We start from the raw sequence: 62060 nt of genomic DNA, 5'->3' as shown, positions 1-62060 counted from the left end.
GGCTCTTGCTGGTCATGGCATACATCAAACCCGAATATAGGGAACAATCCCTTCTGGATGTGTGCACAGGTAAAAGCACTAAGATCCAGTCAGTCACACATGGAATTAAAATCCTAAAGTAGCTCCCATAGGTGCTTTGTCACTTTGCCATTGTGCATTGGGCAAGGACAAAGACTGTAAATGTGTATGTTTCTAGCTGGACCTGCTTACACGATAACATTTTAGACCTGCTGATCTTATACACTGCATTGGCATTATTTACAAACTGTCTTAGCAATAAATTTAATCATAATCATCCAGCATCATACTTCTTGTGCCTGATTGAGAGTCTTCTCTCTACTACTCTGCCACAATGTGACTCCTGCTGCATCCAAGGGAAAAACAATTCTCCCCCTCCCTGTTTTCTGCTCAGAAAGGACTTTGGGAGACAGAAGGTATGAAAGACCTGAAAAATGTAAACATTCACTCACAGAATCATTAAGGTTGGAAAAGATCTCCAAGACCATTGAGTCCAACCTTTGACCAACCACCACATGAACTAAATCATCAAGGTATTTCTGGAGTGCTTCCTGAAACGGTGACTCCACCACCTCCCTGGGCAGCCCATTCCAATGTCTAACACTTTCAGAAAAGGAATTCTTCCCGACATCCAGACTGAACCTCACAAGTTATGCTTAACTACAGTAGACTATCCCTGTAAAGCATAATAGTAATTTAGATGACACTTTGAAAGTACTTGTAATTTGAGACTACTGAACAAACAAACAAACAAAAACTCCAAATAGGGATTGACAGTGATTGTGGTCTGGCAGAAATGTCTATTTTGTTCATAAGGAAGAAGCTGCCAGTGAGTAAAACATGCGTAAGCTGAAAGTTTATGGAACCAGCAGTTTTTACCCTCTCTTTAAGGAAAAGTGGCTCTCCTGCTGAAAGATAATTCCTTTAATGCCTTCATATTACGGAATAATTTAATGAGATACACTGCCTAAACAAGATGTTCCTAAATGTTATCCATCACTAAGGGAAAGGACAGTAGAAGATCTTCCAGGAGCTTAGCTTAAAGAGACTGGCATTGATCTTCAGAGCTGTATTTCTCTACTGAAATCATTAGACAACAGCCAGTCAGAAGGACGTGCCACAAGACACACGTGCTTTGTCAATCACTATAATCCATCAGAAGAGCTGTGCCTGTGAAATAGGCAAACACAAACTGTACCACAGCAGGACAGGTACTACCAGCAGAGAGAATAAATCATAACAATGTACAGTGTGCAACGGGGGGTTTCCTTAGGAACCTCCTGAGCACTCTCAGTACTGAATTCAGTGTAAGGAAACAAATGGAACAGATGCAGGGAAGGACTCCAAATCCCAGCTACAACAGTAGATGCACCCTTTGAAAAACAAGCAGTTCTTGTTGAGCCTCAGAGAACAAAGGCTGAGATGAAATCTACAGCTTTGGTCTATGCATACTGCAGGGGGTGAAGGGAAAGAAAAACAGGAAAAAAAGAAAATATTCAACTTATCCTACAACTGCACACAAAAAAGAGTATACACATCAGTATCAGTAATATATAGGAATGTATCAAGCAGTATGTTAACAAGGTATGTATTAGTATGGCAGCAGAGTTAAGGTAGAAAGCAAAAGGAGTTATTTTTCAGAGCAAGGATATTTTCTTTTTAGACTAATTTGCTTAGAAAAATATTATGTGTGCACTTTTACAGTGTGCTAAGCCAGGTAAACATGTTCCCTACCATTTATATACCTAAAATATAAGCACCTGTAAACATTTTTTAAAGACACTAACCAGGTAAAACTTATAGATATGACTCCAACCACACGCATTTGTAAAAACAAGTTCCACAGCAAAACAATCAAAGGAAAATAAAATATGGCAACTCGGGTTTTTGGCAAACATTTTATAATTTTTATATAAAAATCTCAGTAAGAAACCTAGCAGAATATCTGACGGAAACATCTGCCTTACAACAAGTTCAAAAAAACCTCACAAAAAAAAAAGAAATAAAGAAAAAAAAAGTAAAATTCCAACCCCCAAAATATTTTTTAATTATAAACCAGAATATCAACAAAACACTTAAAATAATCTCAGATTGTTTGGCAATTCATCACATCATAACAAGAGACACATTTGATCATATGAAAAGTTTAACTTTATATACAACTTCACTTGAACATTTGCTCTTACCAGAGTTAATATACATTAAAAAAAGATTCTGGCAATAATACCAGGTTCTGTTTTTAATACCTGTGTATAAAATGTAACATAAAATGCTGAAGCTCTATAGTTAGGAGAAGTGACATTTGATTTCAATGGGTCCCTCTTTGTTGAAAAAGACAAATACTGAAAGAACAGCTGTTTAGTTGCAAAATAAAACTGTTTCACTTTAGGGTGGTGTTGGCTGTGAATAAATCTAACCTAATACTATTTACTTCTTGAGGTCGGTAGTAAATTTACAAGTGAAAATATAATCTAGTTAGATTACATTTTAAATTTCATACTTTGTCACAAATGTGAACAGAAAGGAACCAAGTCCCCTTCACTATGCTAAACTACTTTAATGCATGCGAGAAAAATACTTTACCAACTGTCTGAGCATATTTTAGAGAACTTCAGACTTTCGACAGCCCTGGGGGAGCAGAGGGGAAGTTTCCTACTGACATCTGCATAGAATGTAAAATATATAATTAAAAAACCCTAAGGTATATACTAAAGTTTACAGACCAATGCTTTCCATATAATAAATAAAATGTCCATCATCGATTAGATTCATACACAGAGTAAAATACAACCTATTTTTACAAGTTTATGTACAAAGTGTATTAGTAGGCACATGTGTGCCTTATGGGTTGGAAGCATTTGCATTAGCATGTCACATTGGGAAACTCCAACTTTCCAAGTCAGTGATAAAATATATAACTACTTTGTTTTTCATTCAGATACAAAGTAAACTTATTTTTCATCTGAAATAAATGTACATAATATTCTGTATAAACAATAGTTTATAAAGCTGTTTAAAATGTAACTTAAAAGTACTGCATTGTTTAACTTAGAGCTCTGAAACAAGCACGTGCAAATCCCTTTGCTTTAAAAAAAATAGAAGCACAGATGTTTTTCTTCCTTTGACTTTTTCAGGAAGAGTACTAGCTGGTAGAGATTATCGTTTTGCTTTCTTTCCTGGTGTTTCCTCTGTTTTCTGCTGGCCTTTTCTCCGTACCACTGTTGGGCTGTCCTCCCTTTTACGCTTTGCAGACTGCGCCTTTAACCTGAAAGGCATTATTAATAATTATTTTAACAATGGTAGGGTCTGTAAAACAAAAGGAGTGGTCAGGCACAATTCTCTTTAGAGGACTAAACTAAATTGTCTATCTCTGATGAATTACGAGAATATATTATTTAAAAATACTACTAACACACTCACATGCTCCCATCACATCTTAACAGGACACTGTGTGCTAATAATTCTGTATTTTGAAGAGTGCACCATATGCAGAATTTGGGGCTAGAACTCTCCTTCCCTCTCTTCTTTGGAAAGATTTGTGGGTTATAACAGAATATAATGGACTACATTACCTTGTACCCTGTCTCACAAAGACAGAATAGTGGCAACAGCAGCTCAAGTCTTGCATACACAAGAGGGAGTAAAGGGCAGAGATCATATACCCTTACCTCTATTTAAGCATACATCTATAAGCACACCATATTTCAGATGCAACTGGCTTAAACTCTTGGCCATTCTAACCATTCAGAGAAATGAACATGAGGTGAACTGTGACGGCCCATCAGCGCACGATACACGTGTCTCGGTTCAGTTTGAAGACACTGCCACATTTCACAGAGGATGACAGATACATTTGGCATATAACACATTAAAAAGTGTACCAGGAAAGGAGGGAAAGGGAGATATACTCAAAATTTGATATGAGGACTCTCAGAGTTTCTCCTCTTTTTATCAGCTAAACTTAGACTTTTTTAAGCATTGGAATCATGTCATTATATTTGGCTTTAACCTGCACTATCGATATTCTTTCCCCCCACCTGGGAAAGAATCACAGCTGAAGTTAAAATACTGAATAATACCATTTTCAGATTCTCCCAGATTTCAGGTTTCTGAGGATGTAAAGAAAAAAATCTAGTCTTCCAAATGTTAAAGAAAGGAAGAAAAAATAAAAACATAAACAGAAGAAAATCCTTTAAAAGCTTTTATATATCACAAGAGAACAGAACAAAACTAGACTGCTGTTCTGATTTTGAAACAGTGTATTACATATAAGGAAAGGATCAATGTAGTGGCTTCCAAAACAAATACTCGAAGTGGATTCAACTTTAGTACTTACTGTGTCAATGGAGGAGATTTATTAATTTTTGTATCACTTGGAGATCTTTTTTTAGTTGCTAGTTTCTGTCGTTTTCTAGGAGAAACTGAACTTGGACTGCTGCCTTTAGAAGTTGCACGTGTGGTTGGCTTGCTGGGCTGTTTTCTGTAATACAAAAGAATGATGAATGCATATATAACAAGATACTTTTACCAAGTCACTTTCTTCTTGCACTCCAAGTGCAGCAAATTAAGACTACACAGCATTTGCAACTAGTATATAAAAGTTGCCAAAAGGAACAGTGAAAAAACTGTATTTGCTGCTTCAAGACAAACTTCAATGCCAAGCTGTGTATTTTCAAATGGCTACTTTACTGACAATATTTAGCATTTAACTAAATAAAAATACTCATTCCAAGTCCACAATAATTTTGGTACATAAGTGCCCACGTTTAAAAAAGCAACTTGTTATGAATTCACTCATACGAGCTTTGGTATCCACTACTTCAGAAACATGAAAAACTTGTTACTGGCCACTAACTTCATAGTTTGGAAAACAGGTTACTTAAGTCAGAGAAACTGTTAATCCAGCAATGCTGAAAATGAAGCATCATCCCCTTCTACAGAATTATTCCCAAATGCTGCTTATAAAATGCAGACTGTATATAGCACCTTAAGGTAGAGATGCTTTGTTACAATTGGAGCTAGAAAGGCAGCACTGGAAAACTGAGACACAACCCCAAATCTATAAAAAGTAGATGTTTCCACAAGCAATCAGAATAAAACCACTATTAGAGTTAACAATTATGTGAGACTAACAGAAGTCCCTCTGCCTTTACCAAAACAAAACTATTGTTTACTAAGTGGTAAACGTTCTGAGTTTTTATTTAAATTAAAATCCCATAACTGCTTTCTAATTCAGCTCTGAAATTATCAGTTCAAGAGCATAGTGCGAACTGTGCTTCAAATAAGGTCCAAGGGTTAACATATAATATAACATATAATATATTTATGACTGAAGTAAATCTGGTCAATTTAAAGAAATCTCACATGAACATAAAAAAAGCTTGGACTCCAATTCTGTTCTGAATGGCAGCAACTTTCCAAAGCTGCTTTCTTTCACTATTTCCCCAATAAAATCAAGAGGATAAGCTCTGCTAGAATTCCGTTTGCCTACAAAAAGGCAGACCTGTGCTAAGGGAGATGAGAACAGCTTCATAAAAGAGCTCTTGCTACCACACCAGTCTTTTACAGTAAGATTGCTCTCCAATCTTGCAGATAACCACACTAGAAATTAAATCCTCCAGCACTGCAGATTCATGTATTTAAAAACCAGAAACTTACATGGATAATCATATTTTCACATTTTTCCAACTCCAAATACTAAACAGTGAATTGCAGAGTCAAGTCAGAGGTCTCATTTTTACCTATCAGAACTAGACTCAGCTTCTGAGGCATCACTTAGGATGAAGACTGCCAACAGGACCAATTCTTACCTTCTTACATACTCAAGTATGCCTTTGTGAGATCCTAAGTTTCCCCCCACCCTTCACCTTTTGTCTCTTCATCCCTAGGAAAGCTGTACTAGAATTAGAATCATAACTATTTGGGAAGCTCTCATCAATTTAAAGTACATAAACAAAAAAAAGACAAAAAAAGGAAGTAACAATCTCTTCCCTGAAACAAACCCCACAACTAAGACCAATGCAGAAAAAAGCTTGCTATTGGTGTCTCTATGCAGTTACCTTTGAGCCTCTAATCTTGTGGCTGATCTAGTTGTGGTCCTGGAATGTGCATCATCATCTTCCTCACCATCTTCTTCCTCAGCTTCCTCTTGCTCTTTTAGTTCATCTTCAGAAGACGTTAATTTCCGACGTTTTTTCTCTGGTTCCAGTGTTTCTGTCCATGTAAAAGTTTACACATCTGTTATAATTTTCCAAAAGCCCTCCAAAACGATATGAACACTTAACTTAGAAAAGGTATTCTAGTCACAAATCCCATTTCCAGTAATTTTCCATTTCCTTCATGCTTCAACATTTTTAATTCACACTTGTTTGACTTAATCTTGCTAACACATTCACCATAGTTTACTTACACAGCTCATAGCCAGTATTCATAGAAAATTCATGAGGCTTTACAGAAGCATCTGGGATGTAGCAATTCTGACATGAGATTACAGCAATTTACACATATTTACATAATATTTACACTAGCTGTAACTCAATGATTTTTCCTCAAGAAAGGAAAATTGAATAAAGCTTATCTTGTTGCTATTAGTAAACAGAAAGGCACAGTAATATCTTCTCATTCTTATGGAGTAGCACAGTTTCATGCTTTTACCAGTTTCCTCTGACTGAACCAGAGAACGTCTGGACTTTCTTCCCCTTTTACGCACAGCCATTTCTGCTTTCTCAGCTTCATCTTCCTGAGAAAACAAAATGGAAGCAAGGAAGTCAAGAACAATTTACTTTACATAGAAGACAGACATTTTTCGTTACATACAGCTTATAGATTTACAAATTAAAATGGTTGCACTTACATTTGTTGTTTCTTTCTTATCGGATACATCTGTACCTAAAAAAAAGGAAAGAAAAAAACTTGATCCTGAACTTCAAATCTTTCACCCATCAATTTGAAAGGGTGTTCTTTCATACTCTGTCAACTTTGTATAAACATCACAGAAGATCAGAAAACATTTAAAGTCTCTTTTTAATTTAGAATATGGCTTTCTTGTATTTTGTTATATACAAGGACTGGGACAATGATTAATTTTTTTTAAGTACTAAGGCTTTATATGACTGACAGTATTTATTGCTTTGTTGCATATGCTGTTTTGTTTTCATGGAAAAGCAAAAGTTACTCACTCCCATTTAATTACTGTCAACTAATGACAGAATCACAGAAAAATTTAGCTTGGAAAGGGCTTCTGGAGGTCATCTAGTCCAACCTCCTGTTCAAAGCATGGCTAAATTAATTGATCTGATCAAGATCTTGTTCAGTCCAATTTTGAAAGTCTCCAAGTACATGGTTCCTCCATGTGTTCTAGGCAATCTGTTCTAGTGCTTAACTGTGCCCATGGTGAGGCACCAAGATGACTGTAGCTCAAAAAGACACTATTTAAAACCTGTCTAATACCTAGTATGCAAATCACATGACTCTCTGCTGAAGTACTTACGTCCAATTCAGTAATTTTTGCTGACTGGTCTGTGCATGTTAAAACACATCTATAACTCTACAACTCATGTCTCAACCCAGTCTGTGTCTGTGGTTACCATTTCTACATGACTAACTCTATATCCCCATGTCACCATTGGTGAATCAGAGCTCGAATCAGTCCAGCAGTTTAATTACCTAGGCAGCCTCATCTCCTCGGATGGTAAGATTGACGGAGAGATAGACAACAGGTTAGCAAAGGCATATAGTGCTTTTGGAAAACTCCACAAAAGAGTTTGGTGAAATAAACACTTGAAGAAAAGTACAAAGATCAGTGTTTACAGAGCCATTGTGCTGTCTACTCTTTTACATGGATCCGAATCATGGGTCATCTACCGCCACCACCTGCGTCTTCCAGAGCGCTTCCATCAACGCTGTTTCCGTACAATCCTAAACATCCACTGGTCAGATTATGTGACCAATACATCTGTTCTAGAACAAGCAGCAGTCACAAGTATTGAGGCCATGTTGCTGAGAACACAGCTGCGATGGGCAGGGCACGTCTCAAGGATGAAGGACCAACCACCGCCTCCCTAAGATCTTGCTTTATGGTGAACTTGCCACGGCTGCCGCAAGAGAGGAGCCCCAAAGAGAAGATACAAGGACTCCCTGAAACAACATCTCAGCCTTGGCCATATTGACCAACATAACTGGTCTACTCTGGCCTCCAATCGGGAGGTCTGGAGACACACCATCTATAACGCTGTTGCTTCCTTTGAGAACGCACACAGGATCACTCTTGAGGAGAAAAGACAATGCAGAAAGAACCGTGTCTTGCAGAATATACCACCTAAGGAGTCTTTCTGCTGTGCCTTTTGCGATCGGACGTGTCTTATCTCGTATTGGCCTTTTCAGCCACCAAAGCACTTGTAACAAACGTGGGTAGAGCCCTCCCCAAATCTTCGTTCGTGAAGCCCAGTCATGATGAATTAGTTTCAAGTTCAGTGTCTGTGCTATGGAAGAATGCTGCCTTCAGAAAACAGATGTCTCAACTTCCTCTGCTGTACCGACCAAAAAGAAACTCTCTGCACCCCACTCCATATGCGAGTCTGTCCCTGCCACGAACACCCAGAAATCACCAGGCTGAGTGAGCTGCATAGAGGGATTCCACTTTGCTTTCTCTTCACTGCCAGGGGTTTTCAAATCCTTTTGTCACATGAATGCTAACAGAGGATGAAAAGTTTAACAGCGTATTTCATCTACTTTATACACTCTTTTTAACATCGCTGTGACATTAACAACCTTTTACCTGGAAAATGGAATTAAGCTTTAATTACACAGTCAAGTGACTGTCCTTGTCAATAAAAAGCAAACCAGCATGTAGGTTGACTCCTTTGTCACATTCTTGTTTTTTATCCTTGATAAAAGCCAAGTACCACACAGCCAGCTAACCCTTCAGAGACAATTCTGAAGCAAATGGATTAAAGCTGACATTTTAACAAATGTGGAGAAAATAGGAAACAGTTCATATGTGCAGTGCAGCCAGATTAATATCTCTGTAGAAACAAACTTTTGGAAACTAGAAGATTTGTTTTGAAGATTTGTTTTCCAGGTTTGTTGCGTGTTTGTTTATATTTCTTTACAAACCACTTTTTAACCTGCCTTTCAGGTTCATCTGCTTCCTGCCATGGGTTTTAAAGTCTGTTTTATGAATGGTCATAATTAAAATGATATGTTTAAACAACCAGTGCAGTTCAGACTCTATACACAAGAAAAATTAGGAAAGCAATAGCAAAGTATTTCACCTAATTTGATTTTAGTTTGAAGCACCAAAAGTACATTTCTCAGTCAAGCTACGCAATCATCTTTTAAAGATCTTACAGCAGCTGTGAAAGGGGAAAGAAATATCCCCTCGAGATACCACTAAGCTCTTTAGACACATATCCACAGATAGGTCAATTAACTGAACAAAATTTAAAATTTTAAGAGCTAATGTAGTGTGATTAACAGTCACTGTATGAAAGAAAATCAGCAGAAATGGAAAACAGTCACTAAGAACCAGTCTGACGGGGTACCTACCTTCCTCTGAAGCTCTGCCATGTGGCTAGCCACACAAATTAGTTATTAGGTGTATTCTGCTATGCATCAATCAGCACTTAACAGTGCTGCTGCATCTTTGAATTTAGTTCTTATCAAACTGCTCTTTTTCAAAATTAAAAACTTGGTAGCAATTAGGGACAAGTCTTCAATTCATCTGTTTACTCAGATGTTTTTTCATGAATAACACTGACTGCCAGAGATGATGTTTAGGAAGGACACATGTGATTTTCTTTTTCTTGGAAACCCACCTCTTTCTTCTATCTTTTGTTTTATATGGTAAATCAGATATAACTTTCTTACCTATTTGAGGTGTTTTCCCTCTACTTGCAAAGGTAGAAAACTGCAGCTGAAAATAAAAAAAAAAAGTGGGTTTCTTAATTTAAAGAAAACCAGAAAAATCCAGCATTGTATTACATAATCACAGAGACTTGCTTACATGCATTGTGAGCTTATCTGTCAATCTAGAAGACATGAACACTCTCATGAGCATCACAAAGTTTGTACTGAGTTTAACATAGGATACATTTCTCCATTTCTGATAAAAATCAGAAACAAGCCAAGTCAGCCCATAAACAATTAACAGCAGTTCCAGTAACCTAATTTACACTAGTCATTGCAAGAAAAGACACAAAAGGTAAAAGCCCTTTCAGTCAAATACATCTCTGAAAATTTAACTATCAACAATACAAAAAAGTTTAGTACAGTCACTTGATGTAATCACACAAACAGATTTACAGAATTACAAATCACCAGAATTTTTAATTTACTCAGAATGCAACAAAGCTATGTATAATTACAGAATCTCCTATGATGAGTGTCCAAAATATCATATTCTTTCATCACTGAACAACTCCACTAGGATGCCTATGCTTCCTCTGAAGTAGTACCATGTTCCCAAAGCAGCCCTGAGGAAACTGTCATGCAAAGGTAGTATCTCACCTTCCAGAACCCTCATCTCAGATGGGGGCAAGTAACGCTCCTCCCAGAGCCAGCCTGTCACTAAGAGGTACAGGACCTTTACAATAGTTGAACCAGAACAAGATGGTTCTGTTCCAGTACTGAGGCTGCCAAGGTACATCTATTTCTGAGTGTGATTTTAAAATTAGTTTTAATTCTTAACTGAACAAAAAAACCCCAAAAAACAACCAAACAAAATCCAATCCAAAACATCAGAACAGAAAAACCAAATACCAAACCCCACACCAGTTCAAATTATATTTCATTAAATTAATACTGGGGGTAAAAAATCAATTAGGAAACATTAGGAATTTTGAAACAAAACTCCAGTAGACCTGTAGAAGGGACAGGACTCAAAGAGCTGCCTGAAATGTTGTGAGGAAAGAACAAGCAGAGATAAGAACTCCTGCTATCCATATCCGAGGTGAATTTCCAAGATTTCTGACAGCCATGCCAGCCGGTGCCTCACCAGGCAAGCAGGCAGAAAACACATATTCCAACACACCTTCACTTTTAAAATCATCCCTTTTCTACACAATAACATTGATTCTGATATACAAGAATTCCCAAGGTAGGAGCCTTCCACTAGAATAAATCCAACTACTTGTACTCCACAAATATGCCTGATCCGTTACTACCCTGTGTTGTAATCCAGTTGGATTGCAGAAACAATACCAACAGAACACTCTTAGCAGTGAATGTACTTCAAAGGGTTAAGAAATTAAACTACTGCTGAGCTTTAAAAGACATGTTTCATGAGCTCTTAAGTTACCAACCAACATGTCTCAAGCTCTTGAATGAACTGTAATGTTGCAATACAGGTAATACAACTGCTTTACATAATATTTTATTTTACAGCTATTAAGAGATACTATGAGCTATTTTTATGATACGTTCATTAGAGGAAAAAAAAAATTCAAGTTTTTGAAACAAAGTCACCCTCGCTCTTCAGGACAAAATTAACTCTCAGCACAAATTAAAAGACACATGTGCACACAATCAAAATTTCACCCTGCCCACAGGTATATATTGCCAGCTAGTGTAACAGTTGAGATTTCTACTAAGTGAACCAAGTTTGAAGCTGATAGGTTATTTGCTACATTCTGACTTTTTGCTTAAAAGGTTCAGCTATATTAGGAGATAATATTAATAGTTTTTGTTTGCTTAGAATGAACTCAATGATCAATTTTTCCATAAGATGTTTCTGAAATGCTGTTAACTATTAAACAGATAAATGGCTCTTGAATTACTGTGTTTAAATGCACCCAAACAAAATAAAGGCACTTACATTCCCAGTGCTCATATCAGCTTTTGACTCCCCACCTGAGGGAAGAAATATGAGTTCAGAACTTGAATGTCACTATTTTCCTTGTTTTTCCACATAGGTATTACGAACTACTTACCACCAGGTTGTACTGCTTCAAGAGGGTATTTACGAGGCCGTCCCCTTTTCCTTTTCACTATTACAGGCTGATTTTCCTATTAAAAGTAAAGGAAAAACATATTTTAGTTACTGAAAGTGACATTTAGCATTTGAGCAATACAATGCAAAGACTGCTGATAACCAAATTCATAATGTGATAGCGGCACAAGTACTGCCTGTCAGTTAAAAAATACAGATGAGGCAGATTTCACAGGAAGAGACACAGCCTTTTATGAAATCAACTAATATAGCTGAAAAGAAACAAGACAGCTCCCAGTTATGCAAAATTCTCTGTGGTTGAGCTCAGGCACAAAAAATGCAGTGCCTTCTTCTCCCTTCCCCACAATGGTCTCACAGATGCTGCTGCCTTACCCTATACAAGAACTCCAACCTTTTGTATCTTGTCAGTCCCGTTCCCCAGTGCCACACAGCAAAGGTTACATCCTATAACAGTTGAGCAGGTGCTATCAAACAGTTAATATCCCAGTTATCCCAATACACAGATTGCTGATATTCTCTACATAAACAGGGTCTTTAGCAAAAAAAGGCCTCTTATTTTGAAGTTTGAGCTTTGAAAGACAACTTTAAGTAACAAATACGGTCAGATGTTCAGACTGCAAAATCCCCAATAACAGACTTTCTCCTATTTACGAGGAAAGAAGATTAAATGCCTCATTCAGCATTTAGTGAAGTCTAGCAGTATCTCCAGAAGGGTTCTTAGTGACTCAAGCCTTGAGTGAACAAACAAAAACATATTCTTTAAGTTTTCTTCCAAATCTGAGGCAAGATGATGAAACCCAATGCCTTTATGGGTTCAGACATTTGTCTACAACCACCACTGCAGATTACCACAAGTATATGCCTAAGTGATAATGTATAGACTTTTAAAACTGCTAAAAGATAATATTTTTGTACAGCCAAGTCATATTTGTTAGTGACTAAACTGTCCACATCAATTACAGGATTTTCAGGGAACATGATCACTATACATTACAACTCTACAGAATTGCTTTTTAGACAATTTGTAAGCACTATTAAGTGTATGAAGGGAGTTACTCCCACTTCAATAATCAGCCACTGATGCTTTATGGTCTGTGAGTTTATACTTTGTGACAAAGCACGACCTGAGTCTTTGGTACTTTAGAGTACCAAACAAATTTCCACAACTATTTCTATGCAGGTGAAATCATAGTTTTAATATTGCTGTCAACAAAATTTAAAGTACTTATTTTCAGTGTGAACTTGCACTATCTTAGTTAGTTAATATGAATAAAACCACTCACCTCTGGAGAATTTTCATTTAGTTCTACACAGTGCTTTTTATTTTCAGACATTTCTTCTTCGACGCTAAATTCATCTTCAGACATGCAAAAAAAAAAGTACCTTTGCTTTATTAGGCAAAGAAAAAGGTACAAGCCATAACCTCTGCACTGAAAACATGGTTTCATTCTCTAGCCTAAAATTCCCTAAAAAACCCCATCAGATATTAACACTGTGGATACATCTTTTATTATTTATTTTAGTGCAATTCATAACTCAACTACAACAGTGCAATTTGCATGCTCTTTCCTAGTTGGTTTCTCTACAGAAACAAACAGGGTTGATGATGGTGAATTTTGATGGTGAATACATAATAATTTTTACACGAAAGGACACCTCTTGCTTGTGGTCAAAGCTAGGAGAAATTCCTGTCACATAATCCTAACTGTGCTATTTTTCTATCTACCTGTTTTTTAACAAGTTTATTTCCAATTAGCTTTCCTACCCAAGGTACATACTGAAGCAATAATGGAGCAAATGGGTGACAGCACAGCAGAAACATCAAAACTTCTCTTACCATTAAGGAACTAAGATTAATGCATTACTTGATAGCAGTAATAGAACAGACATCAACTAGAGAATATATGCAACTTTTTACTGGGATCAAGTTCATAATTTTTCTTAAAATCATTCAAATGAAAAGAAATTAGCCTTTAGTATGGGTTCAGAAAATCTACCATAGTGGGCAGTTTCATTACCTTTTTCTTCTGCAGTACCTGTAGGAGGTGTACACATTACATCAATTTCTTTGGACACTTCCGCTGTATCACCTGAAATAACGTCCTACATTATTTTGAAACAAGAAAGAAAAGAGAATCTTACTACAAATTAAAGATCAGTCAATTACTTACACTAAAAAACAACCACAGTCCAATACATGAGTACTGTACTCATCAAGATTTTGTAATGTCTCTAAAACACTTTGGTGCTGAGAAGCTTCATCAGAAATCAGTGTGTAAGCCAGTCTGAAAAATTTTCCATGTACTCCTAAAAAGAATATCCATTTTGTCCTGAATTCCTGTTTTGACTTAGTAGGAATCAGTGCAAACCCAAAACTCAGGTGAAGTCCAATACCCTCTTGAGGATCTCAGATCACTATGACCATGTAGGTGCTGAACTGACTGGACAGTTGGGATCCAGAAAAGTTCCACACTACCCTAAGCTCCTAACAATTGTGCAAATCAGCCCACCACACCTTGAAGGGATACAACAGAGACTCCAGTCTTTTTTTTTTTTTTTTTAAATTGTCTCTCCCTTGAAAAAGTAACATTCTCTAGTCAGTTTGTATTCAAGACAACGCAAAGCAGTTCAGAGTTTATAATGAAAACGTCCCCCAAAATAAACTCCTATAGAAATAAAGACTTAGATTTTAATCTTATTTACATTGTAGTTGCAGAACATTAACAAGAAAGTTCTTGAAAATACCTTCATGTTATCAGGTTTTGTTTTGGAACACTGACTTTGTTCATCTTTTTTTACATCCTGAGCAATCAGCTGGTTGCCTGCAAAACCAAGTAATAATTGAAGTGTTAGAAAAATGTCTTCTGCATTTGTCATATTTTCATGCTCCTTTTATATCAGTTCATCATTACTGAGTTTCAAAAGTCTGAAAAGTAGCATCTTAAAAACATGGGAACAGAAGTTATTCTAACCACTCTTCGAAAAAGAAGACAAAACAATTCCAAAAGAGAATTCCATGTTTCTTGTATGTTACAAGTGTGGTTTTCTTTGTTTGTTTGCTTTTAAAGATAAGCTCAAAATTGAAATTTGACAGGTACCACATCAAGAAACAGAATGTCAACTTTAACTTCAACTCACTCAGAGACAGAGAAAGCAGTTAATGCTATGTGGGACACTAATGAATACGTGACTTCTAATTACTCACTTAATCAAATCAAAATCCTTAGAAGAAGAATAAAAACTGTTATAAAAAATTAATACTAATAATTTTACTAACTTTTTTTTTCCTAAATTGTTCTGATGGTGAAAAGACAAAAAGCAGTTAAGGACAGAGCTTAAACAGATATTACACAGTCAGTCTCAATTACTATGTCAGCAAAATGCGTAACTTATTTCTAAGTTAACTTCATCTAAATTTAACTTAAAAATGTTTATGCCATTCAGTGGACTGAATTCCTTCTCACTTTTTGCGTCTAGACAAATAGAAGGTTACACTAAAACTTAGTTCTAAGGTTACACTAAAACTTAGTTCTTTCCAACCTAAGAGAAGGAAGTATCCAGCCCCAAATTCTACTCAATGTTTAGATTTTCCTCTAATGATCAGCTTCCTTCCCTGTGTTTTATTTTAGAAGGATAAAATTAGTAATTTTTTTAAAGACCATACAAAAATTTTTCTTCACTTACAATTGAAAAAGTTATAATATTCTCCCGTGCAGTAATTAAATTTGTTATAATATGTTTTTCAAATATAGTAAGTGTAATATTAAAAAGCTGTTTCCGGAGGATAAATTGCTTTGGACTTTGCAATGCCCTATATTCCATTCTTTCCTCCAAAATACCATTTTTAATGGCCTAACGGCAGTAGAACTTTGTTTTGCAGTAGAGAAGCTCTGCACAAATTCGTGTAGTTCTGCATCACTTACATTTTTCTTTACCCGTTGTTTCTGAAGATTTACATTGTATTCCTCTAGATCTATGTTCTTCAGTTATCTGGGCATCCAAGTTTTCTACCTACACATAAAACACAAAAAAAGATTAACTCCTTACCTTCTTTTAACTTTATAAACTTTTATGAAGTTTATAAACACAGACTGGAGAAACTTTTTCCTTCATGCTACTTTCAAGTACAACATGCATTAAAATGGAAAACAGCAGTTTACAAAAGGAATTTATTCCTAGAGCTCAGGGAACATTACTTCTGCAGAACGGCACCATGAAAGAATTTCTAACTTGTAGTATTTTCATAATTTGATCAATATTTTTCCAGAAAAAAAGGTTCAGAATTAATTAAGCACCCTACTAAGTGTTTTAAAAGCAGTTTATCACGGCAAATCACGCAAAATATTTCTGGATTTAAAAGCACACTCTCCTACATGCAGGAACAATAGAAGTATCTCACTAGCACCAAAAATGTGGCCAATCAGTATTACAGTACAGTAATAAATTTACTACTCAAGTTTAAGAAACCACAAACACATTTTCAGCTTCCTAGCTGCGTTAAATGTCTTGTTTCTGCTCCGTAAGAAACTTTGCAGCTTTCCCAGTTATCCCTCTTATATTTATGAGTTCCTCCGAAATCACAGCAGACTGCATTAAAACAGCATGTTTCTAGTCGTGATCAAAAGCTCCAAGAATAATCCCTACTTTTTTCCCCCCTCTATTCTCATGGAGGACAAGTAAGCTTATCTTTTCTGCCAGTTAACAGTCTTGAAATAGTCATAGACTGTGGAACAACAATACAAGATTTATTTACTGGTAGATTTGAAAGAATAATTAGACATCAACCTACACAGCTGCACAGTCTCAATATACATAGCATATACAAAAATATTATTTTCCTTTAGAGAATATTTAATGTAAATAGAAGTAAATGCAAGTATGAAAAAAGCAGCACAGAGAATAAATTTAAAAAACAAGAACTTACATGAGAAGTTTCTCTTTCTAAAGCAATATTCCTCTGCAGCAAATCTATTAAAAAATAATTACAACACAATCAGAAAAGCTAAGCAAGAGCAAAGCATCACAGTATCCTCTACTTCACCTCTCTGAAAGGATTCCAGAGAACCTGAAACTATATAAAACTTACTTTCAATGTTGGAAATAAGAGCCATCCAATCATCTTCTCTTTAACAAATACACAAACAAAACAAAACAAGAGTATGGATTTCTAAAGCACAGGATAACTGAGAATCACTTTATGACTGAAATACAGGCCATCAAGGGGCTTTCATCTTTGAAATGTATGGTGACTTTGACATTTCAAATATAGTTCTATCATTCGAATGAATCAGAATTTCATCCATCAGAACCTCAGATGCTGGATCATGGGATGAAGTAAAACATGATCGAAACTATGCTCTAACATGCTTCCAGAGAACTAAAGTTTGCATAATTGTGCTAGTCAGACCTGTAGCTGATCGAGTGCACATAAGGAAATTGTCCGATTGCTAGACTGTAACTCTGACAAAGTAGAGCCTTAGCCTTCCATATCACAAAAATGGGGAAAATAATTATAAGTGCTGATTAGTGGTTTGGAGTTCTGAAAGAATTTCATAACTTCCAATACATAAAGAGAATCATAAAGAAGCTGCTCTATCGAGTGTTTTTAAAATGTGATTCATAAAAGCACTGAATTAATATTCTAATTAAAAAAAGCTGCTAAAGTATTCCAAGCAGCTTTCCTTTCAGCTGCAGTAAGAACATAAACCTATAATCCAATAAAAAACGCTTTTTTACATACAGTTTTATACTATTTGTAGCTTATTTCTTCAATCTACATGTTTTAGCAACAATTCTTCCACAGCTATACTGCTGAGTTGCACATCCTTCAATTTTTAAAGCAGTGTCAAATGAAGAGCTAGTTCCTACCCACTCAAACAGCAATGATTTGTTTACATTCCAAAGAATCTTGGACTACTAAACTACTGTGTCTGCTGTTCATACTCCTGACAGGACACACATTTGTCTTTTAAACAACTTCCTTTTACGTACGTTGAGCTGTATGTATATATGCATGTATATATACATATAAGAGAGATTACTGTGGAGAAGAAAAAGAAAAAAACTCTCTACCAAGAGCTACAAAGCATTATTCTTCAGTCTGTGTCATATCCAACATGATTTACACAACAAATGGATTTTTGTTAAACATTTTACAAGAAACAAGATTATCACAGCTAGTTCAATCTGCACATTTTAAATCTTAAGTACTGTCTGTCTGGGAGACTGAGCGATGGAAAGTGGCACAGTATTACAGGCACTTCAAGAAACCTCAGAGTGCAGAAAAACTGGTTCAAATTTTAGATTTGCCGTCCTGAAGTCCCCAGTCTTTTAACCCATTCTCAGGTTTACATTTTCTCTCTTGTGAATAGATACCACCATGAAACCAGGTATGTGAATCTGACCTACTCTGAGAGTAAAAAAGAATTCCAGAGTTTTATACCAATGCTTGTATATCATATCCTCACAGGGCCCGTCACAACACCCAAAAAAACCAGGATGTTCTAAACTCATAAGGAAGAAAGCCATTCTTTGGGGGAGGTTCTGTATTCTTCCTGGGCAAATGTTTTTCAGTATTTATTGATTTTAAATGGAATGTTAGCAATCTACTTTTTTAAAATCCGAAATGCTTTCCACCTTTCTTTCACTATATCATTGGAAGAAAAGTATGACCCTCCTTCTCTATCACGAACCAAATCCAAAGCCACCTGAACTCCTAGAAACATTTCAAGAAGATTCCTGAAGGCTTTCTTCAATTTCTCTACATATAGTATATAACAAATCTGCAACCCTCCCATCACAACTAATAGTCTTTTCAGCATGAAAAGTAAGTTGCTATCAGTATAAAAATCACCTTTTTGCAATTCTTTAGCAGGAAGATCCACACATCCCTCTTCACTTCTTGCACTTTCAGGCTGTTGTGACTAAATACAAAATCAGAAGAGACAAGTATAGCAGACATTCAGAACGAGCATGTCTCACTCCCCTCCCTCATGTCAGGATGAACATTGTCTTATCATGATCTACAGAAGTCTACTGAAGCTTTAGTAAGACATCAGTACAAATATTAATAAGGAACACTGTCAGAGTTAAGTCACATTACTGTTCAACAGTGACCTTAGAGTTAACATTAGTACCAGAGATCAGTTTAAAAAAGTAGATCGATCTCAAGAGAAATCTTAGGAAATCAAGGTGCAATGCAAGTTCCAAATACAAACAATATTCTAGAAATGTTCACATACATAGAAAAAAAAAAAGAATCTGCAATGTATAACGAGGTACAATGAACTCTTTTCAACTCATGTTTTGGGTGGCTCGGTTTGCTTGCTTTAAAAAAAATAAAGTTGCAGATCAGCTCTAAGTTATTGCTGCATGGATAATGCTGTATGGAGCTAAATGTATTTAAGTCTGATCTAGACACTGTAAATTCAGCTACAGTTCCATATTACTTGGCTGTACTGACTCTAGAACCATGTTATGCTGGTAAACAGCAAGCTGTTTGCAAGTGGAACTTAAGTCTAATCAATAAATCCCATCGGACTGACTTGGATTTTCCTGAAGTGCATCCCAGGCACCAAAACTGTGGTTCAGAAATACTCAGCTGGTCTAACAAGGACCTGCTGCCAGAAGCCCTGTGGAGACTCACCCTTCCATAGATACTTGGGAGTCTCTTAACCATGTTATGCCTCAAAAAGCATATTTTTAGAGTCTGGCAAGATATGAATACATGGGTACACTCCTGTATCTGAATGAATTATTAACCCATGTGGAATCCTGGCTACTATGGATCACAGCCCAGACAAACATACAGACACAGATTTGGTCTTACAGAAGCTGTAGGTGACCATGAGCCCCAGCACCCTGGATTATCAAGGGTGCCCAACTCTTCTGTAACAGCAGATAACGGGGCTGTAGTTATCAGAACAGAACAGCAGTAAGTGTTCCTCAAACACAGAGAATGGCAAGGAATCGATGCAATGAAGTGAAATGAAATGAAATGAACAGCAGTGTGTGTTTACTGTTTCAAAGCACTAAACTAATACCTCCCAGTTGTAAGAGCCAGGGCATTGATGACTGTTTTACAAGCACTATCACAGGTAACATGCAGATGGTACAACCAATTTTTAAAAAAAGCAAACTTGGATGTTGTGGTCACAGAAGGAGCATGGCTGAGGGAGGGAAATAGTTCTAACACAGAAGAACATGGACAGTTTAAATGCCAGCTGCCTAGAAAAGTACAGCTGAATAATCCGAAAAATGGCTCCTTTGAAGTTTTGCAGTTTAAATGCCACTTTTGCTGCACAAAAATCAAAAGGTACAGTAAGAAACCATAGGAAGATGTATGATAATACAAGAAACAGTATAGTAAAAATTTTCAAAACAACAAATACCTTGTCAGTTCTCAAGTTACTTTCAAATTCTAGTTCTTCTGCCAACTTTGGTAAAGCTGCATTATTGCCTAATGAAATACAAATATGTTAAAATTATCAGGTTATATTATGCTGTGTTTATCTCATGAATGCTATAGTAGAATGCCATTTCTCAGTACCACCTCATGAATACAGCACATGAATTGAAACCCTTCCTGTAGACAATGGAAACAATACCAAGTCTGTTTGCTGGAAAACAGCTCAATAAAACTCCAAATTGCCATCTGCAAGAACACAAGTACTTCTATGTTTTCCTTAAACACAAAAGGCTTAGAAAATATGGGCTTTCAGGATTTACCATAGCATGCTTGTGAATTCTGACTTTGGCTTTTTTTCTTGCTTTTTCTTTAAAAAGAAACTGTTAACAGCTTTTTCAGACCAAATAATAAACAGCAAACTACCTCTGTATTCATGAATGAACAGCTAAGAGTTAAGGATAATATTTTGCTGTAAGTGGCAATTAGATCTAAATCCATAAGCTCTAGAACCATAACCACTGAAATCCCCCAATTTCTATAGAAATTGGAAACTCAGTAGCTCCTGTTAGCGTCAATATAATTTCAGAAACATCTTAAACCCCCACCCATTTCATTCCCCAGAGGAACAGCTTTGTGTTTATAACATCTGAAAAACAGGTCACGGCAGACAACATCTTCACATGACTTCTACAGACTTTTTTGAAACCTATTCAGAAGCCTGCTTATACAGCTTTTCCTAAACAAAAAGAAACACTTATAACATGACAATTCATCAATGGCACATGTGAAGTGATTAAACTGTGGTTGCAATCCACAGAATAAGTACCATTACCCCTGGTACTTACAGAGGCTACATCAATGGACAACAAGGATTGAGGCAAGCACCGAGACAGAAATACTTTACTGTGTGGCAGTTTACACTTTCATGGTTCATGCTTATCTCTTATGTAAACACTGAACAACATTTTTTAAGTTTACTAGATCAGCCTCTTTCCCCAACAAATTTGTAAGATCCCAAGATCTGCAGAGAGAGCTTTCCAAGCCGAACATCATTAAAACTAGAGAATAAAGCCAATTTTTGAGAAACTGGACCTAAAGTCAAGCTATAAAATGTTTTTGAAATACTAGCAAAAGACAGACATGAGAAGGAAAAAGCTTTACAAATAGAACTTGATCAGCACCATTCCATTTCCTGTGGTAGAAACAGATTCTTCTAGTATTTTTCCACAGTTTAATTTCTCTAAAATTTATAATGAAGTCATAATCTTGACTTGACTATAGTAGTAGTATGGCCAGTCTTCGTGAACGAAGATTTGGGAAAGGTCATTACCCTTTGAGCCTGCGCAGTGGATTTTTTAGGTGGGACACAGTGTGAGCTGAACTGAGCCCACCCTTTAATCCTGAGGTTCAACTGCCGGGGCCAAGCGAAGCTCGGATGGTGGCAGCGAGGTCCTCAGGACGTAGGTTTGTTTAGAGTGACCTTCTCTTAGATGGATGGCCCTACAGGGCTGACGAGCTCCATCTGCCCGGAGGGGTTCCCTGACCAGGAATTGAACCCGGGTCGCGGCGGTGAGAGTGCTGCATCATAACCACTAGACCACCAGGGGGCCCATACTTGACTATAGCATCTACAGAATTTATAAATTTTCATAAACTTGGTGTTTCAGCTACTCTGGAAGGTCAAAGAGGAGAAAGGTTGAAAATAGCAGGATGTTCATTACACAGTATTTTAGGAACTAACAACCATGTAAGTTCATTTCTATTTTCTATAAGTTTTCTATTTAAAATAGACATCTATTATCATTGCTCACTTAAAATGCTTGTTTAGGATAACTGTCTGATTCTTTTGTAACCTAAATGAAGTCTATTCACAAGACAAAATTTAGTGTAAGACAATGAATCTGAACATGACCATTAAATAACGATCCAGAGAAAATCTGCAGTTATGATTACGAATGGTCATTCTTAACCTTCAAAACTGCTACAAAGTTACATTTGTAAAATGAACATACATCTAAATGAAATGCACTCTCTTTCCTAAAAAAAAAATTTGTATTTCACTACACATCAGTAACAAACCCATCTATAGCTCCACAATAATTTCCCTTTCAAACCACTTCATATATTAGCTCACAATTTTAAGTCGATGTACTTTAGTAATTTCTTTGCACTCTTAATAATGTTTTCCAACACAACTCAGATAATTGTGTTCAGTGTATACCCTCAGAATCACATGCTTATTTAAATATTTGTCACCAATTCTTATATATATTATTAACAGTTATTTTGCAAACAAGAAAGTAACAAGGTACATTTGAACAGTGCACGTTATTTCTAACTATAATAATGGCAAAATGCACCTACTTTTGACAGCTTTTAAACCAAAGAATGTAAAAAAAAAAAAAAAAAAAGAAATCCTCACCTGCATTACTTTTTTGAAAAGTAACTTCAATGCCAGTATCATCTATTTTGACCAAGTTCGTTTTATCACCACTGCCACATAGCTCTTCTACGTGTAACAAAGGGAGGTCACTTCTTTGCCCTAATTCTGCTTCTATTGTTACTTCACCATGGTCGGTGTTTACAGTCACTTCACTTGTAGAAACTAAAGAAAGAGTCTGTGCCTTAGGCAGGGGAGTCCTTATTTCAGAAAAGTCACTTTCTAAAAGCAAGTTTGAGTTCAATTTACAGCTTACATTCTTTTTAGTTTCACTCTCTACCACTGCTTCTGAAATCACAGAAGAGAGTTCAGATGTAACATCCCCATGCAAAACGTCTTCAGCTTGCTCACCATCCTCATGTGCCTCTGAAGGACTCTCAGCAGTCTCTGTACTAATCTCCACGCAAAGGGCTTCATCTACACTCAAGAGGTTCACTGAATTTTCATCAGTTTCTGTGATTTCACTGTCTACTGTGGTCTGAGGCGCTGCCGACTCTGCACCCACACCACTCTCATGCGTCTCACTCTCCCCACCAATGGCAAGCAAAGAATTCCTATCGGGAATCCTACAGGCCTCCTCTGGGCCTGTAGTTGATAGGATGCATTCAATCTGGTTAGCAGTATTAAAAATTTCTTCACTTTTGTCTTTTACTTCTGTACTCTCAGCAGCAAGTTGACTTTCTTCTATGACTGTGAAGGTGAAGACACTATCACATTCTTCCATTGTGCTCATGGTGATCACTGCCCCCTCCTCCTTATCTCCTTCACTTGAAGCAGTGTGTTGATCTTCATTGTCGGTGGCGACTCTTAGCACAGGAGCTCCACATTCTCCCACAAAAATCACAGAACCTTTGTTTTTCCCATCTGCATCAAAAGCAGCTAGTCCAAACTGTTCATCTACAGCTGCAGTGGTCTCCACGATCTTACATTCCTCTGATGCATTTGGAGAAAGAATGGAATCTTCTTCTCCTTCTGCTACAATGAGCTGACTTTCAGCTTGTGGTGCTGCACTGATCAGGACTATCTCACATTCTTCTGTCATGCTTGTAGTGATCATAGCAGCTTCGTATCTTCCTTCTGTTTCTGAAGCAGCAAGTTTGTTTTCATCTTGCATGGCTACACTTGACACAGGAGCTTCAAAACATTCTGCTGTACTTGTAGAGATGATTACTGTTTCATTTTTTGACTCTGTGTCTGACAGGTGTTGAATTGCCTCTTCTGTGACTTCACCTGACATTACAATTACCTGTTCTTCCATAACACTTGTGGAAATCATAGCACACTCATCTTTTTCTTCCTTACCACTAGCAGTTGGATGACTTTCATCATCATCATCTCCACCTGTACTGGATTCACTAGGCATGGGAACCTCATATATTTCCATATCTACAGAAACCATAGCATTCTCATTTATTTCTTCTGTTTTCACAGAGGAGAGCTGACCATCACATTCAACAGCTGCACTTGACATAGGAGCCTCAAATTCCTCCACAATACTGGTGGAAATCATAGTGCACTCATCTTTCTCCTGCTTACTGCTAAAAGTATGCACACATTCTTTAAGCTCTGTAGCTGTACTGGGCATAGGCACCTCTGTGTCTTCAGGGTCTGTTAAGATCATAGAGCTTTCCCCACTTTCATTTGCTCTTGCAATAGCAAGTGGACCTTCTTCAGCATCCACTGCTGAATGTAAGGGAGCATCTTCCACTGTACTAGTAGAGATGATATCACCTTTTACTTTTACTTCTCTGTCACCAGGAATAAGAGAAGTCTCATCTTCCTTTGGAACTACACTACTTATAGAGGCATCAAGTTCTCTGCTGTCAAAGGAAGGCATGGCATTCTCATGTTTGTCTTCAGCACCAAACTGGGCCTTATCTTGCACGGCCATAGCACTCGTCATGGGGCCCTCACATTCCTCAGCAACTACAGGAAGCAAGGTACCTTCGTGCTTTGCTGTATGTGCTGCCAAGGCACCCTCATTTGCAGCATCTGCACTGGTTACGCTGCTTTCAACAATCCCCTTATCATTTTTACAGTTCATGCCAGAATTGGCTTCTTTCTCTGCACTTGTGATGCTGTCAATAGTAAGCTTATTTGTATTTGTGCCAGTCACTCCTGACTCAGCTTCCATTTGTTCAGCAACTATGCAGATAATGGAACTTTCACCTTCTTCGGCATCTATACAAATCAGTGCATTTTCACTTTCCATTCCTGTACAAGTAGAAGCATGCTCATTTTCTTCATTTCCTCTTCCTGTACTGGTCACAATGTCCTCACCCTCTTCATCCTCTTCTTTTGAGCCTGTACTAGTCACAAACCCCTCATCATCACATAGACCTACACTGACTGTAGTGATATTGGCTTCTTCCTTTGCCCTTATACTGTCCATTAGGCTTTCACATTTTTCAGCTTCTAAACAAACTGCAAATCCCTCATTGCTGTCTTCTAGCCCTGTGCAGACTGCATCATCTTCTGGAGTTATGCCTGTGCTGGTCACTGTGCTTTCACCATTTACAGTATCCTCGGATTTGTCACCACCAGTTCCAGTAGTGGCACTATTGTTTGTGACCACTGCAGTACATGCACCAGTCACAGTGCTTTCTCCTTGGGTATCTGTACCACTCACAGCACAGATTATGAAGTTATGACCTCTTTCTTCTGCACCTGTGCAAGTCACAGTACCTTCGTGTTCTTTCACTTGGCCAGCTGTCACACTGCCCCTAAATTCACCTGAACTGTCACCACTGGTCGACCCTTCACCTGTTTCTGTTCCTGCACTAGTTACAGCTCCATCGCTCTCCACTTCACCTAAGCAGGATACAGAACTTTCAAGTTTGCCCGTGTCTACACAAGTTGAGGTCTTTCGCTTTTCTTCAGAGCCTGCGCTAGTCACAGCATCATCTTTTTCTTCTGCTCCAGCACTATTCACAGTGTCTTCAATTTCTACTCCACTTGCATTGACTGAAACCTTATCACTTTCTTCTGCATCAACCATGGTACAGTCACCATTTTCTTCTCCTTCTGTGCTTGTTAGGAAACTTTCACTTTCTGCTAATCCTGCAGTGACAACACTGCTACCACCTTCTTCAGCTGCTGCAACAGTACAGTCACCAGCATCTGCTCCTGTGACAAAACTGCAGCCCTCACTACTTTTTACCCATATGCCTGTTGTTAAACCTTCATCAGCCTCTATGCTTGTGCAGATTGCCGCCACCTCACTTTCCTCTGAGCAAGTAGTCGTAGCATCACTGCCCTTTTCAGAATGTGATGCACACTCAGTTCTTTCCTCTCCTGTACTAGTCGCCATTGCAGTGCTCTCAATGATCTTTTCTGTGCTAGTTCCTATCACAGTGGTTGGAGTTGTTTGTAGGCTGCTAGGTTTACTACTTCCTGCACTGGTACCTACTCCATTGCTTTCATTTTTGTCTTCCACGCCAACCAGACTATTCCCTTCCTGCCCATCGGCTGTAACAGAGTCTTTGACACTTTCCTCAGGAACTCCTTCAGGCACTAATACAGAGGAAGACTGTATCAGATCATCATTGTCATGCACCTCATTCTTTTCCACATTATTGATCATTACGCTTCTTTCTCCTTTTGTGGAAGGCTCTCTATTCAAGTGCTCTCTTTCTTTTCTTCTAAGGGGAAGTTCTTTTGCTGTTACATCTCCACAATCTTCAGTTACATCAGACATCAAATTTTCCTCTTTTATTTTCAACTCCCTGTCCTGAGAGCTTTCTGACTTTGCTGCTTCATTATAATCTTCTTGACTAGGTAACCCAGCTGAACTGTCTTCCATTGCCTCTTCATCAGGCTGGGGGACCTTGCTATCTTTTCCTATACTATTTGTCATGGTGTTGTCACCATCATCTTTCATGACAGAACTCGGCACTGCACTATCTTGCTCCCTGTATACAACCTGTGCTTCATCATTTTTCAAAGTGAAAGTGTCTTTCAATGAAGAAGTCTCACCAGAATTATGGCATTCTTTAGACATACTACCTAGGGAATTTGTAAAATCTGAGACATCCATATCCATGGACTTTGCATCAGCAGCATCTTCTCTGGAAGAACTAATTGCTAAAGGAACATCATCTGAATTAGAATTTATCACAGTTTTTGAATTCTTTGGTCTTCTGCTATCTTTTGAAGCTTGATCTTTACTGGGCACATTGCGTAAGATTCTACCACTTGTTTCATACACAACCCTCCTTTTAGAAGCCCCTTTTTTACTGGGTCCTTGATCCATGGAAGTTTGTTTGGACAAAGTTTCTAAGGCACCAACTTGTTTATTAGAAATAGCTTCTTGTTCAATAGTTTTTTCAGCTGTGGGCAGAAATCGTGATTCACGGGTTTCAGGGTCTGCCAAGCTGTGTTTTATTCCCTTATTTGAAACAGAGCGAGATGCTTTTTGTTTTGCTGCATTTTTGACATCTGCGGCTTGGATTGAGTTTTGAATGTTTTTTCCTTCAATGTTCGATGTTTCCTGTACTTTTGTTTGTTTCAAATCAAGTTCCATCAGCTCTTCTGCATGACCAGAATCATTATTCATAGTTGCCTTTCGAGGGGCTGGAGCCTGGCTGCTTTCAGTTGTGCTGGCTGATTGCTTTTCCTCCTTAAGTAAATCTTGGTTTGATACACTGCCTTTTCTATTTTCACAGGATACCTTCTTGCTTTGTTTTTTATCCATTGCCACTGTGACATTCAATACTTTTTCATGCCCACTGTCCACTTCTTTAGCATCTTTATCTTCCGATTTGACGCTCTCTTCCTTCTTCTTTATTTCCTTGTTGCTGTGCTTTAAGTTCCTGCTTTTGTGACCTTCAGCAGAGAACCTTCTTTCTAGCTTGGAATTACTTAAATCTTTATCACCTCTATATTTTTCTTTTACGGATCCCTTTTCTCCAGAATGTAACTTAACTCTGTGACTTACGTCTTTTTGTGATCCCTGAGTTGACTGTGTGCCACTCACAAGCTCAGACTCAGCACCACTCTCCTCAAAACCTTTGTCGTCATTCTTGGATTTGTGTTGTTTATCTAAATCACTGTCTTCCAGGCTCTTATCTTTGTCTTTCTGTCCAGTCTCTTGTTTTGTTAAATTTTCCTGTAATTCTGTTTCAGATACTTTGACCTGTTTACTATGACTCTTTGACTTGGACTTTAACAAAATCTTGTCTTCTACAAGGCTCTTAGATCTTCGTCTATCTTTATGAACGCCGTCTTCATGTTTTAAATTACAATCAGAGTTAGTTGATTCTATTTCATGTTTATCTTCTGAGTAGCTTTCACTCCTTCTGTGTGATGCAGAAGCAAGTTGCTTTGAGGCACTTAGGGAATCCTTTTGTGGTTTAGAATCACTCAGGGACCTTTTCGTCTTGCATTCTGCTCTTGATTTTTCTGTTGAGAGATGTCTGTCTTTTTTATTTTCTTTCCGCAGCAATTCTTCAGCTTTTGGGGTTGATTCAGAAGTGGTTTTCCCATCTTTTCCCGTTACTGATATTTTCCGTTCACTTCGGTGTTTACTTTTCCTTTCAGATTTGTCATCTGAGGAAACCTTTACTTGTTGATTATGTTTCTGGCCACCATCCTCTCCTTTCGAACTTCTCTCAGATGAATGGAGTTCAACATCTTCATTTGATTTATGAATACCATCTCCTTTATGTTTGTGCTTTAAAGAAAGTTTATCTTCTAAAGCAGTTCTTTCCTTTTCATTTTTATCTCTGTAAGACTTGGCTTCTTTTTTGGCAGCATTTTTAGTATGTTGAATTTCTGTGTCAGTATCTTTTTTGGGGTGTTTTTCATTTTTAGATATGGATTTCTGCTTCTGTGGTTCTTCAGTATTGACTTCTGCTCTATCTGATTGTCTTTTTGGATCCCTTGCTTCACTGTCCTGCTGGACTCCTTCGGCCTGAAGAGAAGTGGAAGGTTTTCTTCTGTGTTCTTTTTCTGCTTTAGAATCACTTTTGGTTTCCTCAGTTGAATGCCCCCACTCTGAAAGTCTTCTAAGTTGTTTAGGTGTTTCACTTTTCCCATGATTATGCTTCAATTCTTTGGAAGAATTTTTTTCACAAGTCTAAAAAAGAGATTTTTTTATATATATAAGTAAATGTTACACAGTTCCTCCATTATGTGACCGAACAGAACTGCTAAGGACAAATTCTCCATAAAAACAGTACACCAGAGGATACACTTAACAATGTAATTAAAAAATCACCTAAAATATAGTTAGTAAAAAAATGAAACTTGCCATTTTCATTTCAAGTATCTGCCATTGCGTAAAAATCCAAAGGAAGAGAAGTTAACCTTAAGTAGACTTTCTGAACTTTATTTAATCTTTTCTTTTTAAGGTGATTTTTCTTTCTAAAATGATTTAAACAGATTTTTGAATGGACAATCACAATTTCAAGTACTCCATAAGATACTTTAAAGAGCCATTATGTTGTCTGTTAAAAGAAAACCATAACTAAAAAAGTCAAAACTAAACAACACACCAAAACCTACAAAAGACAAATCTAGACTTCCATTTGAACTTCCAACTGCTACTTTTTTTTCCTAAATAATGTTGTTTATAAAAATTCCTGCCATAAAAATTCTCTTTTAGCATTCAGACCACAGTCAGTTTTCCTTTAACTTTCCAGTGAGAAGTTTAAACAGATCAAACTCCTCAAGTCTTTGCACATAAGACCTTGCTCTTTTTTAAAACCCAACCTCCTTTACAGATTAGGGCTTAAAACTCATCTTGTGTTCTACTACAACATGCATTAGCACTGAATCACAGCCCATGTATTTCAGTGGCTACTGGAATTCAGAAAGCACTACTACAGCAATGTCAGACCACTAATACAACTGAAAGAACTGTCAAGGAAAAACTAATTAATAAGAACGAATGCAATTATATGCAGTTCAGTGTGGACATATGAAAATGTCTATTAGAATTAAAAAGGAAGACCATAAAGTTTATATTTGAGAAACACATACCTCATTTGTCTTTTGCACTTCTTTAGAATCTTCTTCAGAGGGCTCATATTTCTTTCTGCAGCCATCTTCAGCACGCCTGAAACAGGTATTTGGACAATTTAATAAAGAAAAATTGCTATCAGCCTAACATTACTTTATAAACTTTCTGATTTCAAAGCTGAGAGAGAAATGCCTACTAAAAATATGGAAACAGAGCTTGATCACCCCACTTCCGACTAACCAATTTGCTCAGGCTTTTCTCTCTTGTAAAATTATGTGTATCAACTTAAAAGATATTCTCTGGATATCAGTGCTTTATGAGTATGACAATATTACTACTGCAGTTGGCCCTGTAAAATGGGTAACAGCTCTCCTTGCCCCATATATACCTGTACACAGAGAGTTATGTACAGGTACTTATCTACATAAAACATCAGTTTCAAGATGAAGCCAAGTTGACTTACATATCAGATGCACAAGCATGTAAAAGCTCTCTATTCTCATGCCTTTATTACCATTCTGTGTATGAAAAGTCAGTAAAGACTGCTACTGCAGTCTGAGTTGCAATATACTTAAGCAGCTATAATTTGACTTTCTGCCTGAACTTCATGCTTATTCGTAACTAAATTATGTGAATATTCTAATAGAAAACTGTTAAAAGTCAATAAGGCTAAGTACAAAGTTGAAAAGAACCTTTGAAATCTGCAAAAATGAATATTCAAAACTTTAATTCCTTTTGAGAAAATACATAAATACCTTGAATATCTTTTTCTTTTTCTGCTCAAGGCCACTTTTTTTTCTAAAATTTTCTGTTCTTTAAGCACATCCTTAATGCTGGTACCAGTAGCTTTTGACTCCAGACTTTTTGATGGTGGTTCTTCTAAGTGCAAGCCACTTTTTCCTAATATAATACACAAATGGTGAAATACATATGCATGTCATTATATTACTGTTTCAGCTATACACATGACTGAAAGCAGTACAGACAGTACTAATGTGTCACAGAGAATACCTGTGTCTATGGGTATCCACTGAGTCTAAGCAGTGTAATGATACATGGAAAAGTGGAGATGAAATTTCATACAATTCATAATAATTTGCTTTATACATTTTTCCTTTACATCAGTGTTGAAACACTGGGTTGTTAAGCAAAGGAAATTACTACAGACCTATGACCATTATTAAAAGCTGAAAGTTTTCTTTCTAGAGTGTAAGTTAGAGCAAGGTCATAGGGGCTAATCATACCTTCACTTCTCATACCTTTAACATTTTGATTTCCAGTTTTTAGAGATTTTGTTTTTTCTGCAGCCTTCTGTTTGCGTTTTTCTTCAAGTCTCTCTCTGTTGATTTGTCTTCTTAGGAGTCTCTCTTCTTTTTCTTTGGCCTAGAGATAAAAACCAAGGAAAACAATAATTATCATTAGGTCGAAGAGCATTCTTTGATTATAAATATATATCTAAACCCCATAGAAACAGAGCATGCTAGCTTGTGATGTGAAATTAGCTGAGTTCCAGAGTTTCACTGCTGCCTAACACCACAGACTGAAGCTATGAGACCTTCTCAAAGAACATATTTTTAATTATATAAGTACTAATGTATAATATATACACAGTGTATATATACAACTATAAATATATTACATATATAAGTTTTTACCTGGCCAAAGGAGAAAATCTAAAAGAACTGCTGCTCCCTCTTCTGTGTGTTGGTCCCTTTTCCAGGGAACAGAGTGCACATGCTTAAATCTCTTTCCATTCTCAGTGGTTGCAGACTTGCTACAAACTGATTTCATGGACAGCAAGAACTACATTTTTAAAGACTTGGTGTAATGACGTTGCCTGCAGTACTCAACACAAGCCTGACCTACTCAACATCCCACTGAAGGCAGAGGACAGGTAGATATGGGCTATTGTGTCCACCCGAATTGTCATTATATACATTAAATCTACTGAAGACCAGATTTTTCATAAGTGCAGCAGTTCTTACTCTCCCCATCAAATCACTCAGTTGAGAAAGAATTCACCCAATGCTGTGATTCTGTGAAGACACTGCATGTAATTAGCAAATGCTCTGTCAACATCAAAAGACTGTTTATATCGGAGGAGGGGAAAGACACAGAAAAGTGTGTCATTGCTTTCACCACCAGAAGCCTTCAAGCTATAACCAGCAGAGTAGAGCACTGTGCTGCAGAGCACATCATGCCATACTGATAGACACCTGAAGAAAGGGCAGTTGTAACACAAGGGAAAAAAAAACCAAAGTGAGAAAGAACAGAGGACTCCACAACTCCCCCTCACAAACCACCACCACATCAGAAGTGGAATTTCTGCTCTATAAAGAGCAGCAACAAACCACAACACTTACAATGGACTGACGGAGCTGCTCCACAGTTCGCTCGTCGTCAGAGTCACTGAAGTATTTGGAGTACAGGAAAGGCTTGTGAACGTACGCGTTGCGAACGGGCTTGGCTTTCCCATCGCTCAGCTCGTGAGCGTGAGGCTTCATCCTACTTTGACTCTTTTTCTCCTCTTCATCTAAAGAAAGGTTAGTGAGTATAGAGATATATTGATAAATTAGGGCAGTGCTTTCAACACGACTTTTGAGGAGGCAAAGCTACTCAAAATGCATTAACGATTATTTACTCTAAAAACGTAAACAGTTAAAAAATACTCTTTTACCATCAAAATATCACTAGATTATGAAAAAAATGAAAGGTGCATTCATGTGTTTGTGTACATCATTGAGCCAAAAATTTGCAAGACACAAACCCCAAAATAAACTGGGATAGAACAACTGGGCTTGTAATGCCATTGCCCTTTTATATACAATATTTTGTGGTTACCTACGTGTAAGAAGTCAGAATGTAATTTCTGCTACGTGTTAAATTATGCTTCTCCCCACACCAAAAAAACTGTACAGTACTTGAATACTTAAAAACTATATATGCTTACTGAAATACATAAACAAAACACGCTGTTGTTTACACTCATGTAAGTATTAATCAAGTATAAACAAATAAATTTATTTCCATTTTATCAGGATTATTAGAAATAGTGCAAAATCACTTGTGCTCCATACTGTACAGACTATTTCTACTCCCAAAACATACTTGCTTTCTTTTCACAAATGTTCAGTCATAACTGAACAACATCTGTTATATTTTAAGGTAAGAGCAAAGGCAGAGAATATGCAAGTAATTCAATGCCTCTAAATAATGTTCTTAGAGCAGAAAAAGTAAGCTGTGAGCATACTAGAGAGAATGCATTCAGGTACTAAGGCACTCTGCATTATGAAGTGGGAAGTCTTACTAACTGCAGAAGTCACATCTGCAGAAATCAAGAGTCTGAGGTCTGTACTGGACAGGGGGAACACAAAAACGTAACCGAGTCAGTGAAATGATCTGGTGTTTCTGAATTTTTAAGGCTAGATCCATTCCTGTTTCCTCTACTGTTGCCAAGTAGAATTTGGACATTCCCGCAATCCTAAAGCTCTAAACCCAACTTGATCTGCAATGCCAGCTACAACCACTACCTCAAAGTTGCAAAGCACTCTAATGTTACACCAAGTTCATGGCAGCATTGAGGGGAAAAAGACCCAGAGAGACTGACATATTCACCTTTAAGTGCTTTTGTCATCTATAAAATACTGTAGCATAAATAAGATTTACAATATTTAGAATACACCAAACTATTAAAAAATATTCAAAAAGTAAATGCAATACTTGTCTTTTTCAATTGCACACATACTATCCATTCCACAGTCAAATTCTTTCCCACAGGTAATTACAATGAAACATACTGCAAGCCCTAACATTTATGATATGATGCACTCAACAACAGCATTACATACTCCTTGTTGCTGCTTAACAATCTAATTATTTTACCACCTGATGTGATCTCCCCCTCTTCAGTACTGTCAGAAATTACAGGCTCCTCTTCACTCTCTTCTTCAAAGGAAGAAAGGTCACTGGTGTGGACAGAGCTGACCGTGATGTCACTGAGTACATCCATATCTGAATCTATGAATGAATTTTCTTGCAAAGGAAAAAATTGAAACAAAGAGCTGTAATGCAGCACACCATATTTGTGAAACTTTTTTTACCAAAACAGCAATTTTATCACTGAGAACAAAATTATCTTAATAACTAGGAATAAGAAAACAAAATTATAACACCTTAATGAAATGTAATTAGCCTAACTCTGGTATACTCAAAACAAAAATCACCCTGAGGTACAACTATAAACTTTAAAATGAAGACTGGAATTGTCCAGACAACTTGCCAGATTAAAGCAGATGACCAACCACACACTTGAGGAATCAAAGCTCATCTGATTCCTAATTCGGGTGCCTCAGTTAAGAGATATGGACAAGCCCAACTGTGCTAGCAAGACAAATTTATCAGAAAACTTACATTCCAAATATACTTCTGATTCAACTTCTGAATACACTTAAAAAACCCACCTCATATTCATATTTTGAAGAAGAGTATTGCCCACACCATACCTTCTTTAGTTTCTTTCGTGCTTTCAGTTGTTTTATGTTTATTGCTATTTTTTTCTGGAACTAACTGTTTCCCTGGTTCTGATTCTTTTGCTTGCTTTTCTTCTTTTGACTTCGCGGTATCATCGCTTTTCTTTGAATGGTCAGACTTCTTGTCAAGCTTTTCTTTCTTTTCTTTTCTTCTTTCACTTTTTTCACTGCTGTCTGGTTTCTTGTCACATTTATCCAATAATTTACTCTTTTGATCTTCACCGTCCTGCTGAGTATCTTTATTTGTAAAAGTCCAAACATTAGTATCCTTTGCTGAATTTTTTATTTCTTCACTTTGGTAGGGAAGCTCATTTACATCTTCACACTTTGCAAGTGTTTCAGCCCCTTCTCCCGAAAGGTCACAAATTGCTTTCTCTCTGTCTGGTAAGTCCTCCATGTTTTTGTCTTTATCAGTGCTACCATCCACACTCTGCTGAGATGAGAGTTTTTTTGCAACTTTGTCACTGTTCTTGGAATTTGAGGTCTCTGTTGAAGCCCTGGCAGCACTTGCTTCTTGGTTAAGAGACGTAATTGTTTCCAAAATGGACATTGCATCACTAGCTACGTTAGCGCTAGGAGTTGTAGCAGAGACACCTTCAAAGTAAGAAAGAACAGTTTTACTTTACCCTAGTTTATGTAGTTCTGTTCAGATAGGATGTTAAACAAGTGCAAAGAAACAGAACAATTACTGTCTATAAAATATGCATAATTAACTATTTGACTAATTTTGCATTGACAGATTTTGGTTAAAAAAAAAGACCAACCAGATAAAAACTCCATGAAGCTGCATTCCTGCAGCAATTATCATGTTATTACCAGGGATTCATTCTGCTCTGTGACACACCTCTGTTCCTGAGGTCCACTAGGGAATGCGGGGATTGCCAACGGGAAGGATGAACACCATCCTTGTTCATCTTTACCAACATCCCAACTGGGATGATGAATCTGGATATATTTTATATATATATATATACATATGCATATAAAGAATTATATATGCATTCTCTCTCTCTCTCTAGGTACACACACACACATTGCAGTAGATAGTCTGCGTCTCTAGTATCTCCATAAAATCATGGAAAATGGACTCAGCATATTGATTATATAACAACGGGATGATCAGATATACCTTTTACCACTTTTCCACCCCCTTAGAACCAACTCTGAAGATGAATGAGAAAGGGTTAAGTGGACTAGAACTAAGAGTTGCAGCTGGCTTGTTAACCCACTTTAAAGGAAGTGAGCCTCACAGGAAAAAGCTTTGGATTTAAATAAAGGGTCTGGTTACAAATAGATGTACTGCTGTGGAATATCTTAGGATGTGAAAGAATGGACAGTTACCTGTAAGAGTGTTTAGAAGTTGACAACAGGCAACATAAATAAAAACTCTAAAGAAAAAGTGTTGTGTTGATAAACAAACCAAAGATTGGTGACCTATAGCACAACTTAAGCTCCTGAGAGGACCTTAGCCATTCAAACTTTAAGGCACACAGCAACTGCACAAAGATAGGGAACTGTCTCTTAGGTAATTTTTTTCCGATCTACCAATGGATAGAAAAATCGAATTGTTCTTCTCTTATCTGTGTTTGAGGGCCAAACCCTGAGACCAACTTTTCTCCCTACAGTAAACTGATTCCTCATAATCAGAAGTGACAGTGACATGGTCATAATAGGGTGACATCTCTTCTGCCTTCTACCTTTATACATACAGTAACAGATAAGTGTTATGGTACTGCCTGGTGCTCAGCTTGCTAATTCTGATGCTAACAATGTTATGCCAGAAGCAAACAATGTTTCTGCTCTCTTAAACCCCACTTTTGTTAACAGACTGCTCAGAGAAATGGTAGAATACCTTGTACTGTAACAGAAGCATCTGCTTTTTCCTCACTCGGAGCTGTACTGGGCCCTGCCTCCTCTTTGTGATTCAATGTGGCTAAAAATTCATGGACAGCTTTTTCCACCTGAGGTCTAAATGTGTGGTTGATCTTTGGGTCCACAACCTGAGAAATAATTCTGTCAATTCCAGATTCCAACATTCCAGACCTGGAACAAAGTTACAGGAATTAGTAAGAAAAATTACATTTCAATAACCTATTAATGAAGTATGACCATTTAGATGTGACGTAAACACCCGTAAGAAACTCCATGGAAGCATTAATGTTTTCTGAGCATCACTGCAGCTATGGATTTAGCCTGTGCCCTATCCATAATAAAAAAAGTGCTAGAGAAACAAACCAATCCAAGCACATGGAATTAACACAATAAACAGCCTGCTGTTGCATTATTACTGGTTATACCTACAATTGTTATTTAATTGCAAAAGCCACTTGTGGAAAAAATTAAGAAGAAAGCTGATATGATCAATTCCCAAAGCATAAAAGAGATGACATAGAAGGCATGAGGGACAAACAGCTACTAGACCACTCATTGCCACTCTAAGTTACTTACTGCCCAGTAGAGTGCAGCAAGTTCTGCAGCTTAATAGAACACCTTTAATCTTCAGTAAAATAAAATAAATGGCAATAGAAAGCTTTATATCTGTATCAATGTCTTTAGACCCCTGTAATCTTCTGTGGGACATATACTGCCTCTTGTCCTCACTGCTTCTTTAACAACAAACAACATCCACTCTTCTCCCTACAAACCAAACAGCTCCTCAGTACAAGTTATCAATGGTACCACCACAGCATAACTTTGTTCCTACATCCCTGGTTTGATCCAATTCAATGACCAAGCTCACTGTACTCTGAAGAAATGTCCTAACTTTTCTTATCACTCTTAAGATTTGAGAAGAAAAACTGGAGAAAACTTCATGAAATAATGTAATATCAAGTGTTTGACATCATTTTAACATAACAGCAATTCTTAAAAGCCTCTTCTCTGTCCAGCTAGATTTACATCCAGGTTTTGCTATGTGACTTTCGCCTTGTACTCTGCAGAGCTTAGTTTGTCAAATACCTTTCATCTTCCTTAGCTCTAAACATGATAGGTGCAATTTTAATACCTCCTTTAGGAGAAAAAGTAAAGGTAGATTTTAGCTAGGGGGTTACATCCCAAGTTAAAATCAAGGTTTCCACCTCTGCAGCATATTGGATCAGATAAAAAAATATCTGCAGTCTAATTCTAACTAATTCTGATGGCAAGTTGCTATCTGAAGTAATAACGCATTTTAAAGGTTACAAAAAACAAAATAATGAAAGAGCTTCTTCAGAAGTTTCTTTGAAGATAGCAGATGCTTTACATTGACCCAGAGTCTCCATCACCTAGCACGGTAGAGGAGCACGTTTACAGTAATCCCATGGCCGTCACTTACTTGAGAACCTGCTGCCTAATGTTATTTCTCAGCTGGTTCTTGTTGAGATGAGGACTCCAGGTATGAGTCGCCAAATGATTGGAAACAAAGTTGTCAACGCGCTGTCTCAGATTCTGGTAGGCAGGCTAGAAAGCAACAGCAGAGAGGTTGGACTGGAGGGGTTGGATAAGCGGCTGGTTATTCCCCCGGGGGTCGGGCTGGCACGTCGGACCCCCCCGGTCCCCTGAAGGCACCGCCGCTGCCGCTCCCGCTCCCTGGCGGCGATGGCAGCGCGTTAAACGCCGTATCCATCGCCGACACCACGCCGAGCCGGTCGTATGTGCGCCCTGCGCGCCCCGCCGGACACGCCGCGCTCCCGCCCAGCGCGGCCGCTCCGGCTCTGCCCCGGCCGGGCCCGGCCCTGACCTGCCCGAGCCCGGGGCGCCGGGACCCCCCCGAGACGCTGGTGCCGCCCGCCCGAACCTTGGTGTCCACGTCGGCCAGGCAGTCGCGGCGGAACTGGTCGAAGAGCCCCTGGCTCTTGAGGTGGTTCACGATCATGGAGACCAGCTCGGGTTCGGCCGCACCGCCCCCCGCTCCGGCCCCGGCCCCCGGCAGCGGCGGCGGCTGCTGAGGGGGCGGCGGCGGGGGCGGCGGGGGCTGCGGGTTGGTGGCCATGGGGGCGGCGGGGCGGCGGGTGCTGCCGGCGGTGCCGGGCGGGCCCCGGAACGGGGCTGCTCACCGAGCCGCGGCGGCGCTGGCCCCGGAAGCGGAAGGGGACGGCGGGAGGAAGCGGCGCGCGGCGCGGGGGGGGCGGGGGCGCCGCCGCCGGGAGCGGCGCCATCGGCGCGGGGCGACACTGGGGGGACCGCGCGCAGCCGCCGCGGGGCCCGCGCGGGGGCGGGAGGGGGGCGGGGCCGCGCGCGGGCCCCGCGCCTGAAGGGCCCCGACCCGGCGGGCCGAGGCTGCGAGGGTTGGGGGGGGGAGAGAGGAGCGGCCGCGGCGGCGCTCGGCCTCTGCCCGCCTCGTCCCCCGCCCCCGGCGCGGCGCGGCCGCCGCTGGGCGCTGCGGGCACGGCGGGGGCGCGGCGCCCGCCCCGGCCGCCCGGCGCCGCTGCTGCGCTCCCGGCGGCGCCCCCGCCGCCCCGCCCCGCGGCCCGCCCCTTCCTGCGCCCGCCGCCATCGCGGTGCGGGCGGTGCCGCGCGCTTCCTCCCGCGGGCGGGGGCGGGGCCGGGGCGGGGCGCGGGAGCCGCGGGTGGTGCGGGCCGAGGGGCGCTGGGCACGGCCGGGGCTTCCTGCGGGGTGTGCGGCCTAGCGCTCCCTGCTCCACCCCGGGCGAGGCGGGCGGGGGGATTCTGTGATATTGGGAATACTTGAGTTTGAACATGCCGCCTTTACGTGTCAGTGCATTCTCGTGTTTTTTTGTGATACACATGTTTTAAGGCTGTCTCCCGCTTGCTGGCTACTTTTTTCGTGTTTGTTGTTTGTTTTGTTTTGTTTCTGAGGTTTTTGTTTGTTTTATTTTGCTTCTTGTGTGTGTCAGTGTTATGGTCATAACTGTCCAATGTGCTGAGATGGGAGATTTAGATTGGATATTAGAAAAATTTTTTTCACTGTTCGGCATTCGAATGGGTTGCCCAGGGAGGTGGTGAAGTCACCACCATTCCTGGAGGTGTTTAAGGGGTGTCTGGATCTGGCACTTGATGATGTGGCTTTAGTGGTTACTGTGATAGTGCTGGTTGATGGTTGGACTTGATCTGAAAGGTCTCTTCCAACCTTGATGATTCCATGATTCTGTGTGCTGCCCTGAGGTCGTCACTCTTGAGTATCTGCTGTTTTCATCATCTTTGAAGTTGAATTCAATGCAGATTGTGGTCTGGTAATTCCCTTTATGACTAAAACAGGACCCCAGAGGCAGGAAACAAAATCTGGAAATAGAGAAATTTCATTATATCTGGAACAGTAGCTGTGGGACAGTGTCTGTCCTACTGCTGGTTTGCCTCTCCAGGCTCTTCTTGACTAGATCTTAAAACTTCTCTTGCCTCTTAGATTCTTCTTGTCTCTTAGATTCTTCTTGTCTCTTAGATTCTTCTTGCCTCTTAGATTCTTCTTGCCTGAACTCCTGTCCTAACCAGGATGGGTAAGGATGAAAGGAAGTTCAAAAATGTACTTAAAAATAGAAAAAGTGGACTTGGCAGTAATGGTATTTTGGTTGTACAAATTTTGTGGCATGAATATCTTGTCCAGGTACAAATGTTAAGAATTACCCTTTTCAGTAATTATTAAAAATCAATTTGAGTGTAAAGGCAAGCGTGCCAGGATTGTCATTGCAGACTTAAATGCATGTTAGAAGTGTAAATCTTGCTGCTAGTTTTCCTCCTGTAAACTAAGTACTCCTAGACTGTTTAGAGCTCCACAGAAGGAAACAAATCTGAGAGGTATTTTAAAAGTATTGCGAGATTTTAATCTCTGGATTTAAAAATTTAAAATCAGTGTTTTAAAACAATCTGGCCTCTATTTGTGTAGTTTCATATTTTCTACATGGACATCTAGAAGGAGTAAAGCATGAAAGCTTAAGAAGGGTGGGGAATCTGCAGCGTGGTGCAACCCCTACTGGTATATCCTAGTGTGCTATCTACTGACTCAGCTTCATTCTTCTCAATAAAAAACGTTTCTTCACTGCTGACTAAAAATCGTGTAGCAGTAAACAAGAAAGGGCAGAAGTGAAGAGTGTAATTTTAGTAAATGCATCTGTTAATTTCAGGCTTTACTGAGAAATTCACGTTTTCAGCGTTTTGTGTTAGGCAAAGGCATTTTAGTCTCTCTCCCCCAATCAAAGGTGGTGCAGAAGATGTGGAAAAAAAAATATTATTCTTTATTTTAACAGCACAAGCAGATCCCTGACTTGCAGAAGGATGTACCATTAACACACAAGGTATCACAGACAACCTGGAATAGCTGTGGCCTTTGACTACGTCAGTGAATGCACTCTGAAGGATACATATGAGAGAGCAGGAATCCATTAATGAGATTTGGGAATTTAAAGGCTATCAGGGATCAGTTATGCCCAGTGGTCTGAAACTATTGCAATGAGTAGTCCATAGTGAAATTGATTCAACAGCTGAATGTAAAAAATAGTTCTGTGCTCTCAATTAGGTCCCATCCTGTGTTCATGCAACTTATGGAGTGTTGCAGGCTTATGGGATATCTTATTTATCAGAGAAAATATCTTCATCCTAAGTGCTGAATGAAAATTTTTTTGTTTGTTTGTTTGTGGTTTTTTTTTGGTTTTGTTTTTTTTTTTTATGTCTAGCTGTACCTTGTCCTACAGGAAGCTGTTGCAAAGGAAACTAGAAGGTTCCTGAAAATAAAACAGGAGTTCAAATTAAACAGAAATCAACCCTTTGTTGTTGATTTATTTTAAGGATGCTGAGATATGATTACATGAAGTCTTGTAAATAAAAAAATACATTATTTATTGGTTGCACTATAGTATAGTTATACTAAGAATTATGAATGTATGGCTTACTGTTGTTATTACTGTTATTTGATGTAGTCACTTAGTGATACCTGATATCCAATGCTTGTAAAAAATATTTTTATTTGTGGGATAACAGATTGAAAAAGACTTGGTAGATAATTAACAGAAATGGTTAGGAGTGAATATAAAGGACTTGAGATTTTTTTCAGTAATTTGTCATTCTGAGTTGAGTACTCTCCTTGCTTACTTTCATAGCCTCAGTTAATTTTCATAAATTTTCACATGCTTCATAAATTCCCTTATACTTGAAACAATTTTTTTTCCAGACAGACCCAAGAGTACTTCTCCTTTTGCTTTTTTCATATTCACCTTGTTCGTCAATTTTCAGTTATATAAACAGTTGAATTATTTATAGTTTCTGTTTGGCTTATGTCTCACACTGCAGATTTTCTGGACATTGAATTATACTTTTTTAAAAGTAATTTGGAGTATTTCTGGTGTTAAGATCTGTGATTCCTAATCATAGTATGAGAATCTTCATTTTATACGCTGAGTTCTGACTACAGTGTATTTTACTTTGGAACTTTTAGTGAAATGTTTTTGTTTTTAAAAAATCACATTACTGTTATTTATTCATTTTTTCATATACTGCAACCTGTAGCCCCTGCTATGCATATTTACAAACTGGTGATGACTACAGTTGCTTTTGCATTCTCTTTTAGGAATAGTTTTGTTGTTAAATATTTTGACATATGTTTAATGTGAGAAGTCTCAGCAAGTTTCTTAATATCATCTTACTTAATAAGGTAGATAACAGGTCTTTCTGAGTTCCATCAGCAGTTCCTAAATTTCAGCCAACATTTAAATTGCTGAAGAAATACTAAAATATGAGACAGAAAAAGGGAGATTCGTCTGATATTGTGGGAACAAAAATTTTTCATGGCTGCAAGAGGAAACTGGACAAGTACACAGGGAAAGTGCCTGTGATCCAGAATGTACCTGTACTGTGTGCTCCCAGGGGCTGGGAGGGTATTTTGTTCTCTTCCTAGCTCTAGGCTTGCTTTTGGTCTCCCTGAATCCAACACAGGACTGTAAGGCTGGGCAGACTCATTTTAGCCATTGCTGTCAGGACAGCAGAGCCACACAGCTTGTGATTGCAGATTAACATCTTTTTGTCCCAGGTTATAGTTGAGTAATTGGGGACATAAATGGCATGATTCTGAAGCAGAAAATCTGTTCCTAAATATAATAAATATATGTAATAAAATATAATGTTGAATTTGAAAATGGTGTTACTGGTAGTAGCGTAAGTCAACTCATTCTTTTTTATTTAGACCGTGTTGCAGAAATCTTACTCTGTGGATGCCCACCGCAGGCATCAAATTCACAGTGGCCAACATGCCCAACTGATTCTATGAGTGTTAATAGAATTAAACTCTCTTAAAGCCAGTTCATACCATAGTTGATAAAAGTGGTAACTTGGTCGCTGAACTTGGCAGGTTAGCTAATGTTTTCTAAATTGGCTTTTTCTGTTTGGATTTTCTTTTTGTCTTTTTTTTTTTTTTTCTTTTTTAGTTTGGTTTGGTTTGTTTGTTTGTGTGTTTGGGTTTTTATTTGGTTGGTTAGGTTTTGGAATTGTTTTTTTTTGTTTGTTTTGTTTTTTTTTTTTCCCCAGTGAAACACTTTGTGCAATTTTTTCCTCAAAAACTTTGCTCATGCCATGTATGCTGATAATGAAACTAAATGTATGAAGTATCTGAAATCCAAGTGGCTAGATTAAGAAAGTAAAAAACTTTGCATAGATGTCAAGTACCAATCTGAACAAGTTTAATTTTGATAGGAGATGGCCTTCCTCTGTGATGAACTCTGTGGCAAAATTCTGTGCTCTCAGAAGGTAAAGTATTGCTGCCAATGTTGAGCTTACAAGGGGGATGTTCCTCTTAAACCACTGTAGTCTTTTACAGAGGAGGATACACAGAAAGGGAAGATATTTAGGAACAATTTGAGTTTTCTAGAAAAAAATAAAGACTTTTTACCAGGAGTGACTGAAATGCCTGAGCAGATTCTTGGATAGTAAAAACTCTTAACAGTACCCAACACCAGCAAGAGATCTGTCCCAGAAGAATTACTCACTTTTTTCTTTACGTATGTGGTAACATGTCTGTGCATTGCACCATCTGTGTTGCTGCCGTTGCTCCATTCTCTGAGGTTTATTTTCTTTTAGTGTGTAGCTCATTGGTATGCTGTTTATTATGGCACAATAAGCCCCAGAACTGGGGATGATGAATTGATTTGTTGTATAAATGTGCATCACCTGATGCATATTTCACATTTGTTTCTCCCTGTGCATAAATAGGATACTTTTATGATCGTCTCTAATTAGAGAAAGCCTCGGATTTTCTGATGCTTGCTGTTATGGGATTTTTTCCAAAAAAGGCAAAATTATTATGCCTAGGAGCAGCACTAGTAATCACAGTCCAGTCCACTCTGTTTTGGAACAGCAGAGAAATGGTGCCAGCATTGCTGAGGTTTTATGCTTCATCGATAACAGCATATGTGGCTTCAGCTGAGCTGCAGCATGAAATGCTGTAATTGCAAGACTGAAATGTAGCCAGGACATGGACTATACCTTCAACAGTGATGTGATCAGAGTGATGTCCGTATCCTTACATGGAAATAGTCACAGTAGATGAAATGTTCTTGGACTTCCATGAATGGAGGATATGATTTTGTCATCCTTTTTTCTTGTATGTAAATAAGAATGTTTTGATAAGCTGTTGTTTAATAAAGCATGCCTGAATTGCTCTTTCTGGCTTCACAACCATGTTTCTTTCCAGGTGTTAATCATGTATTTATTTGTTCAAGCACATATACGTGTACATATTTTTTTTAATTTGGCAGTGGCAACTAGGCCCTGTGTAAATGGTGAAGCTTGGTGGCCTAAGTGAATTATCTGTGGAACGGCAAATATATTTAGATTCAATGAGAGGCTGCCTGTTGTGTTTTCTACAGGCAAGCCTTTGACAAGTTCAGAAATGAAAACAGTGACTGGACATCATGTATTAAAGTGATGAAAGGAAAGCTATTGTTTAAAGCAGGCTGTCATGACCTTGCACTGACACCTCTAGAACTTTTCGGTCACTTCTAAAGAAAATGAGCAAAAGTGAGATCCTTTTGCTCCCACTGAAGCTGAGCAGGGTGATTGTTGTCAGTGATGCTTAAGTTCAATAGACACAGCACATGGTGGCTCCTCAAAGTGGCTGGTCAAATAGATAGACTGAGGTGCTCTTTAAAAATATTAAGGTTTTCATGTTCAGCAGCTAATGCTACTGGTTGTATTTGCTGGGAAGTTAAAGTTTCTATGTCACATTTCATCAACTCACATTTTCTAATATTTTTTCATAGATGTGCAGACAAAGGAACTCAACTTTGTTTAGCTTAATATGTAAGTTCAACATGTAAAAGCATTTGAAGTTACACATGGGAGTGTAACTTTATCTGAAGGTTTAGGATTATTTTTTTCCAATTTCAGAACTTCAGTGTGACACCAAGTTTGCACATAGTGCTTTTAAAGTACATTATTTTGAAGGTACAGCTAGGCCTCTTCTCCCTTTTTTTATTTTATGTCTCTGTCAAGGCCAAGAAATTGAGTTCCTTGATGCCCAAGTTCTGCAAGAAGATGAGTAGGGCCTATTTAGTGAATGACATTGAGAGCAAAAAGAGATTACTGTCACAAATAAATTTAATACACAGAGTTACTTGATTTGATTTTGTTTGTTTGTTTAGGGCTTTTTGTTGTTGTTGGTTTATTTTTGGTGTAACCAAAAAGGAATCTTCAAGAGCAGAAGGAGCCTTGACCTGTCAGAGAGAGGAAAGCCCATCTGTGTGGCCATGGCTGCGACTGGTGCGATCCAGTCCTTTGTGCTGTTCCCTCTCATGGTAATGAGAAGGGAGAGATGCACTACAGCTTTCTTACCTCTTCACAAGCAATCAATGGCTAATTGATGCAATATGGTCGGGATTGTTATTGGCATCTACAGTATTGGGAATCTAATTCCTGCGAACGTGATTGATAATCTCAGCTTTTCTTTTTTTTCTTCTTTTTTTTCTTTTTTTGAAATGTGGGTTCCTCTGTGCTGGAGAAATACAAGTTTATTTCTCCATGCAGATGAAAAATGTTAGAGCGACTGACTGTGCTCCCCTTAATAGAGTTTTTACTTTGCTGTTTGTTTTTGACTGGAAAATACACGGTTTTGCTATTTGGGTACAGGCAGATAGAGAAAAACTTAATGGAGGCTTGTTCTCCAGAGAGAGCACAAGAGATCATACACTCTTTCTACACTCTTTCACTTTTGCCCAAATGTAATTTTAATGGTAAGGTAAAATGGTACAGCTTGAACATGAAAGCAGAGCGAGTGGATACACAAAAGCACAACACCTTTTATATCAGCATTCTTTGCTGACTACAGCAAGGTGAAATCAAGGTGGAGGCATTGCTTAAATGGGATGCATGAAGCTTAAAGCAGAGCTGATGGACTGCATTTTGCTTTAATTTATACCTAGTGTAGTTCCATTGAAGTCAGCAGGGGGATGGATCAAAGCAGGACTTTGCTGCTAAATAATAGGGTGCTCAAAATTGCTCATGCCATCATTTCTGCAACCTTGGTTGTAATCCTCAAGTAAAAATGGGAATTATTGTATTTAGTGCAAAAATAGTCTTTTCTGTGGAGAATTTTTGAGGGTTTGTTTAGGAAAATAACAAAAATAAAAAAAAGAATTGGGCTTTTGACTTGTTCTTTTGTGTTGGGGGTGTCACAGGTTCAGAGGAAAAGGAATGATGAGGAGAAGGGATGGTGAGTCACTTTTCAGCAGCATTCTTTTAGGAGATGTGGGGTGGAGGGATGGGAATGAGATGCGTCATTTTTCTTCTGGTGACCTACTTTCTGTGCTTGGTTCCTGGTACCTCTGGGCAATTAAGAGAACTCTGTCCAAAGTCATTGGTAAGGCGAGGGCACGCGTAGAAAGGGCTGGTGTGAAGGAGTTGTAGGTGAAGGACCATCCCACTGGGTCCAGCTGTGAGTCAGGGCAGTGGGTCAGGTGTAGTTAAGGATGTTCCCCATTCTCAGCCTGCTGCAGATCCCAGTGGATATCCCAGCAGCATGCCTGGCATCCTTGTCTGTCTCTCCATCAAGGGGGCAGAGAGTAGGAGGAGAGTGTTGCCCACCTGAGGCTGGTCCCACTGTAAATTTAGGTGGTATGCCTGGAAGTCTGGAGATTTACTACCTACCCAGAGGAGCACCTCCAAACTATTGCAGTGGAAGCCCTTGGGACTTGTTCTGAAGAATGTGGAAAATGCAGAGAAAAAATCTTCAGTGAAACAGCAGAAATAATAATGATTGCTCAAAATCTTTCCTCCTCACCTATTGATTTGCACAAAGATGATAGGAATTTAATGTCTTTTAAGATTTGTGCTTTTCCGCCAGATTTCATTAAAATTGGCCAACCGTTTCAAAAGTTATGGGGCAGGGATTGGAGAAAGACTGACAAATGGTGAAATAACTGTTTCCTGAGGGAAAAAAAATAATAGAAGCCTGAATCGACTATGATATATTGTATATGGAGATAACCAGTTCTGAATCTATTCAGAGACCAGCTGCTTTCTGAATAGGAACTGATATAAGAGTCAGACAAGGGAAACAATCCTAGACTCATGCTGGGGAGTGTGACAAATGCAAGGTTTTCTATTTACTTTGTTTAACTGGAGGAAAATGGAAAGTCGGGGAAAAGTATTAACAGTATTACCAATGCTAAGCCCAAACATTCAAGCATCCCAATTTTGATCCTACAGTAGGAAGAGAGCATTTTTAAAATTTATTCTTGTGAATGTGTATGTCAGTAAGAAATCTGAATGTATTGGGGTTTTTAGCTTTTCTTTGCTCTTTCCAAGGTTTGAAACCTTCCTGAAATGAAGAAGTGTCATGTTTGCTCCAGCAATGGGATTAGTAAAAACACATTTGTGCTTAGCAAGAAGGAGCTATTGAGGCTGTAAAAAGGGGAAAACAACTGCAAGAGCCTTTTTTTCCTGTTTTAAGGGTATGTTGTCTGGAAGGAGGATGGGTGGCTGAAGCACCGCTGCTGTCACCGAGCTGTTGGATCCAGCCGGTTCAGCTGCAGCCCCTTCTGAGAAGTTAGGGCAGGACTGCTATGTCTGCAGCCTCTTCTGCAGACGTTGCATCAGGTATCCTTTTTATGTTTTACCCCATAGTCTTTGTTCTATGTGTTAGTGATCATCACCTGACTTTGTTAATGTCACACAGCTTGTTTTGTAGAAGGAATTCTTAAGAGAGCAGTGTTACGCTTCAGTGGATTTATTTTGTAGTTAGAAATGTCTTAAAGCTGCCTTCTTTTGCCGCAGGCTCTTTTATCCAACTGAATGGTACACTTTGCATAAAGATAGTTCTAATTTCTTTCTCATTATACACTGACTTGAAAGGCATATTCTTCACTTTTATCAGTAAGGTGCTGGGAAAGTTTTGGGCAATGCCCCTCTGTCCTGTATGTTGTGTAACAGCGGATCAGTGGAGGGAAACCTGATCATCCAAAGTACCTGCTTGCTCAGGGTTCTTTGAAGTGTCTTACAGTTTAAACTTCAAGAAAAGAAGGGGTAGAAAAACAATGAAAGGCTTAGTGAATTAAAATACAAACTGTATGCCAGTAGCCCTCCTCTCTCTCTCCTCTGCAGCCTAAACTCTACTTCCTCCTCTGTCCTAAGGGCTCCTGAGCAAGAACCCACTCTCTGTCTTTCACAATAGCAGTAACACCAGTGTTTCCAGCTAGTGCCAGTAGATGTTTTGGTAGAGAGAAGGAAATGCTTCTGCATGCTGCAGGGGGACAAGGTGGTTTTTGGCTTGCTGAAAACATGTGTGTCAGGTTTGGAGGCTGGTACTTGAGGTACCTAGCCTGAAAAAAGAGGACAACTCTCCTTGGACCTCAGACTGCTCTGCTGCCCTCAAGTGACACAAGCAGTGGGATGTTTTGCAATGTTTATCACTGATAACAAAGTTTTCCAGTCCTGCCAAGGCTGCTGGCATCAAAGGAAATGACCTAAAGTAGTGATGGTTTTCTCAGTCTGAATGTTGAGAATAGATGAAAATTTATTTCTTTGACTCTCCATAAGTCTGAATTCCTTTCCCAGGAATGTTTGATTTCTCTTGTGAGAAAACAGTCTGAAAATTTCCAGAGTTTTGATTGTATCTACTGCTGTCCATTAATGAAAAAAGCACCAGCTTCCAACCCTTCCTCCACTGAGACAGAATGAGTAATTGCCCACCTTGGACAAGGATACTTTAGTAGTCTTTTCTTGATTTCCAAAGTAAGAAGGAAGGAGACCATGAAGCTGTGCACTATTGAGAGTGCTAAAAAGGAAAGGAGCTTCTCAGGACTGGTGCCTCCAAGTCAGTCTGTTAGATTGTCCCACAGTCTGTCTATTCATATGAACAGCAAAACGCTCTGTATCCTGCTCCATGTGTCTCTCCTGGCATGAGTTTGGAAGGTAGTTTTCTCAACTTCGATTACTGAGTGATTGTTATTATCATTTTTATATAAAAACTAATACAAAGATCTTCCTGGCAAGATTTGGAATTTTTTTCTGTACTTCTGTTTGTCCTTCTGTGCTTGCTTGTTTCAGCCAAATTTGTGATATACTGCCTGTTGAAAAGAGTCTGAAGAGACAAGATTATAAAAAATATGATGTACACACACTCCCCATAAACTAAAATTCTATGCAGCATAACAGAACTTTCTTTATGAGCCTGCAATAAAATATGTCCAGAGAGAAAGAGAGTCAGGAGAAAGATACATGAACTTTCAGAACTCAATAGAGGCTGGTAATAGTGACAGTTTGTGAAATTTACCATTCCTGAAAAACATGTATAGTACTAGGTTATGCCTTGACTTTTTCTGACACAGTTCCATTAGTTGTAGTGGTAGAGTACTGCATGTAAATTAGAGTGGGATTTTACCTTACATGTAGCAGAGGAGGGAAGGACATTTGCCATATGCCAAATTTCTCACTTTGCCCGAGGGATGGATTAAAATAATTTATTAGACAAGTAATCCAAGCCTCTGGGACAGGTGAAAGTATTTCTAGATTCTCCTGGGATGTATATAATAGATTACTTCTCTGATATTAAACGTGTCAGAGTAAATAGGGAAGGGGGGGACCTCCCATATCTGTTTCCTCTATAGAGCTATTCTCAAATTCTCTTCCTGTCACAAAACAGCAAAGAGAGTCTGCTGTCTAGGAATTCCAATGAACCTTCCTTCCTTCCTTCCTGCCTGCCTTCCTGCCTGCCTTCCTTCCCTCCCTTCCTTCCTTCCCTCTTTTCTTTCTCTCCCTCCACTCCATATCTTTTTAAACTCCAGTTTAACTGCAGTTAGAACTTTCTTCTCACAATTACATTCTGTTGAAATACTGCTTTGTGTACTTGTGACACTATTTGAGATGGCTATTTGGACTAGCATATGAGCAGGCTAGAAAAATGTAAATAGTGCATTAAGTGAACAGGGGTTTTGGATAATTTTAAAATATTAATTTTATGCACTTTTGGATACTTTTGCTCCTGGGCAGACAAAGGAAACTTAAGTTATGGATACTAGATTTATTCCATATACTTATCTAGGCTTATTCTTCTATTGTTCAAACCAGCTCCCCACGGATACATTTGTATAAACAGAAGCCTGCTAATTAAAATTGCCAGAGAGACATGATCTCTTTAAAGTCTCAAAGCACAATTTTACTTTTAGCCTTCATATTGTGATAGTGTAAAAGAGCAAAGTTTCTGTTCAAGATTTAAACATAATGAAGTGAAAATTTTCGTTAAGTATGTGCTATTTGGCTGCATGCTGCTCTTATCTCTGCTAACATGCACCTGATTTCCTTTTCTATCTTGCCTTTGTTCGTTTGTAAATTTCCAGTGTCTTTCATGTTTTTTAAAGGACTGCAAAACTCATTAAAACTTTCCAATTGTTTATTTCCTTGTGCTTTCTCATTTAATTCTCTTTTCACAGTTCCTGCAGTTTGACATAAAGTAACAAACTTAAAACAGTTCAGGCATACTAATGTCTATACTGATAGTATTTCCAGGTCTATTTATAGTAAAGTTTATTTCTTCTTCCAACATATAGGCTTAGTTCTGTTGATTTGGGTTTTTTTTCAATCTAATATCCTAATTTCCCAAACAAGGACCATATAATTCCATTTCTTCTGGGCTATAACAATGCTCTCTACTTTTTTTTTCCGGGATGACTGTTCTCTTATGGTTTTCTCCTTGTGTCTTCTCCAAGATGCTCTGTCAAAATCTTCCACTGGAAACACCCATGTAACTCAATAGCTATGCATATTTGAACTTCGGTCTTCAGTGGAAGAAGCTCTCCAGTGTTTATATAAAGGGGCACATTGCCACCTGTAACCAGAAAACTTAAATTTGTTGTTGAGGAAATTATTCCCACATTCGCTATGACAAGAGACAGGCAGTAATCCACTGAGCTCATCCAACCTTTCTCAGCCCCAAATTCACCATCACAACAAAGTGCTCTGTTTGTGCAGTGGTGTGTGACTTAAACATTTTGGCTAGAGTCTCTGAAGCAGACAGAATTCTTAGGTCCTTATCAAAAACATGTATAATAGCCAGTTTGGGATTTATGTGCTACTTGCTGCAAAATGGCCATTCTGAGACAAACATCAACAGCTTGTTCAGTGGGTGATAAGTCTGTTGGCTGGAGGGGCAGGAGGAAGCAAGAGAGTAGCTGAATGAATGGCCAATACATACTTGTACAAAATAAATAAGTTACTTAAAAGCCACGAACACAAGTTGGCAGTGGGAAACCTGCAGGTTCAGTATATATGCTTGTGCCTCTAGCACAGAAATGTTCTTTTCACTTTGAGCATTATTGCAGCAACATTTTTTTTCACAATATATTTTCTGACAATTTGGGAACTCCTGGTTTTGCTTAACTTATGGTTTTGATTAGAGTAGACTAGACTAAAATAGAATAGAATATTTCAGTTGGAAGGGACCTACAACAGCCATCTTGTCCAACTGGCTGACCACTGCTGGGCTGAGCAAAAGTTAAAGCGTGTTGTTAAAGACATTGTCCTAAGGCTATTTAAACACTGACATGCTTCAGGCATTGACCACCTCTCTGGGAAGCCTGTTCCAGTGTTTGACCACCCTCTCAGTAAAGAAATGCTTCCTAATGTCCAGTCTGAATCTCCCCTGATGCAGCTTTGAACCACTCTGACATATCCTGTCACTTGATCCCAAGAAGAGATCGGCACCTCCCTCTCTGCTTCCCCTACTCAGAAATCTGCAGAACGCCATGAGGTCACCCCTCAGCCTCTTTTTCTTCAAACTGGATAAGCCCAGAGTCCTCAGCCACTCCTCACAGGTCATTCCTTCCAGCCTTTTCAGTGGCTTTGTTACCCTTCTCTGAACATCCTTCTTAAATTGTGGGGTCCAGCACAGCACACAGCACTCCAGGTGAGGCCACACCAGCACTGAGCACAGCAGGACAGGCACCTGTTTTGACCATCTGGTTGTGCTGTGTTTGATGTACCCTCTGGGCTGCCAGGGCTACTGCTGGCTCACACTGAGTCCTTCCTTCAGGGCTGCTCTCCAGCTACTCCTCTCCCCACTTATATTTGTGTTCTGACTTTGGCATCAAAGCTGACTGAAATTTCAGGAGTGCCTACCAACTGAGATTGCTCATTCCTACATCTGCATCCCTGTTTTACCTACCATCACGTAACTTTTAGCAACTCTTTAGTGTAGGCCAAATCACTAAACTGATCCAGGTTAAAAAAATTACCCCCCTCTGCAGAAAAAACACCTGGGTCAGTTTAATGAATCATTTTACAGTAGAGATCTGTACCAAGCAAGGCTGCGTTGTGCTGCAGTCACAAGGAACATGAGGCTGAGTTGTGGGACAAAGGGACAGTAGGGAGTTTGGCATAGTTCCTGCAGTGTGGTCTACTGGAGAGGTTGGATGCCAATGACAAGTTGCTAGTCCACACAAGGTCTTTTGGGGCCATACAAACATAATTTCTCTCCAGATGTGCTCTAACATTTTTTGTGTGGTTTGATTGTGTTCTCGGAGCCAGGCAAACTCATATGGCCCCTGGCCAGTGTCCAGTGACCTCTTGCAATTACCTTTGAGCACATCAGGCTGGATTTTCAACCTGGAAAAATGTGACATTTTGATTTCAATTCAACTCTGAATGAAAAATTAATTTCCAAAATCTGAAAAAAAGAAGAGAATAAAAAAAAATTATATTTTTATGTATATTTTTATATAAGTTTTATATTTTTACATATCTCTAGTAGTGTGTGCAATGCATGTCTTGTTGTAATAGACTGTTGTATTTCAGAAACAAAACAAAGCAAGCATTTCCTTGAGTATTTATTTTCTCTTTTCATTATGGAAAGGAATTAGCAGCATAACATAATGATGCCTGGTCTCCCTGGTAAAGTAAGAGACACTGCTCTGATATAGTCTGATATCCTCTAGATTTATAGAAGTGATTAACTTTGGTATTTAAGAGCTCTGGTTTGAAACTTCTTCTGTGGTTGAGGCATTTATAAGGTCCCCATTCTATGTGGATCCTTTGATAGCTCATGAGGGGTGACAAGCTGCAGTCCCTCTTAGAGCAAAAAGGGGAGGGTGTCCCCCTCTCCTCCCTCTTGCCCATTATTCATTCAGAAATGCAGTGCAGTCCAGGACTTGCATTTCCCGGTGCCTATGGTTATTCCAGCTGTGTTTGCAGCCCTCTTTCTGGTGTGATGAGGAGCCTCCACACTTGTACGAGACAGAGCAGCAACATGCCCCTGACTGCAATCCAAGGCTGCCTCCTTGTCTCCACCAGCCATCTCATATGGGGCCCTCCTGCCACTGCAGGATCCCACTGATCACATGTTCCCCTTCACTTGATCAATTGGTAGATGAAAAATTGGACATGAGCTGATAATAGGTGTTTGCAGCCCAGAAAACCAACCTGGGCTGCATCAAAAGCATTGTGGTCAGCAGGTCGAGGGAGGTGATTGGGCCCCTCACTCTGCTCTCATGAGACCTCACCTGGACTACTGCATCCAGCTCTGGGGTCTCCAGCACAAGAAAGATATGGACCTGTTGGAGAGGTCCAGAGAAGGGCAGTGCAAATGATCAGAGGGCTGGAGAACCTCCCCTATGCAGACAGGCTGAGAGAGCTGGGGTTCAGCCTGGAGAAGAGAAGGCTCTGGGAAGGCTGTATAGCAGCCCTTCAATACATAAAAGAAATATAAGAAAGACAAAGAAAGACTTTTTACCAAGACCTGTAGTGACAGGACAAAGGGTTTTAAACTGAGAGAGAGTAGGTTTGGATTGGCCATAAGTAGGAAATTCTTTACAGTGAGGTTGGTGAGACACAGGAACAGATGGTGGATATCCCATCCCTGGACATGTACAAGACCGGGTTGGACGGGGCTTTGAACTACTTGGTCTAGTGAAAAGATGTCCCTGCCCATGGCAAGGGGGTTGGACTTTGTGATCTTTAAAGGTCTGTTCCACCCCAAGCCATTCTATGGTTCTATGACAATATGACTCTATGACTCTACGATAATAGAAGCTCATCAGCTGAAGCTGATGGGACCAGAGACCTATTGTCCATATAATTTTCCTGTTCTGCCAGCTGTTTTCTTATGAAGATAAAGTAGATGGCTTTGGGTTTGATTTTGTTGTTGTGGGGTTTTTTGGGTTTTGTTGTTGTTGTTTGGTTGGTTGGTTTGGTTTTGGGTTTTTTTTTTTTTGAGTATACGGCTTGATTTGGCTGGCAAGGCAAATTGAGGGCAAGGGTGGGACGCGGCTCAGCCGAAGTGAGCGTCAGAATTCCGATAATTTCGGCAGAGCCTGGATTTCTTTGCGAGTCGCCGGTGCTGCCCTGGGTTTGGCCAGGAGGTGGCAATCTCTACTTTCCGTCCGAACTTTGGGAAAGTTGTGCCCGCACAGCACCAACTCTGTGTTCAAAGAGCTGCGTCTGTTCTGACTGGCAGCGGGGCGAGATCTCATTCCAAATCTCTCTTAGCATTTAAACGCTTACTTAGTCATCAAAGTATTTTTATAAACAGAACTTAGAAAGCCTATTGCTTTATAAGTCATAGTTGTTCCTTTCCCATTCTCTGCTCTCAATTACAGACAGAAACTCCCACAACTCAAAACTCAGCCATATAAATCTAGTTGGGTGTATCATATCTATTACTGTGAACCATAGACATTAATTAATATGCCAGGACTCAGACCTCATAAACTTGCATGTTCAAACATCCAGACTTAATGTCACTTATTAATATTTTAAATTAATCTTGTAAACAGGCAATAGAATGAGAAAAAAATGCAGGTAATTTCCATGCTGTTGTTAAATGCTTGCCTCACTTATTAGGTCTAGGCAGTCTAATGTTCTTTCCTTGTGGAACAATTGGCCAGTAACTTACCCAAGGTCAGCAAGTCCTTGAGCTCTCTGCCGTGTAAGTGCAGTGTTGCAAACCAGTTCTAAGGTTCTTTCAGTATTGACATCCCCTCTCCCTGCCCCATTTTGAGACCTCTTTTGCATACCAAAATGTACAGCAGTGCATGGTTTCATATAAAAATGAATGAGTACTGATTTTTTTTTTTGCCTAAGCTTTGTGGGAAATTTGAATTTCTCCTTGAATTTGGGATAGACATATGTATAAGTCTTTTCACAACAGGTATTTTGATTTTAGTCTTTCTGTCTGAGGCACATAAGCGAGCTAAAATACCATGATTGCTTATCTATTGGCAGTGTCAAAAATTGGTTTTTCATTGTTTAACTGCCATCTGCTCTGGACTATTAATACCTCGAATCTGCTATTTAAATACAGTCTGTATTATGGCAGCTTGAGGAAATTTGATGAGGATTATTAGGAAATTAAGTCAAGTTACAGTAAGATTAAACAATTACACTAAGGGCATGCAGTCCACCAGAATAAATAAACCTGCAGAGATTCATTCTGTCTGTTGGTCAGAAGCAAAGTATGTCACATTACTTTTGTTCAATTAAAGAAGTACGGTGAGAGTTTTGTGGAGTTTGTGTAGTTACTGCAACAGATAAAGAAAAATGTGTAGGTCATTACATTTTCTAGTGTAATTTCTCAGAGAAAGTTGCTGTTTTTAAGAACCTCCTGTGCTTTGTTTAGGACCTGGATGTATCTCTGTGCTGCTTGTGATGATACCTGAGCATCTGCTGGCAGCTTGAGAACCGTTGCCTGTGTTTACCGCAGGTAGGCAGCTGGAGGTTTCATGCGGGAGCGCAGTCGCCCATGTTTAGAGGGAAATAAGAGTGTGCTGTTAGCCCTTGGCAGCCTGCAAATGCACTGGGTAGTGTGTTGTCCTTGAGTCCTCCTAGCTGTGCTGGGAGCTGCCTTGCAATTTCGGTATTGTTCCTTAGGTGGTTGTTTCAGGTGCTTGGATGCCATGGTGACGACTTCTGTCAAGACAGATAAGTAGGAACGGTTGCTGACTTCAAACCAGTGGGATATTCAGGCTTGGAATAACTGCTGTTCTGAGGCAGCACTTGAACAACAGATGTTTTAAATACACATTTTGGCTGGAGAGGTTCTGCGGTCTCTGTCCTCAGAGGTTTTCAAGACCTGAGTAGCTAAATCCCTGAGCAACCCAGTCTGATCTCACAGCTGACCCAGCTTTGATAAGCTTGGCCTGGAGCCTGCTGGAGGTCCCTTCCAGCCTGAGTCATTGTGGTCATGCACGTGGATCTCTGCAATGCCTCAAGCCCTGAACCTGGCCAAGCCCTGTTGTGCCTCTACGAGTCCTGGCCCTAAGAGTTACACCTCTGCAAGAACTATTCATTTCCAAGTTGTGCTTCAAGTGACACTTAACCTTCAGTAGTTCTGGGACCTGCTATCTCATATTACTGTTGGGGAAACCATGGAAAAGATGACCTGGCTGAAGCCCCAGGGAGGGCTCCACGAGGACTGAGATCAGGATTTGGTAATGGAGCTGGGGAAGGAACTCTTTTCCCTCCCCAAATTCATTTTCTGTTTTGAACTAGGTTGAAACCAGGACATTTCAAAGAAAAGACAGAGAAAGACCTTTTTTTTTCAGAAGAAAGAATAACCATTAACTCATTGAGACGTGCACTGATAGGACATGTAAGAGACTAGGTTACCAACTCTGGACCAATGAGACACACCACAGGTTTTTTGACCTTTAGATATTCTAGATTTGCCTAGTCTTTTTGTAGAGGTTACTAGAAGCTTTTATAGCTTTTACAAACTTGTTTGGCTTTCTGGGCCCAGCTCTTTCCCCACCTCCAAATCTATATGTAGTCCTATTACATTTTTCCCTTGTTAATCTGACTTTTTATCAGAATATACATTTTGTTAAATTCCATAACTTCATCTAGTTGGGAAACACCAGCTCCTAATCATGAGCTGAAAGCATTAGACAACATAGTCTCTTTTTTTTGGGAATGGCATTGTTTGAACTGAGTGGCTGATGTAGGTGGAAATCACAGTTCACTTGAACTAGCAACTCTGGTTATCAGTGAATGAAATCCAGACTCCAGAGTCTAGCAGAGTTTACATTTGGTTGAATTAACAATTCTTAAACTCAGTTTTACAGACATTTAATGCTGTAATCATTTCCTCTGAGAGTAAAAAGACAAATCACACCTTTTCTTATTGGAGCAATTTGCCTGTAATGGAAAGCAGAACAACCCCCAAACAACTGCCCTTGACTTTTACACCTTTTTTTTTCTTATTAGTTTTGTATTTTCCTTTTGAATGTATTCCTTGGTACAAGAAAATTCTTTCCAAAAATCAAATCAAATAATAATCCAGTCATCCTTGTTCCCAGCTATTTATGCACATATTCTGTCTAAGCAGTAGATCAAATTAAAAATCTAAGTAATAGTGACGTTTCACTTTTGAAACAATATCAGACTCCACAAAGATGTTTCAGGACACTGTGAGCTCCTAAATGTGCAATAAATGGCCACAGATTTTTCTCTTGTATTCGTACCTAAGAAAGACAAAATGGGGTATGATAAAACAGGCTCATGAAGAACAGATTCTTCTCTCATGTCACTGTTTGGTAAGATCAAACTTTTGGTTTAGCCCCAAAGTGAAAGTTGCTGGAGTAGAGGCTACCTGAGGGAACTGGAAGGCAGAGAACACAACAACAGTTATCAGTGCTGGGAAAGGAAGTATCAGAGAGAGAATCAAATATTGTTCATGGGGCTTTTCCTATTCCATACCTTCATTAATACTTTATTTGAAACATAGGGAAGCATGCTGGTTGGCTGGAGCTGGGCAACACTATACATGCAGAAAAAGGTTGGGATATAATATGGAAATGAGGACTGGAGTAAGAGGAGTGAGATGAGATTCACTAGTTCAAAATAAAATATTATTTAGTTCTTCTGTACCCAAAGTAGTTATTGTGAGAAAATACCTGAGAGAGATAAAGATCTAGACATACTACAGTAATGAATTATGAATCCAGTTTTCTAATATGATTAATCTGTAAATAAACCCACCTGTTGTGCATGAAAAAAAGGTTCTTCCAGGCTAGACAGGGAATCCTCCAGAAAAATTGAGTCCTGGAAAGGAATATGATTGTTCTCTATGTCTTCGTGGTCATAAAAGTTCTGTGACTGGTTCAAAACACTGATGTAGTTTCCCTTTAAAAATTATGCCATTGAGACCTGAAGCTCCATGTTTTTGTGGAAAGCTTAAGGGAACCAGTTGCCTGTGAAAAGGGGAGAGATTTGCTCCATGACTTACTAACAATTTTTTCTTTGGAGTATATTCAGGGAACTTTGCAAGATGAGTCTTGCAGAGTTTCATGAAAATTTCTGTCCCACAGGAGAAGAACAGCTTGGCTAAGCATGAGGTTCATTAACTTTTGGGTGACCTTTTCACAGTAGATACATGACTGTTGCAGAAGCAGGTAATGGAATGCTGATAATTTTGCAGAAAACATTCCATAAACGTGGCTAGAAGCAGCAAAGTGGAATCTAAAGAAATAGGTTTCCTGCTTCTAACTTGGAGTTAAAAAAGAAGCCGAATTCAAAGACAAATCAAATTGTGCAAGATTATGAATATGATTTAAAGAGAACCAGTGTTGTTGGAGGTTTTGTTTTGTTCTTAGCATGGAGACACAGTATTTTCATTAAATGGATGAATAATAAACGGATTAACCTGTCAGGGAGGAAAATGACATACTATGCTCAAATTCTGCTGCTATTTTGGGGAAGTTGACAAATGTGTGAGTGGAGATTAGGCTGTTTTTCTTTTAACTCTTTCTTTCCCCTCCAGAAAATGCCCTGTAACTGCAAGTCGGAAAGACAAGGCAGGTGCGTGCAGAAGGGTGGGGGTAACTGTGGATGTATATATTTTTTCTTTTAATGGGAGAACTTCCTTGTAAACAGAAGGTTGTATATCGAGTAACCAAGGATTCCAGGACCAAGAGAAGAGAGCATTCAGTGCTGTGGCACATCTGATTGTGTCCTCCTTGGGAAAAGGTACCCAGATTTCACCTTTTGGTGAGCCTTACCAGTTACATGTATCTATCAATGAACCATAATGATTAGTTTCGTCAAAAACTGAAAAACCTAAAGAAAGGTCTACTAGTTTGTGTGATCAGCAAATGAACTCAAATGAATCATTAAAATACATCAAATCTGCTGCCAAGTGTATTTTTTAATGCCATTTGTGTTACTTGTTTTTAAGTAGAGAGGTTATTACAAGTTGAAGAAGTGAAACCTCGAGCCTATTTTTTGTTTGCAATGGGATTGGGAAAGGGCTGAGAAATTCCTGTCTGACTCATGAACATTTTTGTATACAGCTTCTTAGGAATTCAAGCAAAGAAATACATTTGTCATCCTGTAGTCCTATAACAAGAAGTTTTGAAGAGCTATCCTCCATCAGTGAAATTCCATTAAGGGCCTCATAAGTACATGTGAAGACTTTGTGGGTTTCAGATTGTACTGTAGAGTTCAGAGATCTGCTCTAACATTCTGTGGAGAGATACAGGTCCTTGGGGAATGGGTCTTTCTCTGTAAAGTCCACAGAATTATCATAAAAGAAGCTTGGTATTTCCACTACTGTAAAATGAAATGCCTACAGCCTCATTATAAACAATCAAATTACTATAATCAAAATATTGATATTTCTGCTTTTAAAAGTTAGTCTAAAATATATAGCCAATAATCAGAGGTGGGACTGAGCTCACCCTGACCTCTGGAGAGAATTGGGCTGAAGGTCTGTGGATCAGCCTCCTCAACAGATGTTTTCAAGCATGAAGACAATGCTTTTAAGATGGGAGGGAGAGGAAAAGGGATTATGGAAATCCCAGTGAGCTCTCCTAGCTTTCACATTAGCTATTTGCTTTACTTTTCTGGAGGGTTTCTGTGGGGCATTGCAGGTGTCAGCTTTTGTGACCAGACCATTAGCTATAACTTGAATTAATTTTAGAATAAGTTATATAGTGATAATTGGTCCTTTATAACATTTTTTCTGACTTGTTGCTCTCCTAGGAACATTTTGGGTTGAATTGATTGCGAGGAGTTAGTAGCCTTACAGGGGGGTAGCTTGAAGCTTCCACTATTTCCTTCACAAGTGTTTTTCTTGTTATATTGAAGACTCATAAATTTTATAACCTCCTAATTTGGAGTTCTAAATTGCCATCTGAAAACAAACTGAACCACATCCAGTCCCTGTGTAAATGCACTCAGCCACAATTTAAGTGACTTGAATTTTCTTGGTGAAGTACAGCAAGGGCAAGTCTATATAGATAAATTTAATAAACCTGAGCCTCTCTGCCCTCACAAGTGGGATATATGGCAATGTTAATATCTTGGCCATTGGTTGAAGTACTTTAAGCTTTGTTGAGATGCTCTGTAGATCAGAGCTAGTTCACGTTCACACAATTTAAAGCTTTGGTGCTGAATTTCAGGGACTGGAAGGTAAACAATAGGCCAAGTATTTAGTTTGGGCTAAACCACAGTTTGGGTTCTGAACTTTGGTCCAGCAGCAATGTTGAAGCACTGTTGTTATGTCCTCAGATACAAGTTTCAAGTGGAAGAGAACAGGTACCTACAATATACATTATGCAAATGTAGCTTTTAGTATGCTAGAAAATTAGCTCTATAGTGACTGCACGTTTATAGATTTGCAACGTTTATTTTTCCTTCTTTACAACAGTAAACAATCACAGCAAAGGAGAGTATTTAATGAAACTAAGCTGAATTCTGACTGTATTGAGTTATTTGTCAGATTAGACCTCAGGGCAAGGACCTTGTCTCTACTGCAATGATAGGTAGATGTTCAACTTTTTTCTATTGCTTTTTTATTCTATAAAAATAATTCCTAATTACAACATAAAGAATGAGACTTTCGGAATATTCATTGTTAAATGTCATCCTTAAAAGTTAAGAAAAAGATGTACAGAACATGTTAATATGATGAGTTCTATATGCATATTTTGTAAACGCTTTGAGATGACATATCAAATGTCATTTGTGCATGGTGACAGATACTTCTTCATTTTTAGGATATGGTCACAGCCTCCTTAATGTGCCAGAGTGGGGAAGTGAAATTGAACTGGAAGTATAGATGAGTGAATGGAGAATACAAACTCATCAAATACTGTGTTGTCATACTGGACAGGAGGTGGAGAAGACAGAATAAAGCAGTAGGTGACTATAAGAAATATAAATCCTAGTTGGAAAAGGGTCATGGAGCTCTGCCATGTGTAAAGGAGTGTGTGTGTCTTTTACAGTATTTGATTTATAGCGAAGAATGCAGGTAATTTTCTTTTTACCAACCATTACTTGTGTTAGGAACTGAGCAAATTAAGTTCATTTTCCATTTGGAAGTTGCCTTTTCACAGCTGAGGATCCACCCTGTGCCTCCCTCTTTGTTTCTGTTGCCCTCTGATTCTTGTGCTTCAGATTGCAGCCTAGTTGCCTGGCTGAAACTGGAATTAGTTTTCTAACCACAAATAATGTCAGAGAGAATGAGGTTTCACAGCGTAGTAAACTTACACAGGCAGTGCCAGATGGCTTTTACAGTCCAGTTTGGCCCATGAGCGTTTGCTCGTGTGACTGGATGTGTGTATTTAAAAAAACAAACCCAAAATCTAGTAGCTGCTGGTAACTGGACCATCTGGTAGCTGTTCCATCCAGTATAATGTAATTTACTTTTTTGCTTTTCAAGCAGGTCTGTTTTTAAATGGCTTATTTTAATCACCAGAAACCACATATGTGCCAGTCAGTCGTCTAGTAGTTCCCAGCACTCTTCCCTCTATGCAGCCTCCTTCTGTCAGCTGGGGTTTTCCCCAAGATGCCACTCACACTGATATCAACTTTGTCTTTTCCCCTAGGCATCTTCCAGTTTTGCATATGCAGTGCATTTTTTTCCAGCAGAAAGCAGTTTCTGTCTCTATAATTTCCTCTTTGTAAGGATGAAATCTATTCTTCCTAAATACTCATATCTTTTAGAAGCCATTGTTTGGTCTCATTCTCTCTTGGGATGAGATCTGATCTCGCCTAACCCCAGTGAATGCTTAAAAAATTTAGACAACAAAACCCAAGTTTCCTGTAGCCTTCCCCCTGTGTAGCTGAACTGGTTACAGAGCTGTGCAAGTCCCCAAAGCAGGTGCATGGAAAATCATGCCTAACTGCCTTTATCAGTGGGGAAAAACATTTCAGTAAGCAGATGAGGAGGAAGGCATAAATGGCCGTTGGCTAAATAGCTTGTCCTATATCATCCCTGAGCAAGCTGAGAACCTGAGGCTTCAGTAGGTGCTATTATTTAACTACTTATGCCCTTACCTAATGGATTGAATTGGATCCAGGGTCAGGAAGGCCTGTTAATCAAACTGTTTTCTTTAGCTTCACATACATGCATTTAG

General features: G+C 38.9%; 1 protein-coding gene across 3 annotated transcripts; it reads right to left on the bottom strand.

The window, feature by feature from the left end:
- Positions 1 to 2021: 2021 nt before the first annotated feature.
- Positions 2022 to 38467, bottom strand: BOD1L1 (biorientation of chromosomes in cell division 1 like 1). Of its 3 annotated transcripts, none has more exons than XM_051798403.1 (25): positions 38078 to 38466; positions 37616 to 37740; positions 36155 to 36345; positions 34276 to 34896; positions 33656 to 33805; positions 32137 to 32306; positions 31033 to 31156; positions 30529 to 30673; positions 29794 to 29869; positions 22795 to 28888; positions 20356 to 20423; positions 18819 to 18888; positions 16890 to 16933; positions 15889 to 15976; positions 14711 to 14787; positions 13984 to 14068; positions 13249 to 13322; positions 11946 to 12021; positions 11831 to 11865; positions 9886 to 9931; positions 6872 to 6906; positions 6673 to 6757; positions 6078 to 6231; positions 4355 to 4498; positions 2022 to 3283 (listed from the first exon to the last, which is right to left on the bottom strand). In XM_051798403.1, the coding sequence occupies exons 1-25, from the start codon at positions 38270 to 38272 to the stop codon at positions 3175 to 3177; spliced, it is 9081 nt and encodes a 3026-aa protein (XP_051654363.1). In that variant the 5' UTR covers positions 38273 to 38466; the 3' UTR covers positions 2022 to 3174. The 3 variants fall into 3 exon arrangements, with proteins under 3 accessions (XP_051654363.1, XP_051654364.1, XP_051654365.1); XM_051798404.1 differs by having other exon boundaries at positions 33659 to 33805; XM_051798405.1 differs by lacking the exons at positions 18819 to 18888; positions 20356 to 20423 and having other exon boundaries at positions 38078 to 38467.
- Positions 38468 to 62060: the final 23593 nt, after the last annotated feature.

The sequence above is a fragment of the Manacus candei genome, unplaced genomic scaffold (genome assembly GCF_025592945.1).
Source record: "Manacus candei isolate 608988 ecotype Guabito, Panama unplaced genomic scaffold, ASM2559294v1 h1tg000048l, whole genome shotgun sequence".
Lineage (NCBI taxonomy): Eukaryota > Metazoa > Chordata > Aves > Passeriformes > Pipridae > Manacus > Manacus candei.
Note: the sequence above shows the minus strand (reverse complement) of the source record. Positions and strands in the feature narration are given on the sequence as shown.

Excerpts from the sequence above, each read along its gene's own strand:
- BOD1L1 (XM_051798403.1), bottom strand. The coding sequence starts at position 38,272 with ATGGCCACCAACCCGCAGCCCCCGCCGCCCCCGCCGCCGCCCCCTCAG. Across the intron at positions 37,741-38,077 it reads TGGCCGACGTGGACACCAAG|CCTGCCTACCAGAATCTGAG; the intron begins GTTCGGGCGGGC and ends GTTGCTTTCTAG. Across the intron at positions 34,897-36,154 it reads TGCTTCTGTTACAGTACAAG|GTGTCTCTGCTACAACTCCT; the intron begins GTATTCTACCAT and ends CTTACTTTGAAG.